This window comes from Spea bombifrons, chromosome 11, assembly GCF_027358695.1.
Source record: "Spea bombifrons isolate aSpeBom1 chromosome 11, aSpeBom1.2.pri, whole genome shotgun sequence".
Classification (NCBI taxonomy): Eukaryota; Metazoa; Chordata; class Amphibia; order Anura; family Pelobatidae; genus Spea; species Spea bombifrons.
This window is the reverse complement of record NC_071097.1, coordinates 33,185,907-33,239,160: the sequence shown is the minus strand read 5'-3', so window position 1 is coordinate 33,239,160 and position 53,254 is coordinate 33,185,907. Positions and strand designations below refer to the sequence as shown.

The 53,254-nt window shown below is 39.2% G+C and overlaps 6 protein-coding genes across 8 annotated transcripts; 3 read left to right on the top strand and 3 right to left on the bottom strand.

Annotated features, from left to right (window-relative positions):
* Positions 1 to 23,195: 23,195 nt before the first annotated feature.
* Positions 23,196 to 23,864, bottom strand: LOC128468304 (olfactory receptor 13F1-like). Its single transcript, XM_053449993.1, has one exon. The coding sequence runs from the start codon at positions 23,862 to 23,864 to the stop codon at positions 23,196 to 23,198; it is 669 nt and encodes a 222-aa protein (XP_053305968.1).
* A 1,753-nt stretch (positions 23,865 to 25,617) lies between these two features.
* LOC128468303 (olfactory receptor 1L4-like) lies at positions 25,618 to 26,637 on the bottom strand. The gene has a single exon (XM_053449992.1). The coding sequence runs from the start codon at positions 26,635 to 26,637 to the stop codon at positions 25,618 to 25,620; it is 1,020 nt and encodes a 339-aa protein (XP_053305967.1).
* A 5,640-nt stretch (positions 26,638 to 32,277) lies between these two features.
* Positions 32,278 to 39,625, top strand: LOC128468422 (uncharacterized). Of its 3 annotated transcripts, XM_053450147.1 has the most exons (5): positions 32,278 to 32,416; positions 32,797 to 32,931; positions 32,995 to 33,785; positions 38,441 to 38,703; positions 39,522 to 39,625. In XM_053450147.1, the coding sequence occupies exons 1-4, from the start codon at positions 32,353 to 32,355 to the stop codon at positions 38,699 to 38,701; spliced, it is 1,251 nt and encodes a 416-aa protein (XP_053306122.1). In that variant the 5' UTR covers positions 32,278 to 32,352; the 3' UTR covers positions 38,702 to 38,703; positions 39,522 to 39,625. The 3 variants fall into 3 exon arrangements, with proteins under 3 accessions (XP_053306122.1, XP_053306121.1, XP_053306120.1); XM_053450146.1 differs by having other exon boundaries at positions 32,797 to 33,785; positions 38,444 to 38,703; XM_053450145.1 differs by having other exon boundaries at positions 32,797 to 33,785.
* Positions 39,626 to 41,736: 2,111 nt separating this feature from the next.
* Positions 41,737 to 43,335, top strand: LOC128468424 (basic salivary proline-rich protein 4-like). Its single transcript, XM_053450148.1, has 4 exons — positions 41,737 to 41,893; positions 42,035 to 42,447; positions 42,809 to 43,014; positions 43,199 to 43,335. Coding segments are annotated over exons 1-4 (684 nt in total). The 5' UTR covers positions 41,737 to 41,829; the 3' UTR covers positions 43,200 to 43,335.
* Positions 43,336 to 45,566: 2,231 nt separating this feature from the next.
* Positions 45,567 to 48,004, bottom strand: LOC128468302 (C-type lectin domain family 5 member A-like). Its single transcript, XM_053449991.1, has 5 exons — positions 47,911 to 48,004; positions 47,186 to 47,299; positions 46,868 to 47,016; positions 46,301 to 46,410; positions 45,567 to 45,702 (listed from the first exon to the last, which is right to left on the bottom strand). The coding sequence occupies exons 1-5, from the start codon at positions 48,002 to 48,004 to the stop codon at positions 45,567 to 45,569; spliced, it is 603 nt and encodes a 200-aa protein (XP_053305966.1).
* A 1,125-nt stretch (positions 48,005 to 49,129) lies between these two features.
* On the top strand, positions 49,130 to 51,279 carry LOC128468301 (olfactory receptor-like protein OLF1). Its single transcript, XM_053449989.1, has 2 exons — positions 49,130 to 49,139; positions 50,324 to 51,279. Exons 1-2 carry the CDS (start codon positions 49,130 to 49,132, stop codon positions 51,277 to 51,279), a joined length of 966 nt encoding a protein of 321 aa, XP_053305964.1.
* The last annotated feature ends 1,975 nt before the right edge of the window (positions 51,280 to 53,254 follow it).

Below are 53,254 nucleotides of genomic sequence, written 5' to 3'. Positions count from 1 at the left end.
GCCCCGGAGGGAAAGAATTGGACAGGGGGGCCACATGAATGTAGTGCGGACGAGGTACCCATGGTCAAGCCGGTTTAAGGGGTTAAGGCATGACTAAGCGGAAATTTAGCACTGAAAGAGTTAAGTTTGGTGGCACGTGCTGGGCCAGAAGGGAGGGGGTAATTACCCTCCCTGGGGGTATATAAGGAAGGGTCGTGGCCTATAGGGGCAATTATTTTCAAGAGATTTTTCCCGCCCATCCCTCCCCTAATTTTGGCATTTGCCGGGTACTCTGGTTTTGTTAAGCTGGTACGGTGCAGGAGTTAACCCTCTAGGTATGGTTACTTGTGGTGCACAGAGGTGTAAGTGCAGGACACTCCAGGCGCATGCGCCTCTGTGAATCGTATGGTCATGTGACTGCCGCGCTAGGGGATGCCGGCAGTTCCAGCAGAGATACAGGTGGACACGCCCATACCAGCAGGTTATTAATTTGGTTATTAAGTGGTTATTAATGGTTACAATTGGTTATGTTGTCTTTCGTTTTGACAATAATTATTGATATATATTGTGTCAAATTTGTGTGTTTATAATATTTGACACTTTGTAACATATTAATAAAGGTTGAGTGTCGCGGTGCTGAAGTATTTTAAGTCCGCACCGCGGACAAATAATTCCATTCTGACGTTTAATAAAATTTTTAAATAAAGAAGTGTCTCTTGTTTTTATTTGTAAAGAGGTACCGAAACTGGACGCTACTTCATTCATGTAGCTTTCAGAATTGGCGTAACAAACAAAAAGAAAGCTGTTTTTTCACATCCACTTTCACCATGTCTCTTGTAACTATGTGAAAGAACGCAGGGATTTTTTTTCTTCTAGATTTTTATCACGGTACTAAAACTGTATCTTTTTTAAACCTCATAGTAATCCCAATGCTAAACCCAATTCTTTACAGTCTACGGAACAAAAAAGTAAAATTAGCTCTTCGAAACCTGCCGTGGGTAACAATTAAACCCGACCCGATTAGCTATTACACATGGGGCTCTATGACACAGATTAACACATTGTGTGCTCCGTTCTTCAAGGGTTGAAAGAAAGCATTTATAAGGAACGAACCGGTAATAACATTTCAGCTGTTACTATCTGCTTCCGTCTCCAGGACAGGTCAGTTCATTGAAATTTACATTCTTTAAAGATACGTTTATAAGCATATTTGCTTTTATCCTATAACTATAAAGGAACCATTGACCTCTAGTCAATTAAACATTAAAACTAACATTTATTATGCAACATTTATTGCTAAATATTCTAATATCTTCCTCCTATCTCACTAATTGTGTTGGAAAATGACTAGGCTAAATTGGCTTACGTTCCGTGACGTACAGTTTAAAGGAATAATATGGAACGATAGGCAGTGATAGATTTATTTTCAGTATATTATTTTCTCCAATCTGTCCATGAAATTCACTATTTCAATTTAAGATAATAAAGACAGCAAAAAAACCTACTATGAGGCTATGAAGCAACACAAGACTTTGAGCCTAAAATGTAGTGCTAACAACAGCACCACGAGCATCTTCTCTCTATCCTATATATCATTAAGAATCAAAAATGGATTTCGCTTTAATAAATGTAGGAATTTAATTTAATTTTTCCTCTTCAGGTTCAAGGGACATTTATTCCTCCCAGCTCTAACTATATTTTCTGTAACCTCAGGTAGAGAACCTACAATTCTTCACAGCTTCTTGATTCTGCAGTTTTGACGTTATATATTTCATCATATACTATTTATTATTAAATTATATTTATATATATAATTTAATAATATATATATATTTATATAATTTAATTATATATATATATATATTATTAAATTATATATATATATATATATTTATTATTAAATTGTATACTGCATATATATATTTATACAGTTGAAGTGCACAGTCTTTGAATTCTATGGTTTTACATATCAGGACATAATAACAATCATCTGTTCCTTAGCAGGTCCAAAAGTTAGATAAATACAACCTCAGATGAACAACAACATATGGCATATTACACCGTGTCATGATTTATTCAACAAAAATAAAGCCAAGTCCATCATTCTACTGGAAGAAGGTTTATTCAAAATTTTGAAAACATTGAAGACTGTTGCCAATCTGCCCAGGAGTGAACATCCCAACAAATTCACCCAAAGGTCAGACCGTGAAACTCTCAAGAGAAATTACAAAAAAAGCCCAGAGTTTCATCTCAGATTCTTCAGGCCTCAGCATGTTAAATGTTTACGTTCATGACTGTACAATTGGACTGAAGACTGAAAAAGTATGGTTTGTTTTGAAAGCTCGCCAGGAGAAAGCCTGCTTCACTAAAAAAAAAACATGGCAGCACAGCTTAGGTTAGCCAAGTTGCATCAAAACACACAAGACTTCTGGAACATTGTCCTTTGGATGGACAAGACCATAGTGGAGATGTTTGGCCATAATGCAGAGCTCAACGTTTGGCAAAAACAGCAAAAACACCTCATAACAACAGTGGTGGAGGAGTGGTGACCTGGGAACCTTGCAGTCATTGAGTCAACCATGAACTCCTCTGTATACCAAAGTATTCTAGAGTCAACTGTAAAGCCATCTGTCTGACAGCTAAAGCTTGACCGAAATTGGGTCATGCAATAGGACAATGATCCCAAGCACACTAGCAAATCTGCAACAGAATGGCTGAAAAAAAGAGAAGAATCAAGGTGTTGTAATGGCCCAGTCAAAGTCCGGACCTCAACCCGATTGAAGTGCTGTGGCAGGACCTTAAGAAAGCTTTGCATTGTAAAGAAAATTGGGCAAAAATTCCTCCACAATGATGTGAGTTACTTCTGTTATTGCTGCTAAAGGTGGTTCGACAAACTATGGAATCATAAGGTGCACTTTTTCACACATGGTTTCTCCATTTTGGCTTTATTTTTGTTGAAAAAAAATCATGACCCAGTGCAATATGTCATGTGTAGTTGTATTTTTGTAATTTTTGGACCTGCCAAGGAACAGATGATTGTTATTATGTCCTGATATATAAAGTAATAAAATTCAAAGAGGGTGTACTTTCTTTTTCACATGACTGTACATAATTTAGATTTTATAAACTATATTAAATGTATAAAAATTATGAAACATTATCAAAAATAAAGTATATGTAAAATAAACCAAATTTTCATCTAGGTGCTGTAGACTCTCCAATGCATTACATTATTGGCTATTTGTCCAACAATTGCCCAGCAGGTGAATGATATTTATATCATATTACCCTGCCCTCTAGATGAACATTTTTTATTAAGCTTTAAGCTTAATTAAGACTTCAGATAAAGGAAGTCCTTTGCAACAAAATGAAATAAAAATTTTTGTTGTCAACGATGACCACATAGAGTGCTTTTTGTATTTTAGAGTATTTTGTACTTTGTGATTAAAGAGAAGAAATATTATCCATAATTCACTTTTAAGACAGGTTTTACTTTTATCTGGTTCCGGCCACCCAGAATAATTCTGTGATAATTACGAATATAGAAGCTGATATAAAAGCTTGATTTATTTATCCAAACATTTTCAGTAAGTTTTACTAGAGAGTTGACATTATCATTAAACAAAATGACTTTGCCTCAATTTCGCAGATGTGATGAAAGGTAGAATGTTATAAATATTATTTATAATATTACTGATGTCTATAAAATGTATGCATTTTGGCTTTTTATTAATAGTTTTTGTTTATGAAACAGAATGGTGCCAGTGAACCAGACATTTAAAGAAGGATTTATCCTGTTGGGATTTAATGAATACATCCATGGGCAAACACTCCTGTTCTTCGTGTTCCTGACTGTGTATCTCCTCTGTCTACTAGAAAACCTGTTCCTGATCATATTAATTATTGTTGATTCTCGTCTGCATACCCCAATGTACTTATTACTGTCCAATTTATCTGTCGTAGACATTTGTTTAACCTCCCTTGTTTTCCCAAGATTTCTACTAACATTCCTAAGCATGAAATCAATATCTTTTATCGAGTGCCTACTGCAAGCCTATCTGTTCATTGGCTTTGAATGTACTGAGGCTCTTACTTTGACGGTCATGTCCTATGACCGGTACGTGGCGATCTGTCACCCCCTACATTACTATTTCATTCTTAATAAAACGTTCTGTGCTCTACTACTAGCCATGACCTGGATAATTTGTATGCTAATCCCAGTAGCTATTATTAGTTTGCTGTCCACGTTGCCTTTCTGCGCGTCCCATGAGATCAATCATATTTTTTGTGATCTGGTGCCCCTGCTCCAGTGCTCCTGCGGAGATCCCTTAAAAGTCATAATGACCGTAGTTATAGAAGGAATACCCATTGGTTTCTCTTGCTTTGGTCTCACGGTAGTTTCATATATATTCATCATATCTGTCATCTTGAAGATAAAATCGCTAGAAGGAAGACGCAAAGTCTTCTCCACCTGCTCCTCCCACCTCACGGTTATTACCCTCCTCTACGCATCAATCTGGTGTGTTTATTTCAGGCCTCCTTCTAACGATCCTCGCCGCAGTACTAAAATTGTATCTCTCTTAAACCTCTTAGTGATCCCAATGCTTAACCCAATTCTTTACAGTTTACGGAACAAAGAAGTAAAATTAGCTTTTCAAAAACTTCTGGGAGTGACAATTAATCCCAGCCTGTTCGTAGAACATATGTGAGAGGGAACCTATTGCATGAGCTAGGCACATGTGCTGGAAACTAGAGTTAGCTTGGTGTGAGCTTCTCTTCATGCTTGTGAGGGCCAAAAACAGCTAATTAATGAGGAGAGACTTGTGTAGTCCTATTCGGAGAACGTAGGAATTTAGGGTGATATATGAGTTGTGTCACAAAGGATACCACCTCAAACACTCCTAAAGTTAACATTACAGTATGTGGTGAAGATAGAAAATATTCTGAAGTACGGCAAGGTTCCTTTCATGGTAAAAAATAGTAAGGGGGCTGTTTCACAGAAAAGATGGGCAAGCATGTCAAGAGGAAAGTGATACAGTGAATAAAATGGCTTCATTAAATAGAACCAGATAGGTGATCACACAGTGTTGGTCCGGTCGTATTAAAAGAGAGTTGTCAAGATAAAGGTGGTAGAGGTGGCACAACATCTAAGAGCCAACAGTAGATGACAACCAAGCCAATTGGACTTTAATGTCTGGGACGAGATGCTGAGGAGGCAGGAGGCCCAACTATCTGCACCACAATGACAAATGCCCCATGGACAGACTAACATCACTACCCATTCTGCCACCAATGCCAATGGGAGTTAGGCTTTATCTTTATTGACACCTCCACCATCAACTCCATTTGTTATGGGATGCCCACCAAGACCTCCCTCAACACTTCCTGCAGCGCCTGGACACCAGATCTCATCAACGGAGACCTCATCTACCTGGTGGAGATATGAAAAGCCCAGTGGGCTTTGGTGTATTCTGTTTTAGGCTACCTAGGCCCAGAGAAGCATGACTCTACTACATTGGCCCCAGTACACGGCTATTCAATTGGTTGGCTGGGTATGTAAAAGATCAGTTTACTCCATGGAAGTCTGTATCTAGCCTCCCAATACCAGGAGTGATTCTGTTTTTTGGCCAGTCAACATCAATGCATGGGTTAAAGAGATTCAAATTATTGAACTAAAAATATTTATATAATTACTGTGATGAGATGGCATTTTTATGCGACAGCGGTAATATTATTAGTTGGTATATAAAACTTTTCATTAACTAGATAATGTGTTTGTTCATCTTATTTCTTGTCATGTGACCTGGAACAGGATATAATGGCAGACAGGTAACAGGTAGTTGTTGTGAAGAGGAAAGCACTGAATAAAGACTCTCTTGGTCATGCCCATTAACAGCTTGATGACAATTAATGAAATGCTTGCAATTCGTGACAATTTACGTGCCTGGCACTTCATGGGTTTGAAAAAGCCGGAGCGATTCTATTCTCCATATTGAATGTAGCGGCGCCGATCTGCTGTAACGAGTCAAATTTTAAATATTAGGAAAAAATCTTGAAGGATCTGATTAGTTATTACACATGGGACACCAAGACAGATCAACACACTGGGTACTCCATTCTCTAAGGGTTGAGAGAAAGCATTTATAAGGAACGAACCGGTAATAACATTTCAGCTGTTACTATCTGCTTCCATCTCCAGGACAGGTCAGTTTATTCAAATTTGCATTTTTTTAAAGATACGTTTATAAGCATATTTGCTTTTACACTGTAACAGTAAAGGAACCATTGACCTCTAGTCAATTATGCATTAAATCTAACATTTATTATGCAACATTTCAATTTAAGATAATAAACCTACTATGAGGCTAGGAAGCAACATAAGACCCCGAGCTTAAAATTTGTATGAACAATAGTTTATGAGAATCTTCTCTCTATCCTATATCTAATTGAGAATCAAAAATAAATTCCGCTTTAATATATGTAGGATTTTCATTTTTCCTCTCGACTCGTTTTCCCGTTTCCAAGTTGTGTAAATCAGAGACCTGGTACCACAGGTTCAAGAAACACGTATTCCTCCCAGTTCTAACTATAACAGTTTCTCTGTGACTTCATGTTATCAGAAGTCATGGGTTTTTTCCATGACATCGAGGACTGCCAAGGACCCATGCTGCAGACCATCCCGTAGGAAACCCACAACAAATACCAAACTCTCATCTTCCCAAAATGTCCCCTTTAAAGAATGGCACAGGACACCCCCTGCATAAATGAACCCCAAAACTTCACCACACCAACAACCACAAATCACCAGCTTGATGGTAGACCCCCCATATACCAATACCATATACATATATTTATGCATGCATATTTAGATATTATAAAATATATTACATTATAACAATAATCACATACAAAATATATTATATAAATATATTATAAAATTGTGCATTTTATTTCACATATATATATATATATATATATATATATGCTATAGATTAATTACATGGCTATTTGTCTCACTGTTGCCCAACATGTCAACACTATTAATCTCATATTATCCTGCCCTCTGAATGTAATTTTTTTAAATTAAGCTCTAAGCATTAAGAATAAATGTTTCAGAAATTTTGATATTTTCAGTTTTAAAACAGTTGTGTTTTTTGCATAAAATCATGTTTTCAGGCAGCTGCATATTAGCCACTCGTATGAGTTCTCACTCTGTTACTTTAGCTGATTTTAGATAAATGCCCCAACTCCAAATCATACTGCCTGTGGTAAGCAGCAGAATGGCTCAGTCTTAATCACTCAGCCTGACACTCTGACTGATGAAAGCCTATGGAGGACAGGACTTCATTAGCATTGCCATAAAGAATCAGCTCAGTGTGGTACCCTCCAGACTTCAGATATAGGAGGTCCATCGCAACAAAACTGAATAAAAAACATTTTTTTGTTGATGATTGCCACATAGAGTACTTTTTGTATTTTAGAGTATTTTGTACTTTGTGATTAAAGAGAAATAATTCCATAATAATTTGTATTAACTTTTATCCAGAATATTTATGTTATAATTAAGAATATAAAAGCTGATATCTTGATTTATTAAGTTCAAAACTGTCAAAATTTTCAATAAGTATAATTGTTATGGTGTTTGGCAAATCTCAATTAAAATGTTACTAATATCTATAAAACTAATTTTTGCTTCTTAGCTATAGTTTTTGTAGATGAAACAGAATGGTGCCAGAAAACCAGACAATTAAAGAATTCATCCTGTTGGGATTTAATGAATACATACATGTGCAAACTCTTTTGTTCCTCATGTTCCTGACTGTGTATCTCCTCTGTCTACTAGGAAACATGCTCCTGATCATATTAATTATTACTGATTCTCGCCTCCATACCCCGATGTACTTATTACTGTCCAATTTATCCGTTGCGGACATCTGTATTACCTCCCTTATTTTCCCAAGATTTCTACTGACATTCCTGCGCATGAAGTCAATATCCTTTTTTGAGTGTATGCTGCAAGTCTACCTGTTTATTGGCTTCGAGAGTACAGAATGTTTCTTTTTGACGGTCATGTCGTATGACCGGTACGTGGCCATCTGTCACCCTCTGCATTACTACATCATCCTCAATAAAAAGGTCTGTGCTCTACTAGTAGCTACGACGTGGATTATTGGTATGTTGGATCCAGCAGTTGTTATTATTTTGCTGTCCACGTTGTCTTTCTGCGCGTCCCATGAGATCAATCATATTTTTTGTGATCTGGTGCCCCTGCTCCAGTGCTCCTGCGGAGACACTTTCAAAGTTGAACTTACTATACTTATAGAAGGCATATTTTTTGGTTTCTCCTGTTTTGGACTCACGGTGTCCTCATACATATCCATCATCTCTGTCATCATGAAGATAACTTCAACAGAAGGAAGACGCAAAGCCTTCTCCACCTGCTCCTCCCACGTCACGGTGATCACCTTGCTATATTTGACCCTAATATGTGTTTATTTCCCACCTGCTTCTAGTAATACTCTTCAGAGCTCTAAGACTGTGTCTCTATTGAACGTCATGGTAATCCCGATACTAAACCCAGTCCTTTACAGTCTGCGGAATAAAGAAGTAAAAAAAAGTTTTCAAAAACTTTTATGAATAAAAATGAAACAGGTGATCAAGACAGTTGGATTTTCACAATGTATATTCTGTGATGTTATTACTGCCTGCGCCTAGTCCTATAACCTACTTCTGATATCACCACATGTAGCTGCCATTACAAGGTGTTTTGGCGCCATTGCAAGCCGTTTGGGTGCTCCTTGATGGGGTAAAGTGGGCGGGACTGTGTGTGGTATGACTGTCAATGACTGATGGGTAGAAGTAGCCAAAAAACAGGGGGAGGTTTCATTGATTGTTATGGCTGTGATTGACGTGTCCAACAACCTGTGGGAGTTTCTCCTTACATTTTTGTCACTCTGGCCAATCAGCATTTACAAGGGGAGGGACAAGCATTAGATATGGAAGTGTAAGGGGGCCATTTTGACTCGTCAGTTACAGACTGATGGGAGTTGGAGTGTGAGACAGTGACAGCTTAGCAGAGGCTGACATTGATGCTCATTACTCATATACAATACTGCGAGTTAATAAATAGTATATTTTAGTGCAGAAAATGTGCTGTTGTGGGGTGGATTGAAGAAGCTGTAGTGACCGCTGTAGTGATTACAGGGACTGCGGCAGACATTTTCCCTGTTCCTGAGGAGAGTTTAGTTGATTAATACAGATGGCCATTAATGCTACGAGCCAAACCTGTAATTTGTAGACAAGTTACTTGTCTTTATCTTTCTATCAGATCTATTATTCTTCAAAACCAGGCACTATAATATATAAACAGGGAAAAGAAAAAATGTCGGTGCGCTAAGCTAGTCACAGGCTCAAATAATACAAATGTGTAATACGAGGCCTACCAAACAGGTGTAAGCATGCAGCAAGAAACAGTGTATTGGCTGTACAATGTATACAAAAAACAAAAACTATTAAAACACATTAATAAGGTTTTGGTAGCCGTATAAACTGCTTTGTGTGTCCACTACGTAGGAGGTGAGAGTAGGTTCTCACCCTATTGAGAGTGTGTCTTGATGTGGCGGGTGAGCTTAATTATGCTTTGGCCAATTCATAGAACCAAAACCTCTCATTTATATTATGTCTATATATTTGTTGCCAACTTTATTAGGGTAAGAAGCGCAGACAGTTTTTGTTTTTTGTATTTCCACATATAGTGAAAAAAACTCCCTATTCAATGATAATAATCCACAAAACCCTAAGTCCTCAATTGTTGACCCTAAGAAAACCAAACATAAAAAAAGAAGAAACTTCAAACCCCCTCAAAAAAAACAAATGAATCCCTCTTTACTCAATGACAACAGATGGCTATTGGCTGCAGGCAAGGATGGATGTCATGGCAGGACACAGGATAGTGAGGCAACCTGATGGCCTTATGATGTAATGCCATAAACACAACCAATCACTGGATGTTATATGGCCGCACGATGCTGATTGGGTGCGTCTGGAGTGATATGCCTAGTGTGCCAAATGGCCAGTCCAGGCCTAGGAAGCTGTTTTGCTTAAACTATAGACTTGAATGGTGTCCACAGACTTGAACATGGCCCATTCAAGTCTATGAAGGATCCAGTACAGCTTCCAAACACTGGGAGCCACCAATACACATTGCGTGAGTGAATTTGCCAGTTGGACTTTACATTTTTTGACACATAGAAGTCCTAAAGCAAACATATTTGACTTAAATGGCGCTACTCTGTGGCATCCATGGATAGGTTTTTATGCATTAAAATGTTACAAAATGTATAGATTTTAAAAATCTATTTTAAATACAACACAACATAGAAACCCTGGAAAGGTCAAATATCTTTGAAATCAATGTTTATATTAATAATTAAAAACTAATCCAAATTTTAAACAAATAACTCCTTAAATATATCATAGAAAAAGCAAAAAGTAAATACTTTTTTCTTGTTTTTTTCATACGCACCCAGCAGTAGAAAAACGCTGATCGGTTCATAATTTACATATTATAAATAAATATCATCATCAACAAAATATTACAGAAACAGAATAGAATTTTGAGTTAGAATCTGCCCTTTAGGACTCAATTAAGTAAAACGCATGGGATATGTCATGCAGCCAAAAAGGCTGGGTGCTTATTATTTCTTATTTATTTCTCCAGGGGTTAGTATCTAGTGTTTATATACAACTCACCAGGATATTCATTGTATTTTGTTTTATGTCCATTGGTTTCTACTGGAAAGGTCAGTATTTACAAAATCACCGCTTTACAGACATATTTCTCTACTTATTTCTAATCTGAGCTACAGGAATAATTGTAATGAAATATGTGTTTGTATTGGATTATGAGGTTATTATATAGAGAAATATATGCTTGGAAAAAACATTTTCAGGCAGAATTTACAATGTTATTTAAATTTCTCCTGCTGTAAAGACTCAAAAAAAAAAAACAGTCGCTGGTCTCGTCTTAGATTCAGGAGCCATATGTCTATCCCATGTTTAATATTTATTAAATAACATTTACAATGTTGGTGCTAACTTTAAAAATACCTATTAATTTATCGGTACAGAAAAAATGCATAATTTTACCATATTCTCATGATAGAAAGTGTACGAGTAAATGAGAAAAATATGTTGACACTGGTTACTAGCCTCACAAATGAAGGAGATCAAAAAAAAACCCAATCAATTAACAAAAACATTGAAACATAGGATCTGATGACAAGTAAGAACCATTCAGCTCATCTTATTCTTTGTTTCTTGCGTTTTAGTTAATCTATTTTTGTCCAGTTTATTTATGATGTTGGTGACCGTTACAGAACATATGTTTTCTTTCTTATTTGTTTTATTCCTGGTTTTTCCGTATTCAATTAATTGTATCTCACTGAAAGCAGCATTATTGAAACAAATCCACCTCACGGATCTTGGTAGAAAAGCAAAAACCATATTGTAACCTACATTAATTGGCAAAAAATATCTTCTTTTAGGCTTTCATGAACTTCAGCGATGGGTAGGTCTGATGACTAAAGATCTCATTGCCAGTCAAGTCGTAGAGATCACAAGGGACCTCCCTCAAAAACGCTCAACTGAGACAATTTGAAAGGCAGCCAATTGAACAAAATAACATTTGAGTATTGAGCGTTGTCAAAATGGATGTTATGAGACTCCTGTTGAGTTTGATCAAGTTGCCTTTGAGTTACCGTCAAGTGCTGGCACATTCAAATACTTGTCCTGATGATGTCATCACCTGTTCATTAGTTACATCAAGAGTTTGAAGTACTTGCTTTCTTTACGTGTGTAAAAAACAACAAGTAATAATTCCATGTGTATATAATATGAATGTGTATAGCAAAGACTCACCGGAGCTGCTTATAACGTGGACTCCACTCTGTAGGTAGCAAGAATGAATATACAAAAAGGCTCTCGGTGGGAAACAGAGGCGTTTGTTCACGCCAAAACTGGTCGGTGTTTTCAGAAATAATGAAAAGAACTGCTTTGACTGTTATCCTGGCTGATATTCTACTTTCATCCTCATTTGTATCCAGTGAGTACCCACTCCTCTGTTCTCCCCTCTCTCTCTCACTGAGAGCCTTGTTGTATATAATATGAATGTAAAATGTTATTTTTTTTTCTGTAAGTCTAAGAGTAATTTTTGGTAGGGAAAAGTATCTAAGTTGGTTTATGAAAGGAATGCTTATCAAAGCACAACATTGATAATATACTAAAAAGTACACAATAAAGAATGATGTTAAAGGGGAAGTTGCCTGTCTTAGCAGAATGATGTTTAACCATAAAATTAACTTGAAAAAATAAGTTTCTGTACTTCTTTTGGAAATAACCTTTTTTTCCTAATTCTATACATCCTTATAAAAAAATGAAAAATATGCCTTTAGAGTAATTTCTGCATTGCTGCATTTTTTTTTGTATATAAATACTGAAAGAATGAATCAATGCTTACTTAAGGCTTTCTTTTTAACCACTGCTAATGCATTACAAAGTTAATATGTTTAATATAAATTAATCTTTGTTTTTCTTATTTTAACATAGAGCAGAATGGCGCAAGTAAACCAGACATTTAAAGGAGGGTTTATCCTGCTCGGATTTTTTGAGTATGTACACTTGCAGACTCTCATGTTCTTCTTTTTCATGGCTTCGTATGTCATCTGTCTGTCATGGAACACGTTCCTGATCGTATTAATTATCGCTGACTCTCGCCTCCATACCCCGATGTACTTATTACTGTCCAATTTGTCTTTTGTGGACATCTGTTTCACCTCCCTGATTTTCCCAAGATTTCTACTGACATTCCAGAACATAAGGTCAATATCTTTCTTGGAGTGCATGCTGCAAGCCTATCTCTTTATTGGCTTTGAGAGTACGGAGTATCTCCTGTTGACGGTCATGTCCTATGACCGGTACGTGGCCGTCTGTCACCCTCTTCATTACTATTTTATTCTTAATAGAAAGCTCTGTGCTCTACTACTAGCCATGGCATGGATTATTAGCATGTTAGACCCGGCAGCTGTTATTATTTTGCTGTCTGCTTTACCTTTTTGCAAGTCTCATGAGATCAATCATATTTTTTGTGATCTGATACCTTTGCTTCAGTGCTCCTGCGGAGACAATTTAAAAGTAGAACTTACTATACTTTTTGAAGGAATCATACTAGCCTTCCCAGCCTTTGGTCTCACGGTATCCTCGTACTTTTCCATCATCTCGGTCATAATGAGAATTCGCTCAACAAAAGGACGATGGAAAGCCTTCTCTACCTGCTCCTCTCACGTCACGGTGATCACCCTGCTCTATCTTTCGCTCTTCTGTGTCTATTTCCAGCCTACATCTGGTAGCGTCCACCACAGCACTAAGGTCATATCTCTTCTAAATGTTTTGGTAATCCCAATACTAAACCCAGTTCTTTACAGTCTGAGGAACAAAGAAGTGAAATTAGCTTTTTATAAGCTGCTATCTGTACAGTCTTTGCAATAAGAAGTAAAATTAGATGCCCAAAAATTCTACCTAGGCTCTCCTTAAATAAATTGCATGTGCAAAAAAAGAAATGCCAAGTCAGCAGTTATTTATTGGAGTTACTCAGATCCTTGATTAAATACAAAAGTCCAACAAGGTTTGGGAGTGTGTGTTTCTTTATTACATTTTTTACAACTTTATAAAAAATTTTTTTTTTCATTTTTATTGGTATTTCTGATGTATTGTTCGGAAATGATTTGCTCGTGACCCATTGTAAAACGTTTCCATAACTGTATCACATGACTTTCTATATTTGATAACCTACACTTCTTAAGGTGTGACAGTATTGCTATCTACATTTGGTTCTATATTTAAAAATTGTCATTTTAGAAATGTTATTTTTTTGAAAATTAAAAATAATTAAAGCTTTACATTTCTGTCATATTAGTAAAGTTGGACCACTTAGTCAACTCAGATATCCTGGAATATCAATAAGATTTTCTTTAGTAAATAGGAGCACCAATTATCAATATTCTGGATAATTCAAGCCCTATGTTAAAATATGATCACCAGCATTGCTTGAAGAGGCATCAGAGCATGAATGTGTTGGGAGGCTAGAAGATGATAAAATAACAAAATTTGTGCGGAAAAAAAAATCATATGTAAGCAACAGGAATAGCGATCTTTTATTTAATGTTCCCCGGACGTGCATCAGGGACAAACTGCGGAAAGAAAAGCAGCACTGCGACTTTAAGGTCAATGGGCCACTAGATTATGTATGTGCGGCCGTTGGCTGGATACATCCCCTCAGCTTGCAGCTATGCATATTCAGTTATTGGCCTAACCCTGTCATGTACTGAGGGGCACAAACCTCCACTGGTGCAGCAGTAATGATAAATGTGTGGCTCAATCGGCCACCGGCCCCTTTTTACATTTGGCCAGGTGGCCAGTTAGTCCCCCCTGATCTGCATGTTCATTACTCTCCAGTTATCTCTCTTAAAATTCTGTAAACATCAGAACATGCAAATATTTATATAATGATAGTCGTGCCTTATCCTGCAGATATAAAAAAAATGCCAGATATCCAATCCTGGGTCCCATAAACTCCTACAGGAACCATGCACCTAGCCTCTTCGGAGTTATGTTGTCAGAAATATGGTTAGGTGAACATGAAGATGTTCTTTGTGGTGACAGCGTTCCCCTTCAGAATTGTAGGAAACATTTCCCGAGGGTTGAATGAGGACTGAGCAATGAGAATGTCACGGACCGGGTACACAAGTAGGGCAGGAGCCCAGGTGCAGGGGATACTACAGACGGGCGGAAAGAAACAAACAACAGACTGATTGTGATATTATGGTTTGTATTGCCGAAGAGAATATAAACACTCTGGATGGGGCGAACACGGCAGGAAGCCCTCTGGATGGGGTGCACACGACAGGAAGCCCTCTGGATGGGGCGCACACGGCAGGAAGCCCTCTGGATGGGGCGCACACGACAGGTAGCCCACTTGCAGGGCACACGGCAGGTTGCTCACTTACAGGATACTCAGCTTGGGAGTCTGCTTGCAGGACACTCGGCTTGGGAGTCCACTTGTGGGGCGCAGGCCGCAACTCAGGAACAGGAACAGATCAGGTACAGGATCAAAACAGGTAGTCCAGAAACATTAATGTCAAGGCCCAGACTGAAGGGCTGGGCAGGTTTATAAAGGCTGTGTAATCCAGGAAATTAGTTGCAGCTGGACATGTCAATCAGGTCTGAGTGCTTCAGAGTGGCGAGGGCGGCCGCTAGTGATTGACAAAGAAAATGAGCAGCACAGAGTTTAAACAATTCCAGAAAGCGAAGGGTGGAAGGTTACAGAGAATGGTTTATCTATGGACGCTGGGCGGACGCAGTGAGGCTTCCATGTAGAGCATAGCTATAGAGACTTGGGTTAGAAGAGTGACATCGGGTATCTGTGTTCCAGGCCAGCTCTATGGTAAGGTCTGGGGTGAATGGCTCAGCGAGTTGGCTTCCAGGATGATGCAGAGCGTCTCTAGGGGTTGTTCTAGCTGTTGTGATTTTGGGATGGGTCTAGGTTCTCTCCGGGGTCAGTGGCAGGTAAATTGTCAAGTTCGAGCTTTTCATTTAAGGTATGTGGCGTGTGGGATCTCACAATGAGTTTCTAGTGCTGCAGGCTGCTAATGGTTGGAGGAAGGGCTGCAGGGTGAAGGATAATCATGAGCTATTCTCTGGGCCTTGCTTTTGGAGTTGTTCCAATTGTTGACTGCTGTGTCCCAGTCAGGTTAGCCTTTTTGCGATGCAATGAGGATTGGAGAGATGTTTTTTTTTTCCATCTAAATGGGTCTCGAGGTGGGGCTTCATCTCATGGATGTGTTGCGGGCAGAGCCGGCCTTAGGCGTTGTGGCGCCCTGTGCGGACTACTCCTCTGGCGCCCCCCCTCACTACCCCCCCTGCCCCTTCAAACTACCCGCCCTCTCTGCCCCTTTAAACTATCCCCTCTCAAACTACCCCTCCCCTCTACCCCTTCAAACTACCCCTCCCCTCTGCCCCTTCAAACTACCCCCCCCTCTGCCCCTTCAAACAACCCCCCCCTCTGCCCCTTCAAACAACCCCCCCCCCTCTGCCCCTTCAAACAACCCCCCCTCTGCCCCTTCAAACAACCCCTCCCCTCTGCCCCTTCAAACAACCCCCCCCTCTGCCCCTTCAAACTACCCCCCCCACTTACCTTGTTGCCGGAGTCCTGCGGTAAGAGCGGGAGGCATCCGTCTTCTCGCTCTGCCGGCATTTCATGTTGAGCGCCGGTATAGTCCGGCGCTCAACATGAGATGCTGGCACCGCGACGGAGTCACGGAGAGTAAGGGGCGCCGAGCGGTTGCCGAGAACTTCACGAGCAACCGCTCGGCGCCCCTGACTGGGACTTAGATTAAAGCATCGTTTGTTTTTTTTTAAACTTTATTTAACATCAATGATGTTAAATAAAGTTTAAAAAAAAACCAAAAAAAAAACCGATGCTTTAATCTAAGTCCCGTTCAGGCGCCCCTGCAACCATGGCGCCCTGTGCGGTCGCACAGGTCGCACACCCCTAAGGCCGGCCCTGGTTGCGGGAGCTGTGAGTTCTGCATTTTCATGGGATGGTTAACAGAGGAGCATTCCAGGAGGGGTTGCCTGTGATTCTGGATAACACAGTCCCCATTATCTTCACACATGTTTTTTTTAGATTTGCATTCAAGCTTTTTATTTTTTTTGAGGGTGCTAATAGAATTGGTTTTCGTGAATTTGTTGCAAGGTTGCAAATTTCAGGTATTTACATGAGACCTTCTACAGGTCTTTAAGTAGAACACAGGGGATCGTTTCCTACTGGGGAAATAGTGAGTGACATTTCTCTCTTTAATCCTCCAAAGGTTGGTTATAAGTACTTAAAAAGAACAAAGCAGGATTGATAAATCTCTTCTCTTGTGTGTAGTTTCCTCTACACTGAGCAGGTTAGTACAGAAATGTAGATTTTTTACATCTGTTAATTGTGATGTTAAAGGTGCTGTTCCATTAAAACAAAATGTAGAAGGGGTATCATTTCATTACTTCCTCTGAAGGATACATTGCATGAAAATAACACAGACATTGTATTTCAGGTTACAACAACTTATGCTATTTTTGTGCTAGATTACAATTAAATATTACTGAAATATATGAATAAGACAGAGAAGAGGACTGACTTCCGATGGTGACCTAAGAGGACGTATGGTTCTGTTAAGTAGTTTGAGTTGCGTTTTAAATTCTGTAAAATTATTTTGTTATTTTTGCCTCATTTAGCCATTTATCTGGAATGGAAGCACAAGAGATCTCACTATGATTTATTTTTTTGGACATGAGTTCAGAGCGAGGCCAAGATTGTGTTGTAAATCCACACTATTGTATAAACATGATAGCACTGGTCTTTCTCTTCTCTTTGAATTTGTAAAACTAATTTAAAAAATGTAAAAAAATAAGGCAAAATGTACATCAATAAATAATTATTTCCGGTTAAGGCATTCAAAAATACTAGGAAATCTTTTTTTTTAAATGCAATACATCATACATAGTTACATAGTTCATAAGGTTGAAAAAAGACCTAAGTCCATCAAGTTCAACCCTTCTACCTAACCTTCCTATTCTTGATCCAAAAAAAGGCAAAAAAACCCTAATTAAGCTACTTCGAATTCTGCCATTAGGGGAAAAAAATTCCTTCTTGACTCCAAGAGGCAATCGGATTTCTCCTTGGATCAAGAAGCTCTAAAATATTAATGTTATTCTATTTATATCCCTACGTTCAGCAACGTAGGTGGAACAGCACCTTTAAGTGAATGCAGGCATTTTTAAGTTTTTTTATATATGTTTTGTATGTCACAAAGCTTTGAGTTACATCAAAAAGCTGTTTTAAACAGAAAAATACTTTATAGATGTATTTAATATGGGCTTGCTGGTAATTTAAGTGTTATTTTTTATTAACATAGATATCTTGAAATCTAACATCGTCATGTGCAACAAAAAAACATTTAATTCCACTGTGACCACTTTGTTGCAGCTTTAGTTTTTTTCATTATATGATTCACAAACAAAATTAAGGAAATTGTGGCAAAATATTAAAGACATGCTCAAAATAATTAGGTTCAATGGTCAAGAGCTAATGAGCTAGCTATAATAAATATAAAACATGATTTAGCAGCACAGGGGACACTATGGATACTACTTGAAACTTGGTCATTAAAGTGTCTTCTCCTCCTCCTCTCTGTATATTCTCCAGTACTGAGTACCTACTTTGTTGTTTTGTGCGCCATTTCAAATGTTTTATCTTTCATTTTGAATTAAAATAAGGAAGAGTTCAATTTCAACCACTTCCACCAAGGTCAGCCATCCATGTCAGAAAGATCACGGATGGTTGAAATAGCACATGGGCATGATCACTTTATTATGTTACTGGTTAGGTTTTCCTTTTTTATTATTGTTGCTTAGGGTTGACCATAAATGGATTTCTCTTGTTTTTTTTTTTTTTTTTTTAACAGAATGGTTCTGATAAACAGGTCATTAGAAGAAGAGTTTATTCTGCTGGGATTTTATGAATATGAAAACCAACAAATCACTTTATTATTTTTGTTCTTGACTGCGTACCTCTTATGTGTGACAGGGAACATGTTCTTGATTGTCATCATCTTGATTGCTCCTCATCTGCATACTCCAATGTATTTCTTCCTGGGTAATCTGTCTTTTGTGGACATCTGCTGCACCTCACTTATATTACCAAGGTTGATGCTTTCATTCCTGGACATGAGGTCAATATCATTTTCGGGATGTATGCTACAATTATACCTATTTATTGGCTTTGTGTGCACTGAATATGTTCTATTGACTGTCATGTCGTATGACCGGTATGTGGCGATCTGTCACCCTCTACATTACTATGTCATTCTCAATAAAAAGGTCTGTGTTTTACTCGTAGCCATGACATGGTGTATAGGTATGTTATCCCCAGCATCTGTAATTGTTATTGTTTCCAAGCTCCCTTTCTGTGAGTGTCATGAGATAAATCATATATTCTGTGACCTGATGCCTCTGTTACAGTGCTCTTGTGGGGACATTTCCAAACTAGAAGCTTTAATATTCACTGAAGGGATTCTTGTGGGTTTCCCCTCCTTCGGTCTCACTGCCTCTTCATATATATCCATCGTTGTGGTCATCATGAAGATCCGTTCAGCTGAAGGAAAACGCAAAGCCTTCTCAACTTGTTCCTCTCACGTCACCGTGATTACCCTCCTTTATCTTTCACTCTTCAGTATGTACTTCCAGCCTCCTTCGCGTACTTCTCTCACCACATCTAAGGCTGTGTCCCTTTTAAACGTCATGGTGATTCCAATGCTAAACCCACTCCTATACAGTTTGCGTAATAAGGAAGTGAAACTAGCTGTTAAAAGACTTTGTAGAGTACAACAAATGGTGACAAATCAGTCTTAACAGTGGTTATACAGTATGTATGTTCTGAAGTTCAAGTTCTAAGATCCAAATGTTCAAATTCCATTCTGTACATTGTTGTCAAACGAATTCCCCCATCTAACCCCTTTTAATCTGGTACAGACTGTACTAGTCACTTCAATGGCTCTCTATACCCCCTGACCCTGACATACAGAGCTCTTAACAGCTGTATACCACCTATATCCCTTCTCTTATATCCATATACTCTTCTAACCACCCTCTTCATTCATCCCATGACTTCTACCATTATTACCTCTTCTTACTTGCATTTTCAGGGTTTCACCCATCCGTTATCACTTATCTGGAATTCCCTACCCTCGTTCTGTAAGACTTTCTCTTAATGTAATTTTAATCACTCACTAAAAAACCCTACTTATTCAGGGAAGCATGGAACCTTCTCTCCTAATACCCTCAATTAGCGTCCTAAATCAGCCATCCATCATGCCCACCTGCAAGATTAACACAGAGCTCTTCATTTGTTTGTATTGGTTCCAATTAGACTTGTGGATTTGGATTCATACAAATTTCAATCTCTCACTTGCTCTCCACACACTCTCATTCCCTCGCTCTCTCTTTCTCACTGTCTTCCTACCTTCTCCGCCGACCACTTCAGTCCCCTTTTGTAACAACTTTACGAAGTCTGCCGGAACTGTGTAAACAAATGTGATACCATGTAAAGTAAAAATATTTCAAATTAAAAGTGCATATTTCTATATCATGCTCTTAGGTTTCATAAATGTGTGAAAACGGAGAATAACAACAGGGACTATAAAATATTAAGCGTATCAAGGCGACAAAAAAAAAAAAAAAGGTGCGAATAAAGAAATGATGAGCAAACTCAAAAGATCAGTGAAACTAGCATGACATGGAAGAAAAGACCAAATCTTATTTAACTAAGCACTAGACACCAGACGTGTGTGCAAGTGGGTCAAAAACCATTCAGACTAATTTCTTAGTGCGTTTTTGGCCAATTTGTTTTCAGGCAATGAATTGCATTCCCTGCCCATTGGGATTGCCAAAAATCCTCCAATCGGGGGAGAGAAAGCTAAAGTGTTGTTATTTTGTCTTTACTTGAACTTGGGGCTATATGGTGGGTTTGCTGGGGATGACAGGCTGAAGAGAAGATGAGCTACATTCACAGACTCAATGCAAGTTGAGAACAGTCTGTACTATGGAGTTTAAGCTAAATAGTTGCTTATGTGTGAAACAACAATACTGAAGAGCTATTAGCCTTACAGCCTTTCTTTCTGGGTAATAGGGGTAATCTTGTGGGTTTCCCCTCTTTTGGTCTCACTGCCTCCTCCATCATCGGGGTCATCATGAAGATCCGTTCAGTAGAAGGAAAACGCGAAGCCTCCTGAACTTGTCACGTCACCGTGATTACCCTACTTTATCTTTCTCTCGCCAGCATTTACTTCGAATACTTCTCTCAACACATCAAAGGCTGTATCAATTTTATATGTCATGGTGATTCTAATGCTTAACCCACCGATTTACAGTTTACGGAATAAAGAAGTGAAAAGAGCCGTTAAGAAACTTCACAAATTATAACAGAAAGTGGCAAATCGGCCAGGACTATATAGTTATATTCCTTGTGACTGTATGTCTCTATAGTTCCAGACGAGACATATTTAAAAATAAAAATGTATATTTCCATATCTTGCGCAATTAGGCTTTATAAATGTTTGAAAAAGAAGAATAACAAAAAAGGGAAGAAAAACCATTAAGATTACTCAGAAATAATATTCATTTAACCAATGTTCTTTAAATTCTGTGAGCTAAAATAGTCTGGGTGGTAAAGCATTGTGAGGTTGGGGGTTCTATGTTTGCTTCACATGCTATCATGTATGTGTTTCACTTACGTTCTCATACCCCACTCATTTTACCCGTACCTCACTCATTTTACCTGTTCATGATCAGATCATTTAATTGCATAAGAACAAGTTCATTATTTTTTATTTTTTTTTACGGGAGTAAATGAGCCCAATGGCAACTCATAAAATTTAAAGTTGCGACGGTTCACATGAACTCAAGAGCAACTTGAATGCTGATCAATATTTGAATTGTTTTTCGAGTTGGTTGTAACCTGTACATGTTCTATGATATTGTTTGATATTCTATAAAGCTTAAGCATTCGCTTATATATGTATATCTTGTTCATGGTTTGTAATAGGTAACAAATGCCTGGTGCTAAGATCCATAGAAAAAAGGAGGAGAAAAAAAAACATTTAAAAAATATGGAGTACATCAATAGTAAATCAGCAATGATGTGTTCACAGATGTATTTTTGTTATGTTATATATATATATATATATATATATATATATATAGATATATAAAATGATAATATATATATATACATATACATATATATATCTAATATATATTATTTAAATTATTTAAATGACTCATTTTATTTATGGTGCACCCATGACCAGAGGCAACTGGGATTTTAATAATGTCCTCAATGCTTAAGAGGTTAAAGTGCCAGGTAACAGGGTTGGAACAGGTGTGTGCAGCAAACTATTGCTCCGACTAGCTTACCATTCTTGGATTTTGCTTTCTAAGGCTACCCACTATTGAATACGAGCAAGTTCCATCTATTTCGGCTGCCGAGTCCTGCTATTGTGTAATTTTACTCCCTTTCTCTTCTGTTCTATGTCTTTTGTATTCCTGATTTTTTTTCTTTCTTTGGTTTTATGTTCAAGGTATTTTGGCAGGTTGTAGATGGAATTTCAGATGTTCAAATATAATGCACTTTTCTACCGCAATTTCCAAAGCAATGAACATTGAAAAACCTTTCAGACCAGATCCCACAGAACACATTGTAAGACATGCATTTAATTGGTTTATAATACATGTAAAAAAATAATAATAATAATAATCACAACCAATGAATGCAACCATATTACAGTGGAGTGTTGTTCATCATACTGCCTCATGGTGAACAATAGAATGGATAAGTCTTATTCACCCATTGGACACCCTGATAAATGAAAGTCTATGGAGGAGTGGACTACATTAGCATTGCCATAAAGCATCAGCTCAGTGTGGTGATTGAGCCGGGAAAGTCACCCAAAATATCACATGACTGACAACAATGGCGGCTCCAGGTCTGCAAATAAAGGGTGTTTATCGGAAAAAACTTAGACAAAACCAGATTTTTGTCAATGCTGTCCGACATTACTGTATACAGTGCTGGGGGGGAGGGGTTTAGGATCTTGTTGAAAAATATTATTTCCATGTAACTATCCTTTAAAAACATTCAATAAAAAACATGTAATTATGCTAAACATAAACACTCTGTATAATTTACTTGTCGGTTTAAGAAGGTTCCAGAATTATATCCCCAGTATATCTTTATGATGCATAGTTTAGTCCACTGATAGTCCCCCCTCGAAGATTAGTGGACACTATAAAGAAGACAAATATATAAGAATATGGCACTTGGTGGAAATCAGGGTTCCACAAATTCAGGAATATGATGCAAAATTCCAAATAATCACAAATACACCGGTGTCTGCATCTCATATTCTTTAATGGGGCTTTCAGCTTTGACCCGAAATTGCTTCCTTTGGCTTGGTGACAGCACACCGGAAAAGATAATTATGTAGATTTACATCGAGAACAATCAGCAACCGTTTTTATTCTTTATAACCAGCAATTTCGAGACCGAGCAGTGGTAACGTTCATTGTGCAGCTTTCCTTCGACCTTTAATAAAACCAGAGTGAGTGGGGATCACTGAAGATCTCGGGCCGAGAGTTACATCAGATATAATTCCAGTTTTTCTCGTGAAAAATGTCCTCACCGCCTTTTTGACTTCTTTGTTCCGCAGACTATATATGAGCGGGTTAAGCGTAGGGATGAGGGCGATATACAACACAGCAAAGAACTTGTCTTTCTCCAGAGATGACACAGACGCGGGTCGAACGTAAACCGATATCATACTTCCGTAAAAAAGGATAACAGATGTCAGGTGCGATGTGCAGGTAGAAAAGGCTTTACTCCTCCCAAACGCTGAATTTATTTGGAAAATCGCACTTACGATGCGCACGTATGAAACTAAAGTCAACATGAAGGAGCTCATGCCGATGAGTAGGCACTCGATGAGTACGACCGTTTCAATGGTCTTTGTGCTGCTGCAGGAAAGCGTGAAGAGAGCGCGGAGATCGCACGAAAAGTGGTTAATGACATTCGATTTGCAAAAATCGAACAAGGATATGAAATGGGAAAACGCGGCGTCTACAAAGCCAAGTATCCAGGAGGTCGCACAAAAAAGCAAAAGGCAGACCTCTCTGTTCATGATCTGCGGATACCGCAGGGGTTTACATATAGCGACGTATCGGTCGTAAGCCATCGCCGTGAGCAACAGGAATTCCGTACTAGCAAAGGCAACAAACAAATAAAGTTGCGTGAAACAGCCGACGAAGGATATTGACGGGTCTCCCGATAAATAGTTGGATAGCGCTTTTGGAATGGTCACCGAGGTGTACGTGATATCAACGAAGGACAGATTACTTAGCAAGAAGTACATAGAATTGTGGAGGTTGGGTTCAGAGAGAATCACGGCGATGATGAGGAGGTTACCTACGATCGTAATAAGATACATGATAAAAAATGATAATATATATATATATATATACATATACATATATATATATATATATACATACATATATATATATATATATATATACATACATATATATATATATATATATATATATATATATATATATATATATATATACATATACATATATATCTAATATATATTATTTAAATTATTTAAATTACTCATTTTATTTATGGTGCACCCATGACCAGAGGCAACTGGGATTTTAATAATGTCCTCTATGCTTAAGAGGTTAAAGTGCCAGGTAACAGGGTTGGAACAGGTGTGTGCAGCAAACTATTGCTCCGACTAGCTTACCATTCTTGGATTTTGCTTTCTAAGGCTACCCACTATTGAATACGAGCAAGTTCCATCTATTTCGGCTGCCGAGTCCTGCTATTGTGTAATTTAACTCCCTTTCTCTTCTGTTCTATGTCTTTTGTATTCCTGATTTTTTTTCTTTCTTTGGTTTTATGTTCAAGGTATTTTGGCAGGTTGTAGATGGAATTTCAGATGTTCAAATATAATGCACTTTTCTACCGCAATTTCCAAAGCAATGAACATTGAAAAACCTTTCAGACCAGATCCCACAGAACACATTGTAAGACATGCATTTAATTGGTTTATAATACATGTAAAAAAATAATAATAATAATAATCACAACCAATGAATGCAACCATATTACAGTGGAGTGTTGTTCATCATACTGCCTCATGGTGAACAATAGAATGGATAAGTCTTATTCACCCATTGGACACCCTGATAAATGAAAGTCTATGGAGGAGTGGACTACATTAGCATTGCCATAAAGCATCAGCTCAGTGTGGTGATTGAGCCGGGAAAGTCACCCAAAATATCACATGACTGACAACAATGGCGGCTCCAGGTCTGCAAATAAAGGGTGTTTATCGGAAAAAACTTAGACAAAACCAGATTTTTGTCAATGCTGTCCGACATTACTGTATACAGTGCTGGGGGGGAGGGGTTTAGGATCTTGTTGAAAAATATTATTTCCATGTAACTATCCTTTAAAAACATTCAATAAAAAACATGTAATTATGCTAAACATAAACACTCTGTATAATTTACTTGTCGGTTTAAGAAGGTTCCAGAATTATATCCCCAGTATATCTTTATGATGCATAGTTTAGTCCATTGATAGTCCCCCCTCGAAGATGAGTGGACACTATAAAGAAGACAAATATATAAGAATGTGGCACTTGGTGGAAATCAGGGTTCCACCAATAACACGAGCTTTGGGTGTAATTATACACAAATTCAGGAATATGATGCAAAATTCCAAATAATCACAAATACACCGGTGTCTGCATCTCATATTCTTTAATGGGGCTTTCAGTTTTGACCCGAAATTGCTTCCTTTGGCTTGGTGACAGCACACCGGAAAAGATAATTATGTAGATTTACATCGAGAACAATCAGCAACCGTTTTTATTCTTTATAACCAGCAATTTCGAGACTGAGCAATGGTAACGTTCATTGTGCAGCTTTCCTTCGATCTTTAATAAAACCAGAGTGAGTGGGGATCACTGAAGATCTCAGGCCGAGAGTTACATCAGATATAATTCCAGTTTTTCTGGTGAAAAATATCCTCACCGCCTTTTTGACTTCTTTGTTCCGCAGACTATATATGAGCGGGTTAAGCGTAGGGATGAGGGCGATATACAACACAGCAAAGAACTTGTCTTTCTCCAGAGATGACACAGACGCGGGTCGAACGTAAACCGATATCATACTTCCGTAAAAAAGGATAACAGATGTCAGGTGCGATGTGCAGGTAGAAAAGGCTTTACTCCTCCCAAACGCTGAATTTATTTGGAAAATCGCACTTACGATGCGCACGTATGAAACTAAAGTCAACATGAAGGAGCTCATGCCGATGAGTAGACACTCGATGAGTACGACCGTTTCAATGGTCTTTGTGCTGCTGCAGGAAAGCGTGAAGAGAGCGCGGAGATCGCACGAAAAGTGGTTAATGACATTCGATTTGCAAAAATCGAGCAAGGATATGAAACGGGAAAACGCGGCGTCTACAAAGCCAAGTATCCAGGAGGTCGCAGAAAGCAAAAGGCAGACCTCTCTGTTCATGATCTGCGAATACCGCAGGGGTTTACATATAGCGACGTATCGGTCGTAAGCCATCGCCGTGAGCAACAGGAATTCCGTACTAGCAAAGGCAACAAACAAATAAAGTTGCGTGAAACAGCCGACGAAGGATATTGACGGGTCTCCCGATAAATAGTTGGATAGCGCTTTTGGAATGGTCGCCGAGGTGTACGTGATATCAACGAAGGACAGATTACTTAGCAAGAAGTACATAGAATTGTGGAGGTTGGGTTCAGAGAGAATCACGGCGATGATGAGGAGGTTACCTACGATCGTAATAAGATACATGACAAAAAATGCGGTAATCATAGGGACCTGTAGATGCGGGATGTTTGAAAACCCTACGAGAATGAAATCAGACGGTGAACTGAAGCTTCCATTGGTTTTCATTTTATACATTTATAGCAATTGGCCTTTTTTCAATATTTATGCCTTGTTCATTTATTTTTTTGGCCGAATTAATTAAAAATAATTCATAATCGTCGTATTTAATGGTAAATGCTCAATGTCTCTCTAGACACCCGCGTAGACGACTTGTAGGCGATACATTTCATCCTCAAGGACGTTATTTATATTCGGTAGACTGGAAAAAAAAAAGTTAATAAATTTCAAATAATATTTTCAGTGTATATTGACAACTTTTACAAGGATTACATAGCGTTACGGGAAATACTAAGGTTGTTTGATATATGGAACCCACATAAATGATTTGATGATCTATTCATGTTCGAAGTCTGTTTTGAAGAGTGGGGTCAATGAGGCAGCCATCACCCCACCACGCAAGATTGCTGCCTCATTGACACCATTGACTCCAATCGCTCATTCAAGTGTATTTCTTTTAAGACCACCTTTTCAGGGAATCCTATCACCGTCTACTGTTGCCTACTCCTAGGTCCATTACCGCTTACTCTACTCTAACATCAGTCTGTATATTTACTCAAACAATCTTTACACTGGGATAGAGTTGTGTAGCTGGCCCACCGCAATATGAAACGTGATATATCACTAAAAATACACCAGCGTTGTGACGCCCAGAGACAAATACTTATTTTTATGAATTTAAGAATTTAAAACAACCAACAATATTGGACTTCCGGCTGTATTTAGGAGACAAAAGTGTTGTTTATGGGAAAAAAAAGAAATTCTAGAAATAGAATGGAAATTTGAGAGGCCATCTGGTACACTGGGCAAATGCCTGGTGGGCCGCTGGCGGACAGCTCCACACACTCGTTCAACCCGCTGCTCCATCAGGAGCTGCAGTGTAAAGCCACTGGCTGGATATGCCCGGCTGCACGCGCTACGTGAGCATGAAAATGTAGAGCGAGGCTGCGCTTATCCAGATGTCGGCTTCACTTACTTCACGAGGCGGCCGCTGGTCTTAAAGTGCCAGTGCCGCCTCTTCCCTTCCAGTCCGGCCCTGCTAAGGCTGTTTGTGGCAATTACCATGTTACAGATAATGCTTTCATTCATCGTGCTGATACCTGTTTACGTTAAGGTGAATGACTTGTCAGTAAGACAACATGATGACAGCGTTAGCAAAGAAACCTAAGACCAAGGATCACATCATTTACTCAGTTTCAATATTTAAGGCTGAATAATGGAACAGTACGGCAAGTGAAGATTAGATAAAGAGCAGAAAGCGCTCTAATTAAACCACTGCACCTAACAACTCGAGATTTGTTTGCATTCTGCATTCAACCGTTGTACACATTCTGTCCATTTTTAATACACAGAAAACATAGAAATGACAAAAAACTTTGCTATAAATGTTCCTATATGTCCAATAGCTAAAAAACATATATTTAACAGTAAAAATTGAACAATAATATAAACACTGAAATGTTATCTCATAAACAAGAGCATATATTTCCCTAAACCACATATGCTTCTACATACTGTATGTGACCTTTAGCGTAATACATACTTGACCTTTAGCGTAATGCAAATGCCATGGAATTGTGGTGGAACGGCAACTTTACGCCCTTATTCTGGATAAGCAAGGTTATTCCTCCCCATTAACTTGTCACAGATTTAAGTTTCGGGTTGAGGGCAGCCTTTGTAAGAGCGAGGCAAGCAGACGGTAGAGAACTTCAATGAAGGAAATTGATCAGATTTTGCTAATTCTTCCACCATAGGACATGAATATGAGCTTTTATAAGGTGACTTTTTAAGCAATTACTCTGATCGCCAAACCACAAGCTATAGATATTTTCAACAAATTTCTAAAAATTCTGACCTTGACTCTGGTTTAAATAGTGACTACGAGAGGACCTGGGGTAGCCTTATAATTAAGTTGAAAACTTAGTTTTTATCATAGGCAAATAAAATAGGGAAAGACAAAACTAGAAATGGTATAGGTTAGGTATAGTTACTATAGTAGATCAGGCTTTTGTGCAATTTTCTTTTGGTGTGTATATAACTTATATATATATATATATATATATATATATATATATATATATATATATATATATATACAGAAATTAGGTTTTCTTTTGTTTTCTCCTCTTATTTTATTTGGCTATAATCAAAGTTACATTTTTACCTTAAGTAGCAGGCTGCTCCAGGTTCTCTCTTAGTTAGTTATTTACGCTCAGCATTAGACCTTTACATATCGGTCAGTTACAGGTTAATTAAATGGTGACCCCCAAACTTTAACAATGATGAAACATTGTAGCCCAGCGATATCTTGGTGATGCTATAGGAGACCCAGCAGAATAAAGCCATACAATATAGTTATTTTATAGATCAATGTTTCAAACAGATTGAAAGTCTAAAACAAATTCGACACCGTTACACACTTGCATTATTATTTCAAATACTGAAATTTAGGATTCTTTGCTTAGTAACTTATCTCCAGGAGCCTAAAGTGTGATGATAATTGGATCAATGGTCCCATTGAGACACTAGAAATGGCGCCTCTTTAAGCCTTTAATTGTATGACCTGTTTAAGGTTATAAGATTCCAGAGGCTAAGCCGACGATCTTCCCTCCCAAGCCCTGATTCGTTTGACCTTCTAATGGCGTGACCTTGGCTAAAAGTACCGTACCTTGCAGCGAACAAAATTCAGCTTCGATGAAGAAGGCTGCTCAGATATAACCAACAAAGTCCACTTGCGGCGCCTCTTATTATTACATTTTGTCGTCCCTACAAATCCTCAAGAGACCCTCTCCACTCTTGAGAAAATATCACCAAAGGAGAAACCTAATTTTAATGATAAAAAATATGCCTGTAGTGTGAATGAAAACCATTTTTTTTTCCTTTATCATTTTGTATGAACATTTTACTTTTTTGAATATATTTTTATTTTTTTATTACGAAATGGAAACCATTGCAATAAACATCATAATAGGTAACTTTATCGCGAGCCACAGAAACGATGAAATCTGTTTTTGGTGCATGTTGTGTGGGTAAATATTTTATATTTTTATATATTTTATATATTTTCCCTCTACACAGGTTCCACATGCTAGGTTGATTGGAAATATCCCAAATAGTCTACCCCACCTACTCCTTATTTACCACTTTATCACTGGAAGAAAAATAAATAATAATAATAATAATTATAATATTTTTTCATTATTGCCCACTTTAAACCAGAATCGTTATATTTTTAATTTAAAGTTGATTACAACACAATTGCAAAGCCATTGTGCTATTAGTGCTGCTTTGTGACTAAGCACATTCTTATGCTTTGATCCGTAGGGACACTTTGAAAATGTCAACGCTTTACCACTTGAATTGCTTTAGAAAAATAACACACATTTTTATAAACCTAAATCAACAGTAGTGTAACTTATAGATTCTTTCCATTATCAACGAATTTTCTGTATTTTTCTTTGCCTTTTCAGCATTAAAACGTTGAAGAAAAGCGTGACTAGGTGACCCGCAATGGCCCAACCTGCCATTATGGCAGCATAGATATTACTCTATTGCCAAAGCAGCAACAATGTTTGTCTGCTGGGAAATGTATCTGGATAGCAGCACCCCCTATCCTGATGAGTGTCATGTAATGCATTTATTTGTGTATTGTGTGTTAAAATCATGTAAATACAAATGGACCACTGTTCGGTTTACGCTTATTAACGCCCATGGACTTCAATTGACGTTGATACCTCTTATTGGGCAAATCAAATAAGCTTTTAGGAACACAGAGGTCTCTCCCTCGGAGGAAGAGCCCATTGCGTTTCTGAAAGCTGAGGTCTCTCTCTCTCAGGGAATTTGCCAGGTGGGCCACTGGCCATCAGCACCTAATACTCACTCAGTCTGCCGCTCCGGTGGTAGATCAGGCGGTGCGGTACGTGGCTGCCGGGGGGATATGCCTGGCGTGAGTACAAAAACCATAACAAGCATGCGTGGATATCCTGCCAACAGGTGTACTTTACATCATTTGATAGCTGCTGGCCTTAAAGAGCCAGGGACACCTAATTCTCCCCAGACCAGCCCTGCCGTCCATATTACCACAAGGGTTCCTGTAGTGGTTCTCACTCATCCTTTACCCAACATCAAAGTAGTTTTACCCAATTCACTCAAAGTAGAATAGTCTGCGCTTTCTAAGATTGGTCGTATGACCTCATAGCTGTGTACAAAGAATGATTTTAGAACTTTTGTGATTAAAAAAATCCTAACTACGTCAAATCCCATTTTTAGAAGCAGGTACAGACTTCAGAATGTCCTGGAAAAAGTGGAATTAACAATAGTTTCTACAAATGGCTTTTAAGTCGTTTTCACTATGTGGGAAAAAAAACATTTCTTATTGTTTTTGGGAGCCTCGGCTTAATTCGAGAAACCGGCTTTGCGGCATATTTGCCCCGGAGCGTCACATTAGTTATAGGGTTACTTTAACTCACAGAAAAGGTTTGAATGCACTTTTGTCCTAAAAATAATTCCTAGAAATCGCATATGGATATGAATTGTGAATAGCTTTGTCCTGATCGAGATCGGCATTCCACCACGGGTACAGTATAGGCCGAAGGGAACATAAACTCTTTTTCCATTAACAATTCTATTTGTTTTTCCTTTGTTTTCAGAATTCTAAAAGCTTTATATTATTAGACAAAAGAAAATGTACCTCTGAGGACGAACCGTCCCCTGTGAGAACTTTACATGTATCAGTAAAGCGCAGAAAATTGTGCATTTTCGTATTAAGATTTTTTAAAAAAAATTAAAAAACATGTTTAAAGATTTTTCACTTAAAAATTAGATATATTTCATATTACAGACAAAGGTACAGCAAAAAAAGTTTTTTGTCACCGAAATTACATCTAGCCAGAGATGAGCTGGTCTGGGAAGTAATTGCCCCAGGGCCGGTTCTGTTCTCCAAACAGTGTCGGCCCGCTTGCGGTCGTGCGGTTCAATGGGGGTCACATAACGCAATGTTACATGACCGCTTGGTGGTTATTCTGAAGGCAGGTTGTGGGCATTGGTGAATGAATGAGAGTTAGAGTGAGTGAGTGTGTAACGCGGTAGTCATACTTGTTTGTACGTAAGTGTGCTTGCATGTGTGTGACATTTACAGCTTGAAGGTGCCTTTAGCCTCCAACTTCTTTTATATTTACTTAAATACCAAAATACTTTATGTGTGAGATACGGAATACTAGATAAAAGTATAATTTGAACGTTTGATAAAGGTTGTTAGCTAAATTACAGAAATCTTAATGTTTTTATGTATATCACATAGCACCACACACTATTGATACAATCAATCATTAATATATACAGTATTAATATATATATCATGGGCACTATATGAAATATATAGAAAAATTTAATTGGACTAAAATAGCCTGTCATCCAATCACCTTTTACTATACATAACGAATTGTGTATTCATATTCCATATCCTGTTTCCTTAACAATACCACATGGGTATTCAACCATTCACGTTATCCTAGCTCCATTACTGTTTGTAGTCTGAAACCTGTAATTTCTTCAGTTCTCATTCTGTAATTCTACCTCATTTTACAATTAATAAGATTTCATGTCAGGGGTGGGGGGGTGGGGTCCTTTAATGGTATATAAATACAGCCCCTGACTGCCTCCAACCCAGCATACCTTATAAGATCATTTCATCGACTCTGCTCCTTGAAGAACGTGTCTGAAGAAATGAAGTATCTTATTCTGATTGCCCTGGTGGCTCAGAGCTTTGCTCAACTGCCATTGGGACCCGGTAAGTTTCTCTAATAGTTTGTGGGGTATACTGATATATACTGATCTGTTATCAGACCACAGGACATAGGACACATGCATAGCTACCAACTGTCCTGAATTTTCCAGAACATGTCCTTCCTGTTGGCTTTCCTGACAAATTTGCATGCATAGTCTCTGAAACATGGACGCAAACATGGGTTGGAAGTGGGACGTTTTGTAGGCAACACTAGAGGCATGAAATGGTTGTCATCTACAGGTTGAATGCAATGTGAGGATTGGTTAAGTGATTCTTACATTCATCCAGGGCTAGCTCCAGTTGCCATACCCCCAGGTCCTTGTAAGCGGAGTAGTGGTTTGGTATTTTTGCAAAACCCTTAAACCTTCTTTTTTTCTCCATAGGTCCTGGTAATGGCCCGCTTCCATTTGGTTTTCCAAATGCACCACTTGGCCAGCCTTCATTCAGCATCCCAGAGGGGCCGCTACCCCCATGCAATATCTCTAGAATCCTGCCACTTTTATTCAATGCTTCAGGGGCCCCACAACCTCTATTAAATCAAATTTCTGGAATCCTGCCACTTTTATTCAATGCTTCAGGGGTCCCCCGACTGCCCTTAAATATCTCAGGAATCCTTCCGCTTTTATTCAATGCTTCAGGGGCCCCACAACCTCTATTAAATCATATTTCTGGAATCCTGCCGCTTTTATTCAATGCTTCAGGGGTCCCCCGACCTCCATTAAATATCTCAGGAATTCTGCCACTTTTATTCAATGCTTCAGGGGTCCCCCGACCACCATTAAATATCTCAGGAATCCTGCCACTTTTATTCAATGTTTCGGGGGTCCCACAACCTCTATTAAATCATATCGCTGGATTCCTGCCACTTTTATTCAATGTTTCAGGGGTCTCCCGACCCCCATTAAATATCTCAGGAATCCTGCCACTCTTATCCAGTGCCTCAGGTGTGCCCAGACCCCCTTTTAACATCTCTGAAATCCTCTCAGTGTTACAAAAAGTCTCAGGGGTTCTTAAACCCCCATTTAATGTCTCGGAAATCATGGCGCGTTTATTTAATGCCTCAGCTATGCCCAGACTTCCCTGCGATATCTCTGGAATGGCCCTACCCCTACTCAATGCCTTAGCAGCAGACCACTCACGCGATACCTCGACCCGTGTGCAGGACACTAAGTCATCTTTAGTAAATGAGTTTATGAACTTATTAAAGGGACTACAAAGTCCTCAACGTAGATCTGTTAGAGCTGCTTTTGGTCCCTCGCCACCAAGATCAAGCAACCCCCCACCACTTAAGGACAGACAAAGCAACCCACCTCCTTTTGGAGGAAAACCTCATGGACCTGCCAGACCCAATCTGGAGAACAATGTTATTGCGGTAAGTCTGTCTGTCTATCTATCTATCTATCTGTCCGTCCATCCGTCCATCCATCAAATCACTGTTTCCATGGTCGACTGATCTGTCTAATAGTTCCTCTTCCTAAATTAAAAAAAACAGTGTTAGATAAAAAGGTACAAATTATTCAATGATTTATTTTCGGCACATTAAAATATAGCTGTTTTATATTTTCCAAGGAAATATTTTGTCAATATTACTTTTAATATGTATGTAACATGTATTTGACATATACTTTGTGCCAGACAAAAGGCACAGATCTTACTGGTACATCTAGAACAGGGAAGTGGAAACAAGATAAAAAAAAAAAACAAGTAGAAAAGGAAGAAATAAACTATTACTATAAAATATAGCCCTTAAATACACGCTTTACAGTAAAAAATATTTAAACTTTTTTTTAAAATCACTTTAAATATCTGTAGCTTTGAATGCATGAGAGATGAGAGAGAGATGATAGAGAAATAAATATATAGGTTATGGTGGGTAAAGGTGATGGAAACTCTTCCGCTTACATTAAAGGGGTAGTAGAAGTATTATTAAACGCTCATCTACAGACACCAGACAAGCCAGAAGGCTTGTTTTTCCCTCAGAAATCTCATGCAGCTGTCACAACCACAAGGGATTCTGGGTAGGCACATGCAAATAAGGTCAACAATAATCACCTTTTGCCTCTATATCCACTTTATACATGGATCCCTTGAAAGTAATTAACTGTACAAGACAGCCTTTGACAAAACTCGGGTAAGAGGTGCAGTAGCCAGATCACCACTCATTGATAACTGTTTTTTTTTTCTTCTGTGGGGGACCACCCGGATCCTACCAGAAAGCCAGGGCCCAGCAGTTCCCCCTCGAACTGCTGTGGGGGGACTGCCCAGATCCTGCCAGAAGGCCAGGGCCCAGCAGTTCCCCCTTGAACTCATGTGATGGACCACCTGGATCCTGTCAGAAGGCCAAGGCCCCGCAGTTCCCCATTGAACTTCTGTGAGAGACCAACCATCCCCCTTGATCTGTGCAGACTTCAGATGCAAAAGCACTGAGGGTTTATTTTGTCAAATATTGATCAAGCCTGCTTTTAGGGGACTTGTCAGCACAAAACTGTGAAAGTAGCTTCATACTTGAGGCTTGGAGTAGTACGAGAAATACCATTACATAAGTTATGGTGGGTAAAGGTGATGGAAACTCTTCCGCTTACATTAAAGGGGTAGTAGAAGTATTATTAAACGCTCATCTACAGACACCAGACAAGCCAGAAGGCTTGTTTTTCCCTCAGAAATCTCATGGTGCTGCCACAACCACAAGGGATTCTGGGTAGGCACATGCAAATAAGGTTAACAATTATCACCTTTGCCTCTATATCCACTTCATACATGGATCCCTTGAAAGTAATTGCCCGCTGTACAGGACACCCTTTAGGCAAAACTCAGGAAGAGGTGCAGTAGCCAGATCACCGCTCTATGGACAGCTGTTTCATCCTTAATGGGACTCGTCAGCATGAGGCTTAATACTTGAGGCTTGGGCAAAAGGTGATAATTATTGACCTTATTTGCATGTGCCTACCCAGAATCCTGAGGGAACAACAAGCCTTCTGGCTTGTCTGGTGTCTGTAGATGAGTGTTTAACCCCTTCAGCACCGGGACGTACCTGGTACTTCCTGGTTACTGGTCACCGGTAGACCGGGACGTACCAGGTACGTCTCCTCCAAAAAACGCCCCCACATCACCACAATCGCGGTGATCGTGGAGGCGCTGCTGCTGCTGTCTGCCCAGGAGTTCTGGGCAGACAGCACAGCCTCTCTAAACCCGCCCCCAAGCCTACGATCACTCCCACGGAGTGATTTTGTAGGCAGAAACAGCGATTGCAGAAAGATCTGCAATCGCGGTTTCAGCTGCCACAGGCAGCTTCAGGGAAAGGGGGGGGGGGGGGGGGGGGGGTGTTGAATGGGTCCCCACACAAGTGTGGGGGCCTGATCCAACACCCCCCTGCTGCCTGATCGCTCCTTGAGAGCGTCAGTGCAGCGTTAACCCCTTCAATGCCGCGATCGCGGCATTGAAGGGGTTAATTTCCGTTTTGTAGGGGGCTCTGCTGCTGGTGGTCTGCCTGGAAACCCAGGCAGACCAGCAACAGCAAAAACGAGCCCAAGAAGTCCTCTGATCAGTCCTGTAGGACTGATCAGAGAGACTCCTCCCCTACAATCTCCAGTCTGTTGGAGATTGTGTCCCAGCTGCCAGAGGCAGCTTCAGGGACAGGGAGACGGGGTTCTTTGGTCTCCACATGAGTGTGGAGACCAGCCCCCCCACCCTCACCCTTCCTCAGTTAACCCCTACCCCCCCTCTTCCTCAATTAACCCCTTCAATGCTGCGATTGTGTATGACCCCCATCGCAGCATTGCAAGGGTTAATATTAGTCCCCACAAGCTTGTGGGGACTAAATACCAGTCAATGCTGTGCTTCAATGGAGCATCAGCATTGAAAGTGTTAAAAAAAAATGTAAAAAATAATAATAATAAAAATTTTTTTTTAAAAAATTAATTTAAAAAAATTAATAAAATAATAATAATAAAAAAATAACAGCACTGACCTGAAAGTCCAGGGTGCTTCCAGGTCAAATGCTGGGCTGATCAGATCGCTCCTGGCCAATAGGAGTGATCGGATCATTATGGCAGCCCACGGATGACCCTGCTCTACAAAGAGAGAGGGGTCATCTAGGGTAATTATGAAAAAACACAAATTATTAATAAATGAAAAAATCATAATTATTACCTGATCACTTGTCGGTGACATTTTAAGTCGCTGATTATTGATCGTTCTCCGTGATTGATGTCAGCGGCCTAAACCTGTCACTTACAAGTAATCTGATGAAAAAAATATTTTAAAAAATGTAAATGCACATGTTCCAGTTTTGCCCTCATAGCTTCCTAAAAAAATGCATGAACCATGCATGTGAGGTCTTGTTGGACTCATGGGATGTTGGTGAACAAAATGTGGTGTTTTCTTCCACTGTTGCACTTATGGTGTGCAAGAAATTCAGTGCAACATTGAAATGTATGCGTTAAAAATGCAATAAAATAATGTCCCTGTGAAGTTTGGCAGACATCAGTGAAGAAATGGCAGGCTGAAAACTGTCAAAACTACCCTAGTTGAACACCTTGACTTGTCTACTGTTCATAAATATATACTTTTATGGGGTAATTTACAGTGGGGGGCTTCCAAAATGTCCCAAATGGGATATGGGCCCAGGAAACCAATTTCTGAAAATTCCAAATGTGAAAACGAAAATGCGCATGTTCCAGTTTTGCCCTCATAGCTTCCTCAAAAATTGCATGAACCATGCAGGTGAGGCCTTGTTGGAACCGGGGGATGTTGGTGAACACAATTTGGTGTTTTTTTCTGCAGTTGCACATATTCTATACAAAATATAATATAAAATCTAAAGCAACATTGCAACATATGCAAAAAAAACAAAAAAATATAAAAATACCTCAAAATTTGGCAGCAATTGGCGATAAAATCCCTGTTTGAAAAGTGTCAAAATGACCCTAGTTGTACACCTTGACTTATCTACTGTTCATAAACATATAATTTTGGGGGGATAATCAGTATCTGTGACAACTATTGCAGTTATTAGACTACCATGCCAAGTTTGAAAAAAATTACATTTCAAAAACGTAATGCATGCCTTGCAATATTTTCCCCTATACTGGTCAAAATAGATAAAAATCCTGGCCATGTTGGGTGGTTTCCAAATCAGGACAACTTAATGAATATATTTGGGATAATTTTTTCCCATTGGTTCAATGTGTGTACAATTTGTATGTATACAAAACTGTAAAAAAATGTGTTTTTTTTCATTTCCCCCCCACTTTTTCCAGTTTATTTCAAATAAAACAATGTACTACCCAGCTTAATATGGTTTCAAATGAAAGCCCTACTTGTGCTGAAAAAAACAATATATGATTTGTGTGGGTGCACCACTTGATAAGAGAGAAATTACAGTTGAAGAAAGACATGGCAAAAACACAAAAACGGCTCCGGTCCTTTAGCGACACCCTAGCTTAAAAATCCCGGTCCTGAAGGGGTTAATAATGCTTCTACATACCCCTAAATTTTAGTGGAAGGGATTTCCATCACCTTTACCCACCGTAACTTATGTTACGGTATTTCTTGGTTACCTCAAGCCTCAAGTATTAAGACAATATCACAACCTCATGCTGACAAGTCCCATGAGTGGTGATCTGACTATTGCACCTCTTCTTGAGTTTTGTCTAAAGGCCGTCCTGTGCAGCGGGCAATTACTTTCAAGGGATCCATGTATAAAGTGGATATAGAGGCAAAAGGTGATAACTCATGACCTTATTTGCATGTGCCTACCCAGAATCCTTTGTGGTTGTGGCAGCACCATGAGGTTTCTGAGGAAAAAAACAAGGATTCTGGCTTGTCTGGTGTCTGTGGATGAGTGTTTAATAATGCTTCCACTATATAAATATATATATATATATATATGAAATGCAGTGTTTTGTGAACTCTTTTTTTAGGTTAATAATACCAATCGTCAGGGACACCCGAGGTTTTGTTACCCTGGAATGTAATAATTAAAATGACAATGAAAAAAAAAAAGCAAATCATTTTAAATATTTTCAGCAGGGAAACCAAGGAGAGAAGCCTAAGCGTTTTTCCAGGGAGATTCCTGCTAAGGTCGGTGTCAGAGCAATGCCCACCGGTCTACCAAAAAATTCACTAAAACCTCTGCGACAGGAAAATGTTCAGCAGATAAACCGTGGAGAGAAACCTAAGGGCATTTTAAGAGAGATCCCTGTCAATGGCGGTGCCAAAGTAATACCTGCTGGTTTACCTGAAGATGGCGTGAAGGACATTCCACCTAAAGGAAGGCAAAGGCAGTAATGGTATGTTTAAGGAAAAATAAACATTTTCAGACTTTGCCAAATTATCCATATCTAAATGTATTAGATGACATGATACTTTCCTATATTTAAGTATGTTCCCACATTCCGTGATAGAGGCCACTTGTTATACTGTGAATACATTCCAGATATTTTATTCAATCAACCACTTTCCATACTTGTCCAATGCTATGTATGAGATTTAACACATTGGAGAAAAAAAGGAAAGGACCTAGTGTGAGATTTATGGAAATCTTGAAATTCACCAGGGTCAAGTCCCGGTACACTTGTAATATTTAATCAAGAATGCTTGCAGATTCTATGGTGCATATCAAGCTCTTCCATAGTTACGTGTACAGTCATGCTGTCACAGGGCATTCAGTAGGCCGAAAACTCCAGTTCCTTCCTTTTTTCCAGCAAGCACAGAGCCCAATTAAGGCATTGTGGGATTCAAATGGGGCAAGCAGTCCCAATTAGAGACATTAACTTGGACAACAAACAGAAGGGACATAACCCTGCTTATCCTAATGAAATTTAGTAGAATTCTCAGCTTTGCTGCATGGAGGACAGCACAGCCCTTTATATATACATAATAAGGGCACATCATCCAATTGAATACATTAGCACGCAATATTAATGCATAGCTGTGCACCTAATCATACTTACCTTCTATTCCACACTACAACGTAGTACTAAAAAATTTATGACTTATTTTACATGAGTGGAAAGGCAGGTTTGTCATTTTCCACTACAATGTGCATTGTTTAGCTACTGTTTCTGGAACTGTGGCTTTCGATAATATCAAACCTCTTTCCTTTTAGAAAGAAGAGAAGCAAAGCATGAAGATACCTACGTGGATTTTTGCCTGGCCTGCGAAATTACCTGTTTAGTAGGAAATGCAAATAAAGTAGTTATGAAAATGCAATTGTCTTGAAGATTTATTCAAATATTTTAATATATGAGGTTTAAAGGGGGTGAGGACAAGTAGACTGAACACAATAATATTAATACCTTAAGACAAGTGGGAACAAGAATCATTATATCACAATAAAACATCAGGTTTGAGGTTGTTGGTTGGGGTAGGAATACAGATGCAAGGATAAGAGCATTGAGATTAAGTACCCCTCTTTAAGACAAATAATGTTATATAAGTTATGGTGGGTAAAGGCGATGGAAAACCCTTCCACTAAAATTAAGGGGGTAGTAGAAGCAATTATTAGACACTCATCTACAGTCACCAGACAAGCGTTGTTTTTCCCTCAGAAATCTCATGGTGCTGCCACAACCACAAGGGATTCTGGGTAGGCAAATGCAAATAAGGTTAACAGTAATCACCTTTTGCCTCTATATCCACTTTATACATGGATTTCAGTACAGTAATTGCCCGTTGTACAGGACGGCCTTTATACAAAACTCAGGTAAGAGGTGCAGTAGCCAGATCACCGCTCATGGACGCTTTTTGTTTTGCGTGCCGTGACGGCCTTGCCGCTAATTCAGTAACGTGATTGAGATCACACCAATGTAATAAGCGCTAGTGAGGGAAAGAGGGAAAGAGGGAAAGAGGGAAAGAGGGAAAGAGGGAAAGAGGGAAAGAGGGAAAGAGGGAAAGAGGGAAAGAGGGAAAGAGGGAAAGAGGGAAAGAGGGAAAGAGGGAAAGAGGGAAAGAGGGAAAGAGGGAAAGAGGGAAAGAGGGAAAGAGGGAAAGAGGGACAGCCTGATAATGCTACCGGCCTGATGCTTGAGGCGTGGGGTAGCACGAGAAGTTCCATTACATAAGTTATGGTGGGTAAAGGTGATGGAAACTCTTCCACTTAATATTATGGGGGTAGTAGAAGTATTATTAAACACTCATCTACAGACACCAGACAAACCAGAAGGCTTGTTTTCCCCTCAGAAATCTCATATTGTTGACCTTATTTGCATGCGCCTACCCAGAATCCCTTGTGGTCTTGTGGTCTTGATAAAGTTATAATACATACAGAGTTAGCTGATGTACTTTGTACAGTTTATCATATAATAAAGCAAAGTTAGGTATGACTACATTAGAAAAAGAGGTCTCTGCCCTCTAGAGCCTTCCGGATTTCCTTAAAGGATAAACATTACGCAGGGGCAGCGTTTCTCGCAGGAGACACTTGCCAATTCTGGCTCTTCATAATCAATAATGAGCATACCTGGGAACTTCTTAGCTGCGGCTACCTGGACCCTTCCCTTGTGGGACGCGGCCAGGACTGCCCACCAACATCAGCTGGTGGTCCCACTTACGTTGGTGGACGACGGTGGGCTGGAAGGGGAAAATGGGCACTGGGAGAGAGTGGGGCGTGATTTTGGGCCATGAACCGGAGACAGGGTGAATCGGAGACACGTCTTGGAACTGGTTTAGTTATTTATGGTAGCTACAATGATTACACTGAATATCTTTCAGTTATCTGCAGTGTACACACGGCATTTAAAACGCATAGCCGGCGAACGAGGCTCCCAAGCACATTATTTCTGGTCTAGTTCATCTTTTGATGATGGAATCTCACGTGGTTGTAAAGTTCACGAAATTCATTCAATATAATTACACACACCCTTGAAAAATGTATATAGAGTATATGTTATAAACTTCTAGCAACTGCTCCACATTCTGCACATAAGGGAGTTCCCTTGTCCTCCTAGGGCAAGAAGGAGCCCGGATAGAAGAGTGCCTGAGCCAAGGGTGGCACTCGCTGCCTGGACCAGTGAGTGAGTGTTGTCTCGTTATTCCAGAGCCTGGCCCAGCTGAGTCTGCCATGTGTAACGTGGACCTGGTCAGTCAGTCTGGATCAGAAAAGCGTAGCCAGAGAAAGCCCTTTATCTGTTACCCAGAGCTGATCATCTGCCTGCTCTTTAGACGTATTGATGGATTGTATCCTGTGTATCCAGTTTCTTTAACAAAACCACACAGAGACTCACGTGGCCCTGCCCTCACTTTTCGCTCTGTCATTCTCACCTTTCCACCCTCCTCACCTGCTCCGGTAAATCGTAAGACGTTCTGTCACGGGAGGAGTGTCTCTTTAAAGGGATTTAAATCAAGACGGCTTCATCCTAGCACAGACCAGACCAGCGATTGAAAGGACACCTTGGGGGGGAAAAAAAGATTCAAAGGACATGAAGTATCTTATTTTTCTTGCTCTGGTGGTCCAGGGCTTCGCGCATTTAGAAAACCGACCTGGTAAGTTCCTGGTTTACAAAGCCAGGGGGATCACCTACGGTAAAAAATTACTTTTTAAAAAAAAAATCAAATTTCTTTTTTTATTAATATTGTTTAATTTTGTTTGCACCCAACTTCTTTTTTTCCCCTGTTTGTTCATAGGACAACGTGGTCCTGGTAAAGGCCATGAGAATCGGCCACCACCCGGTGCCCTTCCAAATTCTCTCCCTAGCCGACCCCCATTTAATATCTCCGAGGTGCCCCCATCTCCACTTAACATCTCGGAAATGTCCCCATCTCCACTCAATATCTCAGGACTACCTCCATTTAAGAATTCATCTCACGAACGTGATGAGCACCATATAAATGATTCTAAGCCACCTAAGGAAGGTAGTTTTAACAACAATAAGAAGGGACAACTCCCTCCCCGTAGGCCCATTAGGGCAGTCTTTGGTCCCGTGCCCCCTAAATCAAGCAACCCCCCACCCCTTAAACAAGGGCAAAGTAACCCACCACCACTCAGAGAAAAACCCGAAGGAACCGCCAGACCAAACTTTCAGAGCAATTTCGTTGCCGTGAGTATAATAATAGCCAATATGTGTTAATTCTGCATTTTCAGATCTATTAATATGAAGTTTAATATAATTTTATGCCATAATCTTAAATATAAAACTGCTGTGGGTATAGCTATTAGTAATCTTTATAAACTGTGTTATAAAGTCAGATGTACTTTCTTAAGACATCTTTTTATTGAGTTAAATTCATTTTTAGATGTAATGTAAGGACATTTTACTGAGAGGTCGGTAGATAAGTGGAACAGCCTCCCAGCAGAGGTGGTAGAGGTTAATAGAGTGAGGGGATTTAAACATGCACGGGATAGGCATATGGATCCTGAATCAAGACAAGCACTGAGTCACGTCTATCATACTTATTTAGGGCAACCGAGGGGAGAAGCCTAAACGGTTTTCTAGAGGAATTCCTTCCGATAATGGTGGTCGAGTATCGCCCACTGGTTTACCGAACAATTCTGGAAAGCCTCTAAAAGACAATGGAAGCAGACCACCGAAACCAGAAGACATTCCACCCAGAGGAAGGCAACCTGGTGTCTCTCGTAGTCCACCTCAAGGAAAGCCAAGAAAATGGTATGTCTGGAGTTTTTTCTCCAAATATTTTCTACCGGCTTTTGCTTACCTACCATCCCTATATGGGTTTACTGTTAATATTAACATATATATATATATATATAAGCACAATATATTTTGCTTGTACTAATGCTACACTTATGACTGTTACAGAAATTAATCCTGATGTTCCTTTACTTTTTAGAGAGAAGATCAGTAGACAAGAAGCCATACTGATTTTTGGAATTCCCGTAACCACTCCTTGGTTGGTGAAGTTATAGTGTCAAGTACAAAATACAAACATAAAATCAAATACAAAATAAAGTGATGAAAGAAAAAAAATTGCTGTCTTTCATTTTTATGACATTATATTAAACACACACCGGATGATATGGTAGGCAATGGAGCTTTCATGATGGGATTCCTCCTTTAACCAGGGGTGTCTATTGAGAATCTATATGGTGGGCTCGAGTTAGGTTAAAGGAGGCTGACAGGGTGTGGGATGAATGGAACCAGTTTGATATACGGCGCTACAGAATCTGCTGGCGCTATATAAATATACGTAATGTAGTTTACCTAAATCATTTGATATCTGGCTGATCCCTCCAGGAACATCAACCCAGTTGCAAATCTTTGTGTCATCTTCTCATCCTACAGAGAAGGGCTAACTGCCGATATGCTTCCCGACAGGACTGGACAGTTGAAATGGTCCAATTATCTTTTTACCGAGCTGAGATAACCTATTCTTTTTTAATGGGCACATGAACCTACAGCACAAAAAATAAAAACATGGGGAACGCACAACTTAAAAAGCATAAATGGCGTACAAATTCAGATTCCCTGTGCGCTACTAGAATAATAATGACCAATAAGCACACAAAACAAAGCTCAAAGAAGTTGGCGGCTGCCATTCAAGAAACACCTAATTAAGGCATAAGTATTGGGGATTCCGTCACACTATATGGCCATTTATTGCTTAGGCAGCCGTGGAAGTACTGCGTCCACGCAGGACCCTCATTAACCCCTTAATGACAAAGCCCGTACAAGTACAGGCTCAAAATGCATTGTTTTTAATGGGTTTAGGGACCGCCCATTGTCCTTAAGGGGTTAATGGTGTCCAGAGAAGGCTTTTTGCTTGGGAGTCTTAGTGTGTTAAGGTGTAGTGCAGTCCCATTGATTCTGCTCCTTTGCAAGCAATCTAGCCTTGAAAGATCATCTCCTCGCCCTACAGTGAAGGGCTAACTGCTGATATGCTTCCCGACAGGACTATTTTGTTGCCTTAGGACTGAGCGATGCATTGGTAGCTGAAGGGTTAATATTGTGGCTAAATGCCCCAGGGTCAGGACTGAATATTCCTGGAAACCCGTGTTTATGCTGAAGCATGCAAATATAGACGTTGGAGATTTCGCTCGCAAATCAGCCGTCGCTTTACCGTGGTTCAGTGTGTTTAAGCAAAATACCAGCGCTCGTGTAATTTGTACAGTAGATGGTTAGACAAATATACTTAAAAAAATATAAATGACACCTTATACGGGCAGGAGTTGTGCAAACCAGGGGAGATTTGCATTATACTTTATTGAATCAAGAAAAAAAAAGGTATTCCAGATTATTTTTATGGACATTTACCGTAATTAAAATTAGGATTTTGAGCATTTATCCTCAAAAATCTGATCCTGGTAAAAACATTTACAGAGATCTAAAATACTGTTTCCATAATAAAGAGGAAGCGCCTTGAGATACACGATTGCAATCTACTTACTACATACGTTGGTGGCGTTTTTGTTATTTTGCCAAGTTTTGTAAGTAAGGAAATGTCAAAATATTGAGATTTGTGAATGTGAGCTAGTACTACGTACAATGCGAAACCAAATACATTAAAAAACACATATAGCTTAAAAAAGGCTTACATTACTACACATAGCATATATACACTATATGGACAAAAGTATTGGGACACCTGACCATTACACCAACAGGGACTTTGATGACATCATAGTCTAAATACACAGACATTAGTATGAAATTGGTCCCCCCTTTGCAGCTATAACGGCTTCCACTCTTCTGGGAAGAATTGTGGAGGATTAATGTGGGAATTTTTCTCCATTCATCCAGTAGAGCGTTTTTGAGGCGTTGGTGTTGGACGAGACGCCCACCTCGCAATCTCCGTTCCGGTTCATCCCAAAGGTGTTGGACGGGGTTGAGGTCAGGGCTCTGCGCGGCCGGTCAAGTTCTTCCACCCCAAACTCATCCAACCATGTCTTTATGGAGCTTGCTTTGTGCACCACTACATGGACAAAAGTATTGGGACACACCTATTAATTATTGAAATTAGGTTTTGGGCCCCTTATTAATGCTTCAGCATACCAAGACATTTTGGACGATGTTATGGTTAAATTGTGGGAACAGTTTGGGGAAGACCCTTTTCTATTAAAGCATGACTGCGCCCCAGTGTTAGGATACAAAAGGAGCTTGCTGTTTAAAGAGATTTGGGCGGCAGGTCTATATTACCCTATGAAATTACAGAGGAATTCAAGAGTCTACCAGCCCCATGCAAATTATGAATATCATAATACCTAGATAAACATTAACATATCCAAAGCTTTCTTTTCACAGATGAATAAAAATTGTTGATCGCAGTTTTCCGGATAAGGAGTATTCAGTCTGTATAGTTGAGCGCACTTGGACGTTCTGCTTTCACGTAAATTAAAGCTAGAAATACAGAGAAAAATGAAAGATAATGAAAACTAAATAAACCCCCATCATAACCCCAAACACAGTTTATTAGAAAGTAAAATAAGTAGAGCACATTCTAACATTCTTAAAGAAGACTAAAGCAACGTAAAGGTCGGTTAATTTAAAGGAACCTCCTATTAAAAGACTATTAAAAGTGAAAACTCCTATACACCTGCAGTGACGTCACAGTGCCTCTAGAGGCAGGGAAGGGAAATGCAAGAAGAACAACAGATTGAAAAAGAATAATATTAAACAGGAACGGCTTTTACTGAAAGCAACCTCATAGAACAAGACAAAAAAAAACACAAGCGAAATATTCACAAATGTAATTATGTATGTATGTAATTAAATCTGAGATATTGAAAACCAGCAAAATGTATATATATATTTGATTTACGTGGAATTAACATAGTTTCTAACTTACAAACTATTTTAGAGCAACATTTAGGAGCAATATTCCGGTAAAACTCTCGCCATTAAATTATACAAAAAAAGACTTATAATATAACCCACATTATAACACCTGATTGATTAGCAGCAAAGGGGAAGAATTATCCAAATAAATTATACTTACATAGTGTCTACGGTATTATCTATCCATGTCCATTTCTCTCCACCTTTAAATTCCAGTCCAATCCAAACATAATCAAGAGAATGTTTCTTAAAGAGATTCGAGAGATCTTCCTAAAAACAACATACGAAACATTGTAACGCAGTCATATCATGGCGTACGAAGCGGAGCATTCTTCATATATGCATCCATGGTCCAGCGGCTGGCGAGGGGTCTGTTCCCTTGCCCCTTTATGCTCCTCACACATGGCCTGGGTGCTCCCCACTCCTCACACAAAGCCCTCTCCATCGGTGTGCTCTGACAACTGACCATACCATGGATTTGGGCATTTTTACTGTAAACTTTAAATCCCCTTGCTGTATTAACCTCTAACCTGCAGGAAGGCTTTCTCTATCATACTTTCAGTGAAATAAAACTTCATCACTTACCCGTTGTACAGCGCTGCGGAATATGAAGGCGCTTAATAAATAAATAAATAAATAAAACATTCTATCTAAGCCTTAATTGTATTGAAAGCGCCTCTTGGTTCCAATGACAGATTTCCATTATAAGATATATTTTTCACTGTACCATCTCTTCCTTGCGGTTTATCACCAATAGCGTCGAATTGCGATGCGCACAAAATCGTCTTGACGGTCCCCATGATAATTCCTCATCTGAGAGATAATAGCAGGTTCCATTTATATAAAGCCAGTTTACCGGGCAGAGCATGCAGGACGCTAAAAGGAAACACATGGAAACAATTCGATATAAACCAAATACACTATAGAATCATACAATATACATAAAGGATGGAGAGCTTTAAAGCTAGGATTAAATTAAAAAAAAATCACGTGTACCGAATAAAATAATGTAAAAAATTCGATTATGGATAAAGAGAAAAGTTACCATTTTGTGAATCTTTGCTTGTTAAACAAAGGCTATTTTTGATGTTCTTTAAGGCATTTGTCAAGTTTTCATTTTTAGCCAGGGTGTCTTCTTGTTCCTGATAGACCTGAATGACTGAATAAAAAGCACAAACAGTAAAAACAAATCATAAAAACAAGAAATAGATCCCTTCCCATCCAGTCTGAAGTCCTATAGTAATTTTTTTTAATGCCACCGGCGATAATTTGCACTACTTACGTAAAACAGACATAGCAACTAGGCCCCCCAAGAAGACAAAGCCCATAACACCTAGTATGATGGTGAGAACTCGCTGGCATAATGGTCTCTCCACTTGATGGTCAGTAGAAACTATAATAAAAATATTATTAAAAATACCAGGCATCAGATTCAGAAAATAAAACCAAGTTTTAAGAATACTTTCTACCTGTAAAATACCGTAAAAGAAAAAAAATATTAATTTCATGAAATTGGGCAAAAAAAAAATGTTTTTAAGGAACAACTGCCCAGAAGATAACATCTTTTGCACATTTTATTACCTCTTTTAGTTCTTTTAGATGGGCTAGATCAGATACTTAAAAAAAATCAATTCTGCCCAGAAAAAAATATGTATAAAATGAATTAATTAATTTGTACTAGTAAAAAAACACAGGAGCTCCTCAACTTGTAGGCCTCAAAGATGTCTACTCTTCCACAGACACAGATATGCCTTGGCGGCGTCTCCTTACCTTCGGAGTCCTTGTTCTCTGGTTTTAATGTGTTTAACGTGTGCCCTGTTTCATGATGAAACCTTAGGTCAGCGTAGGTGATTTCCTCGGTCATCGTCACAAACAAAAACAATGATGTTTTGTGGGAATGAGCTTCGGTTCTTCGGCGTTCAGATATCACATTCTGAAATAAATTAAAAAATCTTGTATGTTATAACTGTATGATCCATGTGATTGACCAATCTGGTTCCTGTTTCGAAAGCGTTGGAATCTAAGCGTCAAGGTTTGTGTTTCAACACAGAAGCCAGGCATTTCATAAAAGTGACGAATACTCTTATGAACGTATAAAGGCAGATAAATGTGTAATACCTTCGGTGAGTCTGCTTGAACATTACAATATGTTATAAACCTTCCTGCTAGAAGCCATCGGTTGTTGCTATACAACGTATAATGAGATCAATAAGATTCTTGCAGGCAGAGCTGGCCTTAGGCGTTGTGGCGCCCTGTGCGGACTACTCCTCTGGTGCCCCCCCTCACTACCCCCCCTGCCCCTTCAAACTACCCCCCTCAAACTACCCCTGGCCTCTGCCCCTTCAAACTAACCCCCCCCCTCTGCCCCTTCAAACTAACCCCCCACTCTGCCCCTTCAAACTACCCCCCACTTACCTTGTTGCCGGAGTCCTGGGGTGAGAGCGGGAGGCATCCGTCTTCACGCTCTGCTGCGGTGCCGGCACCGCAATTGAGTCACGGAGAGTAAGGGGCGCCGAGCGGCTGCTGAGAACTTCACGAGCAACCGCTCGGCGCCCCTGCCCGGGATTAAAGCATCAGGGTTTTTTTTTTTTTTTTTTAAACTTTATTAAACATGAATGATGTTAAATAAAGTTTAAAAAAAAAAAAAAAAAACAATGTTTCAAGTTAAGTCTCGGGCAGGCGCCCCTGCTACCATGGCGCCCTGTGCGGTCGCACAGGTCGCACACCCCTAAGGCCGGCCCTGCTTGCAGGAGAAGTTCCACTGAAATTTGTCTTTATTATCATTTTTAAAAGTTAAGAGGTATTACAATGTATTGAATGTTTTGTACTTAGTTGATACTTAGTTATTATGGCGTATGTCTGCATGCCAAGAAAAAGTTCGACTTTACCCCAGGAGACATTAATATAAAGTTCTTGACAAACGCCGCCTGAACTTGGTTTTATAAAATGTGCTTTCGTACGGAGAGCTCGCTTCAGCTGCCAGACTGAAATGTACGAAGGTAACGTGACTCTTTGTGTAATGAAACTTCATCCGTACGTTTATTGAATCAAATAATTGTGTTAATTGTAGGAACACTACAGAATATTTACTTACAAATTTTTGGTTATATATTCTGCATACATTCTAGTATATATATATATATATATATATATATACACAAATTTTTGGTTATATATTTTGCATACATTCTAGTATATATATATATATATATATATATATATATATAAGTTTGTTTTTGTATGTGTTTATAAATTGTTCTAATGAATGTAACAGCGCTGCGGAATCGGCCGGAGCTTTATAAATAAATTTAATGTAAAGTATATATATATTAATTGTGAATTTTATGTCTCCTTTCTCCATAACTACTTGGTGAGCTGTGAGATGATACCATTTTGTTGAGAGCTGTAATTTTTAGACAAAGTGTAACTTTATTCCCATTGAATTGTTTCTAATTTTATATATATATATATATATATATATATATATACACATATATATATATATATATATATATTATATTATTATTATTTTTATATTATTATTAATGGATCAATTGCTATTTACTGAATATAAACTAAACTGGCTGCCAGTGAATAAAGGTGTGTGCTGATTGTTCAATCGTTTGATAGTTTAGCATGTGAACGGCTATTCAAACACCCTTCCAACGCTTTCACACATTGCACATTGGCATGATCCGTTTTTGGGGCGGAATATGGGAGCGTCTTAATTGGGACTTTTATGTCTCCATTCTCCATAATTATAAACTACTTAGGAAGCTGTGAAATTATACCATTTTGTTGATATTTGGAATGCCATTTTTTAAATAATGTAACAAGTGTAACTTTATTCATGTAGGAGATATAGGGTTAAACTTCATGTTTGTAGTGTATGCAACCGCCCCAATATTCTTGAAACTAGCCCCAAGATGCTTGACCTTTTTTAAGAAAAAGATATAAAAGGTTTCGAGAAAATGTTTATCTTCAGAGCTTGCATATGACTGCTATGTAACCGGCACGTTCTCTCCGCAAATACATTTTCTTCCTGTTTTACCGAAAGTTTACTCATCGCCTGTTGCACTTTATTACGGAACGAGGAGTCAGACAGTTTTGCAAACATTCGCATACAAAAGTATCTCATTCATAGCTGAATTAAAATATGTTTTGTCTTTATTTTTTTTAACAGGCAAACAGAATCTAGACTTGCACAATGGAAGCAATAATTGTGCCACATTTATGTATATAGTGGGCTTCCATCATGATTATGGATATCAGGTGCTTCTCTCGGTTGTGTTCTCAGCTGCCTATGTACAGGTCATCGTGGTAAACCTGTTTATAATCACTCTTGGATGTTCTGACCCTCACCTTCAGAAGCCAATGTTCTTTTTCCTCTCTAATCTCTCCTTTGTTGACCTCTGCTTCAGCTCCGTCACTATGCCATGGACCACATACTCTTTCTTAACCAACAACAGAATTGTATCTCTCCAAGCTTGCGTCGCCCAAATGTATGGCTTTTTGTCTTTCACGAGTACGGAGTTTCTTCTTTTATCGGCCATGGCTTATGACCGTTACGTTGCTGTCTGCGACCCTTTGCACTACCTACTTTCCATGAATCGCCGGATTTGTGTCCTCCTGGTCGTATCCTCGTGGTTGGTCGGCTTCCTAGATACGGCTCCACATGCGTGGTTCGCGCTTGTCGCTTGTTATTGTGGATCCAACCAGATTAATCACTTCTTCTGCGATCTAACAGCTCTTTGGAAGCTTTCGTGTTCTGAGACTGAACTTATAGAAACCATCACATACGTAGAAGGGATATTTTTGGGCTTTGGTCCTTTTCTGTTGACCTTGACATCTTATGTTTTTATTGTGAACACTATCTTAAAAATTCAGTCTTTAAAAGGAAGACTGAAGGCCTTTTCCACTTGCTCCTCACACCTGACTGTCGTGATAATATTTTACGGAACCACACTGAGCATGTACATGCGACCAACCTCTATGTTTTCCCTGGAAGATAACAAAATGATCACTCTTATATACGTAATGGTCATCCCCTTGCTTAATCCTATTATATATAGTTTAAGAAGTAAAGATCTAAAGGAGGCTCTTTGGAGGACCTTGCAAGCAAGGTCTTTTAGGCAATAAAATGGCGCCACATACCTCCAAATAAATTGTGAATGTGATTTGATGTTTGAACATTAATATTTTCCATGAGACTAAAAATGAAGTTTTTTATCCTCCATCTGGTTTCTCCTCAGTTTGAACCCTGAGGCTCAGCAAACATTGTTATTATTATTTATTGTTTTATATAACACCATCAAATTCTGTAGCGCTGTACAGTGGGTAGACAGGACATATGATAACGATTTGACTTACAGAAACAACAGGTGAGGAAGCCCTGCTAAAAAGAGCTTACAATCTAGAGGGTGTTAGGGTAAAAGGTAAAAGTGTCATTGTTAGGGATGGAGCAGCGACATTAGTGTAAGTATTGCAGGAGAGGGACTAGGGAAGGAGAGCTAAAGGAATGGGGGGCTTTAATATACAATGTTGTAAGTGTCCTTAAAGAAGTGGGTCTTGAGGGATTTTTGAAGGACAGGAGAAGGCAGCCCTTGAAAAACATGTGAGCAAGAAATCAGAGGAGAGGAGAGGATAGAAGGAGATCATTGGATGAGCGGGGAGACCGTTTAGGAGTGTATTTAGAGATGAGTGAGGAGAGACCGGTTAGAGATGAGTGAGGCGAGACCGGTTAGAGATGAGTGAGGAGAGACCGGTTAGGAGTAGACTTGGGCACCAGGGGGCTCTTCGTGTTCGTCTTCGTGCTCGTCTTCGTCAAAAAAAAAATCTTCGTATTCCGCGAATATTCGCCCGTTCCTGTCTTCTCTTCGGGCGAATATTCGTTTTTTCTTCGTTTTTTTCCGTTTAAGGGGTTAATACGGGGTTAACGCGTACCGAAAGCAGCTCTGGCGCCAGTAGTTTAAATGTGCGTATCAGCAACTCTATTGGTCGCCAGCAGGGGGCCTCCTGCTGGGGACCAATGAGCTCACTACCATATATGTAGCTAAAATATTCTCGGGCAGAATATTATGCTACTCAATGTAAAACCAACAGAGGGCAGAATTCTGTCCGAAGATATATTAGCCAAATGTTTTCGGACAGAATGCTGCCCTCTGTTGGTTTTACATTAAGTAGCATAATAAATAACTGGATTTCAAGCATATGGAACAAGGCTACTTAATGTAAAACCAACAGAGGGCAGCATTCTGTCCGAACATATTTTAGCCATATGTGGCAGTGTGTTCATTTGCATTTATTCAAATAAAATATATTCCCATGATCCTTTCGTGTAATGGTTTAATACAAAAAAACCCCCCAAATAAATAGAAAAAAAGAGTTTGCAAGTTCGACAGAATTAATGTCCGCGAGTGGGGACATTTAACTGTTGCAGCGGGGAGACCAGCGGATCATGGATATATTTTATTTAAATAATTAATAGATGAAAATGAACACACTGCCGCATGTGGCTAATATATCTTCAGACAGAATGCTGCCCTCTGTTGGTTTTACACTGAGTAGCATAATAACTTTGGATTTCAAGCATATGCTACTTAATGTAAAACCAACAGAGGGCAGCATTGTGTCCGTAGTTATAGTAAGTTATTTATGATAAGTTAAATGTCCGTACCGGCGACTTTGTTGGTCGCTGGCACGGACTTTTAACTGTTGCAGCAGGGTCCCAGGTTACTTTATTTTTTTTTTCTGCCTAGCAACTAGTGGTAAGGGGCCGTGCGAGTGAGCCTATTGGTCGCTTGCACAGCCCTTTACCCTACAGATTTCTGCTCCCGTTATCCAACGCAGCATCGCAGGGGTTAACGGGAGCGGAAATCAGGAGTTAAAAAGGCCGTGCGAGTGAGCCCTATTGGTCACCTGCAGAGTCTTCCTCTGGCATCAACCAATTGGTTGATGCCAGAGGAAGACCCTGCAGGTGACCAATAGGCTCACTCACACTGCCCTGTAACCCCTGACGACGAACCTGCGGATTTCCACTTCAGTCAACTCCCGCGATGCTGTGAAGATAAGGTAAGTTAGATGGGGAAGGGACCGGGGAGAATAGTAGACGAAG

Bases quoted from the DNA above. Each gene is read 5' to 3' on its own strand.
- LOC128468304 (XM_053449993.1), bottom strand. From the start codon at position 23,864: ATGGCTTACGACCGATACGTCGCTATATGTAAACCCCTGCGGTATCCG.
- LOC128468303 (XM_053449992.1), bottom strand. From the start codon at position 26,637: ATGAAAACCAATGGAAGCTTCAGTTCACCGTCTGATTTCATTCTCGTA.
- LOC128468422 (XM_053450145.1), top strand. From the start codon at position 32,353: ATGAAGTATCTTATTCTGATTGCCCTGGTGGCTCAGAGCTTTGCTCAA. The intron at 32,417-32,796 runs GTAAGTTTCTCT...TTTTCTCCATAG, and splicing joins TCAACTGCCATTGGGACCCG to GTCCTGGTAATGGCCCGCTT. The intron at 33,786-38,440 runs GTAAGTCTGTCT...AAATATTTTCAG, and splicing joins TGGAGAACAATGTTATTGCG to CAGGGAAACCAAGGAGAGAA.
- LOC128468424 (XM_053450148.1), top strand. From the start codon at position 41,830: ATGAAGTATCTTATTTTTCTTGCTCTGGTGGTCCAGGGCTTCGCGCAT. The intron at 41,894-42,034 runs GTAAGTTCCTGG...GTTTGTTCATAG, and splicing joins GCATTTAGAAAACCGACCTG to GACAACGTGGTCCTGGTAAA. The intron at 42,448-42,808 runs GTGAGTATAATA...ATACTTATTTAG, and splicing joins TTCAGAGCAATTTCGTTGCC to GGCAACCGAGGGGAGAAGCC.
- LOC128468302 (XM_053449991.1), bottom strand. From the start codon at position 48,004: ATGACCGAGGAAATCACCTACGCTGACCTAAGGTTTCATCATGAAACA. The intron at 47,017-47,185 runs GTAACTTTTCTC...GTTTCCTTTTAG, and splicing joins AAGCAAAGATTCACAAAATG to CGTCCTGCATGCTCTGCCCG. The intron at 46,411-46,867 runs GTACAGTGAAAA...TGTTGTTTTTAG, and splicing joins TAAACCGCAAGGAAGAGATG to GAAGATCTCTCGAATCTCTT.